Here is a 71,800-nt window from a genome sequence, read left to right as displayed (position 1 = left end):
AGTAATTTCTTTATTTTTTTTTTAAAGGGACGGCAAACTGATATATTTATTAAGTGACCCGCGCCGTGGAAGTGTTGGGTGAGGGGAGAAATAATCAGGTTTGTTCAGGAAATAAAATGGGAAGGAGATGTGACAAGTTTATGAAGTAAGCAGAACGGTCCTTCATTACTACCGTAAGACCCCTTGGGCGCTTTGGGTTGCGGAGCTCGGCGACTGCTGCTGCCGCCGAGTGAGTTGTCAGGGAGAATCTTTCCTCCGCTTTAACTCCAGCCCTTAAAGGCCTATTATTTTTGAAGAGGCCCGCCGCCGAACCTGGTTTACTGTCATAACTCAGGAAGAGGAGGCCCTTTCCTTCCCGATGGCAGGAGGGAAATGTTTATGCAGGAGCTAAATAATTCAATGGAGTGCTTTAGCAAGCAGGGGCCATGCTGTCACTCACCTGTACTTGGGCTTTTTTTTTTTTTGTTTTTGGTTGCTTCTCTACTTAACCAGCAGCGAGGATGAGTGCAGTTTGCCCTTTTTTAAGCACAATTTAGCAGAATGAAGCCCTTTAAACATTTGTGGAGAGGCAGGGTTAAGTGGGGGAAAAACGGGAAAAAAAAAAAACCCACTCGTGTGGCGCGTATTTGGCGCAAAAGGTTGCTCAATTATCGTCTGCTCACTTCGTCTCACCTGGAGTACTTTCACCGTTTTTATGCAATCAAATCTAGATATCTGGTCTCGCCGCTTTACATATTTCAGCCATGATGTCTGTTTACTGGTAAAATCTTCGACAACCTTAACACGCGAGAGATTTTCACTCTCAAAAAGGTCATGCGGATACGTGAGTCGTCCACATCGTCGGGGTTTTTTACCCCGACATTCCTTCTTCTATCGCTGGAGATTTTCTTTCCATTCTACCCACGACTTCCCCTTTCTGTCCCTTTCCTGAGTCCCCAATTAATTTCCTTCCGCTTCCTTGTGCGTCTCTATGGGGGAATAGTATCAAGTCAAAAATCCATACTGATTCATTAAAGATTGTCTCTTTACTTTTTTCAGTTTATCACAGAGACACTTAGAAACAGAAAACGTTCTATGCCGTTTAATGTTAGTTTCTGTTTGTTCTACAACTCAGTTACTCTTTACAAACGTGTAAAAAAAAAAAAAACGCCTTATGGAGTAGATGGATCTTATAATATCAGCTGAGTTCAGATTTCACATCCTGAAACCTCCAGCACCCTGACTCCTTTGTGCCATGGTGTCCATCAGGGTTTTGTGCTCAGTCTGTCCATCTTTATTCTCCATATTCAACTTTGTGGCCACGTCCTTCACCATCTACTCTATTCCTGCTGCTTTGCTCGGAGCATCTAATTTTACAGGGCCCTGTTTTGACTTTTTGTCACGCTCAAGCTAAATTTAAGATCGTTTAAGACGGTTTCTAAACTTTAAGCCTGCAGAAAATTCTTGATTCAGTCACTGGACCTGCTGCTGGATGAATTTCCTGCTGCATTAACAGGGCAAGTTGTTAAAAGTTCTCACTTTGTTAGTCGATTGGTTCTTTTGCGTCTTGCTTGATTGGCTGTTTAACTAGTTGATTTGCTAGACGCTGTATTAGACAGATGAATGGTTGGTTGATTGATCAATTAATCAAGCAGGTTGGTTGGCCATGTGATAAAATGGTTTGGTTAATTAGTTGACTCCAGCGGTTAAATGAAAAGGTTTGTTGGTTGATAGGTTTTGTTCATTGCTCGTCGGTTGAACGTCTCAGTAGTTGATAAATGTTGGTACATTGGGACGGATGTTTGAATGGATGGATGATTAATTGGTTAATTAGTCTCAACGGTTGGTTGGTTGGTTGACAGGTTTATCAATTCTGTTGTCATGGAGTTCATCTTTCAGAAATGAATGCGGCTGATAGAATATGAACTCTTTCAAACCACTGATACTTGTATCATTTTACCTAATGGTTGCCCTGGAGACGATGTAGATTAAGTGGAATATAAATGTAAACGGGTATTGGTGGCAATGAGAGAGTTAATCTTCTACTTCTTCTTTTGGTGTTTTTTGGCAGTTAGCAAGAAAACTGAAGGTGTGCATTACTGCCACCTACTGGTATGGATGATAGATGAGAGCTAGATGATCACCTGATTACTTTGAGACAATACAACCAACTTAAGTTGATGCAAATATCTAATTGTTTTTGAGTAGTTAAAACATAAAACTATGTCTCATAGCCAATAACAGTAACATTTTCTCTCTTTTTTTAGTGTGAGAAAGATTCTGATGCGAATTATTACTTTTTAAAAAAGTGGCATTTATAAGTGTCTAAATTGACTGGACTGAACCTGAACAAGGCAGGTTTCTGTGGCGGCGCTGTCTGAGTGTCGAACCAGAAACCTACGCCTGTATTTGGTGGATGTGATGGGAAGGTAAACCTTTCCTTTCTTCATCATGCTGTATTTAACGTTGAGCACCTCTAGCTGTGTTGTATCTCCGAGTGCAGATGACGTCGGTTGCATTAAACTATTGGAAGGTGATCTTCTCTGCCCTATAAACTCAACCTGCTCTAACTTGGCTCCGGACAACTCTTGGCCTTCCATGGTGAATACAGTTATATTTTTTTGTTCTCTCACTCGTGCGGACTGTCGGAAACCAGCCACAGGCTGCTGCTCTGCTGACCCGCAGCCTCTAGCTCCACCCTCTCACACCACAAGCCCTGACCCGGACTGAAGGGATCATACAGCCAATCACCCTGTAGTGCTGCGGGCCGGTTCCCTGCTGCAGAGCAAAATATTTAACTTGATGGCTCCATCAGCGGGCGAATGTGGAGGAAAGTGTGATTTTTTATATATTTTTTTTCCTACCCAAGAAGAAAATCAAAGAATATATTTGGAATGACGACACATGTACAAAATGAAATAATCCGAAGCTTTTATCCTCTAATATGAAATTATTTACGTTAAATATGAAAGAGATTCTCGTTTTTATCTGCATTTTTTTATATTTTGTGCATTTTCTGCCTCGGTTTTTAGGAAATCTAATCTGCTCCACCTGCTAGATTCTGTATCAGTTCAAATGTTTGACAAGCTTTCAATAAGGAGGCAGGAGGTTCTGCCGATTGTTCCCACAGCGTGTCATTTAAGGTAAACAAGTGAATACATGTAGAAATTAGATTAGAATTAGCATCCTGTTCAGAAGTTTGCTTTGGGATGAAGCTGAATCTGCTCTTGTTTTTCATTTCCCATGCAGACCTGGAGTTTGACACGTGTGTAAAAGAAATCCTCCATAACTGCAGCTGACGGCCGAGCTGTCAGTGTCGGAGTGTCGGGACCAACCCGGATCTGGGATGGATCTGCTCTGCCACCGTCCTCAATCAGCTGCCATTGATTAATTGGATTAACCCAAAATGATCCTAATGGCTGATCAATTTCCATTAGACATCCTTAAACACATCTTAATGAGATTGGAGGAGAGTCAACAGTTGTGTGTTGAATCTCATTTGCAACCCTGCGACTTTCTCGCCTTTACGTTGATTGAAGCCCTCATGCCTGTAGATGGCATGTAGGGGCTGTGAGAGCAGAGATGAGCCGTCCAAACCAGCCTGGCTCTGTGTGAATAAAGTTATCAACCCCCAACAACTGGCAGTTGTCTGTCAAGACTTTGACTAGGTCTCCTCTGAACCTAAGGTCATGTGACCAAGGTGTGGTCCAAAGGTGACAGAACCCTCTCAGCAGTGGCCTCCAGACTCTGGAGCTCTCTGCCCTTTAGGTTTATTGGTAAAAAGAACAACCACTCAGGATTCTTCACACCTTAGAGTTGCTGCTATGGCATGCTAAATGTGGAAAAAGTGTAACGGGAAGTACTATTTTCCCTGTATATGCTTCTTTAACATCATTTCTACTCGTTTTCCTTCTTTACCACGAAGCACAGATCCCAGGAAGTACCCAGTTACCCCCCCTCTCCTCTTTCCTCCCTTGTTTTGTCTGCTGCCGTCTCCTTGCCAGCTCCTCTGAGATCCCACTGTTGTTGTTCTAAACAAGCAGCAGGGGGTTGTGGGTAGAGGCCTGCACTCATGCTGGGGGTGTGAGTCACCGAAAGAAGGGAGGACGTGTCTCTCTTCCTTCCTTTCTTTTTCTCCTTGTGAACTCGGGGTCACCCCCTCAGCGGAGGAGACTCTGCAGGTCGGCTGACTCACGCGCCGACGTAGGAAATATGCAAACAAGTTCTGCTAATGCGCATCGTTTCGTTTGCACATTGCACCGGCGCATTAGAGCAGGAACACTGGAACGTGGCAGACCCATCCAACCATAAAGAACCATAAAGAACCATAAAGCACAATAAAAGCAAACCTGCACATAAATCTGAAACCCCTGGAAGCAGCCGAGCGTAGGAGACCCTTTGCTCTCCGGAGAACAAAATCATATGGCATAACCCATAAACATGTAAACAAACACCCACGCAGGCAGCATTATAAATAGCGACACACTGAATGCATATGTTCACATGTGCCGAAAGTGTGTTTTGAATACACTCTGGACGTCTGCCAGCGACTAGAAATCATAAGTTTTATTGGCGAGGAAAGACATGTGGTGATGGTAGCAGCAGGCAGGTAGCATGAAGAGGGGGTTGAAGGGGGGGAGGGACTGCTGTAGGTATTCACAACTCGTGGATTGAGATATATGGCTGTATCAAAGCTTTCTGTGTACAAGCCGAGAGGAAATGCACAGCGGATCCCCCGTTGTACGCAGCTGTACGGTCCACATCTCTGGCGGAATACTTAGCCCAGGGATTATGGGGCCTCCTGCATTTGCATAACTCCATTAAGACATCTTAGGCTCCTTTTCTGTCTCTATCTGGCGCACTCACGCAGAGACACCTGTGTAGGGAGAAGCCATAAAGATGCTCCCCCCGTGAAAAGGCGAATTACATTTTCCTTTTCACATTTGTGGAAGACGTAATCCACGGCGGAGCGCCAAAAGCCAAGGCGAAGTGGTGAAGAAATGAACATCCACTGTGGAGCTTCCAGGTTCACGTCCGACTGAAGTTCAAGAACTGGAGAATGTCGGACTTTGTTTTTATTTCAAGTCGTGGCTGTTTTTAACCCTGTTCGGTCGTCTTCATTTAGATCAATCTGAGTGCTTGTGGTCCAGGAGACATGCTTGCATCTTAAACTGTGTAGAGCTAGCGTTTTAACGGCGTATGATGGGTGAACAGTATTTCAGTGCAGCTGCTAGATGAACTCCCTGGTTCTAGAATGGATGAGCTATAATTAGCTTGACAGCATCAACGCCTCCCTGGGTCAGCCTCGTTTTCTTCCTCTAAGACAATAAGATCAGTCGTCCTGGGCTCTCCGGCTATAGATAGGCCGACTGTGTGTGGTGCTAAGGAGAGCGATGACCCAGAGGTCGCTTCCCTTTTCTAGTGTCTTTATACCACCGGCCCCCGCAGTGTCCCCCTCCTCCCTGCCACTCTCTCTTCCCCTTTCCCTCTTTCTCTTCTTCAGTGGCGTGAATCATGAAAGCGAACCCTGTGAAGTCGATGGGCCTTTTTCCTCTGTGGCGCCGTTTTCTTTTTCTCTCTCTCTCTCGCAGAGAGAAACGGAGAGATGAGGTATTGATTTGAGAGCCTCTGGGAGGAGAACAATAGGTCCCTCACTGAAGCCACTCTGCAGCACAAACACCTTCCCTGAAGCCTCTCAGCGCCAGAGCAGGACCTGGGAGGAAGAGAAAAAGCAGTTCTGCTCTCTGTTGCTCCGTCTTCCTCCACTTGCAGCTGCTTGTTGATAGCCTGCAGCGGTGGGATGAAGAAGAGGAGGCCAGACCTTAGCGCTTGTCTGGTCCCTGCAGATCAGCTAGCTGGATAGGCCAGAACCCAAAACCCTGGGCCAAACACACAGGAGAACCTCTGAGTACCAACACCCGGGAGGTCAGGGGTTCAAATCCGCCTGAAGGTTTTGAACCCCACTCTGAACTTTCTGGGCATGTAAAGCCAACCTGCTCCACCCTGCCCTCTCCCCTCTCCGCCACCCACCTACCCACCCACCCACATGCAGCTTGAAGACGGTCCCAGGTCGATGGCTTGCCAGCGCATTGGATAACAGCTTCCAGATTGGACTGATTGATGACCGCAGAAGGTCTACAATGATGTCATTGCCAAAACTGCATGAGATCATTAACAGAAGACAGCAGAAAACGCCTCATCCATCTTGTTAGTTTATGAGCCTGTTGTCCGGGGAAGGCACCGGACATAAAGAGACAAAATAATTATGAGCTGTCTCAGTCCAGAAGGGGAAACGGCAATTCATTTTCTTCTTTTGGTGTTTATAATCACTCTAAGCATAAAATTGTTCAAAAACTAAACTATACAAAGGCTATTATTCATCTGCATCATTAATTCTGAGAATAAAAAACATTTTTCATGGTGGTGTACAATTCACGTAAACGATGTGTTATGCAGTAATCTTCATGATAAACAAACTGATGCTACCTCAAGAGACCTCGGCTCCTCTAATCCTCTCCGCCGGGCTGAGGTCGCGGCGGCCATCTTTACCATCTCTCCTACACACACCCGGGCCAGCCCAGACACGGAGCAGGGCCACCGGGCCCGGCCCCGACTTGCGCTGATCATTTCATTATACGGAGCGGCCGAAAGATGCCAGAGGCCGCCGAGCGAGTTGCCCTCGAATATTAAAACATATCGATTTGCTTTTGAAGAGATCCTGATGAATCCAAAGATCAGGGTTGAATTTTATGTTTTATTGACTGAATATTTATTTCCAGAAAAGTTTAGCTTCATCATAGCACTGATAAACAGCTACGCATATTAAGGAAGGATTCGGAACCTCCAGACTGTCTTCAACAAAGTTCCTGGTGCTTACCTCTGGTTTGTTGTTTGCTTGAAGGTGATGGATGACCTGCAGCAATTCATATCACAGAGGCTCCTTTGTATGTTGTCGACAATGCGCTGGACAGGAAATGAGAAAGGTTCTTCACCGACGGCAAGCTGCAAACAAAAATATGACATCCAACTTTTCAGTGCTTTCTCTCGCTTTGACGCGTTGGTCATTCCTATAGGACAGAAGATGGATGTTTCATAAGAAGACATGAAGCTGTGACCACTGAGGCATTCAGCCATCGATGCTTCAGTGAGTCTTAACACTTTGCCTTTGTCCGACTTTTTATATTTAATAATTTGGTAAAGCAGTTTGACTTTACTGCAAGACGAAACCGTTCCGTATTGGTAAAGCCATACGCCCTTATTGGTAAGATGGTTAGGGTTAGCTATCAAGCACCTCTTTGAACTTGACAGCAAAGGAAACGTGTAAGAAAATGGAAAAATTATACAAGTAGATGATGGAAGGAGAGGTTTCATCCCTAAAAAACAAAGTTCTCCATCTAGTCATCCTTTGTATTGAGCTTCTTCAAGATGGACGACAGAGGAATCAGGTCCTGACTGTAAACCCCAACATGTCTGGAAACTGTACAGTTGTTAAGGATTTTGTTTCTGGACGGATGTTTGTGTGCATATAAATGAAGATGAATGCAAATTTTCCATTTTGTTGATTGACTGCCTTTTGTTATTTTTAGTTTCTTCTGTCCTTTTTAAGTGTCAGAATGAAATTTTAAGACAATGTTCCGTGCAAACTGACAATAAAGTAATTATTTGTTCCTGTTTCTCCCCAGAGACTCTCTCTCCCTCTGGGAGATTCCAAGGTGTTGAGAAGCCAGACCTTCTTCCAAAATCTCCAACAGGATCCAGATCAGATCCCCAAACCATCTTCATGTGCTTCTGCTGAGGTAGACATGCAGTAACTCTACTCTAACCACCAGAAAGCTTTGAAAACTACTGACCAAGATGACTTTGAGAGATTACAAGAAAGCCCAGGAGCAAAATGCAAAGAAATGACGGGATTACTCGAGGTTTTGGCATGACCAAATAATATTTGTTGGTTTAATTCTAATTCCTTTCCATGCTCTAACAGGGAACCAAGAGGCTATTGAAGGGACCCTGTGGGTGATTTTCCACTCTGTGAAGAATTAATATACCCACTAGAACCCAACCTCACTTTGCTTTCTCTCCTTCTCTGTCACCGGCCTTTCTTTCTCTTCATTGCCACTCGCTTGAGGCTACATCCCAGCGCGAGGCACGAGGGGAATTCTAAACGTTCAGGATGAGTTGTTTGTCTTACTTTGGGGAGTCAGCGGCAGCTGGAGACAAGAAGAAAGGGTGTCTGAAAACGGAAAGCTTCTCTCCTGCCTCCCGTCATGCAAAGACCAGAGTGGGTGGTAGAGTTGCGGGGGTGGGGGATTCGGTGGGGCAACGGTGAGGCAGAGACGGGGCGGTTGGGTTATTAATTTCCACTATGCAGCATCATGCAGCTGGTGGCTCCAAAGCGTGGTTTGGCGGTAATGAAAATGGTCCAAGTGGAGGATTAATGGCTCGTAAAGACGGAGCGTTTAGACGAGACGACCGCCTCAATCCGGACAGCGGTGACTAATCGCAACGGATGCACGCATTAGCACACGTGTAGCCACCGAGCTACACCTTCCCGTGTTATGTCACCCCTCGCTTTCTACGGCTCGGTGTCTCATCTTGGTGTGAATTGTGTCTAGGTCAGAGGTCAAGGCGTGCTGAGAATCATCTTGATTTATGCCCCCTGAGCTCAGCTATGGCCATGCAGCATGTTGGGGCCAAATGGGGTGAGGTTCCCCCTAGCTTTGCCCCCCCACCCCCTTTTTTTTCTCCCACTAACAGGCCCACCACATCATCAAGCCGGACAAATGGGCTTTCCGCCGGCCAGCCATTTTTCCTTCTCTGAGGCTGGAGGTACATCATATATCTCTAAAACCGCCCAATAAGGCGCTGGGGAACAGGTTTTTAAAAGAAATCGATTCAGATGCTTTACAGCGGGCGCGTGTGTGTTTGGGGTTGACTTTGTGGCAGACGTGGCTTCAGCTGTCATGGCTTCAGCGCCGGGGGAGTAAATGGCAACACAGGCCATAAAACACACGATTTCCACCAAGACAGGCAGCCAGCCCTGTTTAAACCATTAGCCTGACATGTAGACACACACTATAAAGATCTGATGGGGGTCCAGAGCTGCAGTTTGACACATTGACGCTGATATGGAGGTTTTTATCACATCAGCTGAGGTGTCAATTACTAACAGGTCTCCTCCTTTTGTGGCAACCAACATTAACACGAAACAGTAAGAAGAACATTTTGGTTATTCTGCCCATAAATGTGTAAAAAGAGGTGAATCTCTGACTAACTCTTTTAGAAGATTTGTGTTTTTATTTAGAAATATGTGTAAATTATGTAAATCATGCACAAAAGCTATTTTAATCTTTAATTTTGTAGTAAAATGTCTGTCACTAGCTTCTAAATGTTTGGCGCACCCAAAGGGGGCTTGAGAGGTAGAATGCCCACCTCTACCTCCTTTAGCTTTGGGAATGAGGCACAACATAAAACATGGACTTTATACTCAAACGACTCATAGGCAGGCATTACAATGCTTGATGGCATTATGCACCATCATCACCAACATACCTTTTTGTTTGGAGTCTTTGCTTATGTTACTTCTTTATGTGGATTTGTTATTTTCATTATTTTCCTTTGTCCAAGTTTATTTCCTCTGTTCAGTTATTCCTATTTTGATTTTATTAGCCTTACTCAGTTTAGTCTGCTCTTAACTTAGACTATGTCTATTATTGATTAATGTCTTGTGTTTAGTTCGTTATTTCAGTTAGATTCATTTTCCTAGTCTTCCTGTTTGTCCTCTCTCACCCCCTTGTGTCATTCTCTCTCTCTCTCTCCCTCAGTCTGCCTCTCTGGTCTCCTCTCTCAGCTGCAGCCTGTTACCAATCAGCCACCGTTTCTCCATCTACAAATCAGACTCTAGTATTTCAGCTCCTTGTTGTCGGTCAGTCACTGCCAGATTCCAGTTTGTCAACCTCTTGCTCTCCTGTGATCTGGCCGCTGTATTTTTAGTTATTGATTTTTTTTAACCATTGTTATGTTGAACTTGCCGTCATCTGACTGTAATCATTAGCTTTATTGGATAATTAATTTGTGCATAGGGCCTGCATGGTTTGGATGGTCTATTTGTTCCCGTCATGAATACAATGATGGTTGATGGTTGAGGTAATTCTTTGTCTGACAGTGAAATTTGTTTGATCTGAGTCTGAAGAGGTTGAATAGTAGATTTGCACATTGTAGTTTAGCTTTCTTGATTTGGTAGGACAAGCAGCATGTCCTAACGCCAAAGTATTAAAAAGTTGAGAGGTGAACATTTTCAAAGTAGCGACAGTGACCTATAATGGAAAATACAATTCAGCAGCTCTTGTGGGTTTCGGTGACGTGTTGTTTGCATTCGGGGCAAGGAGCCACAGAGAAGCACATCAGAATGTGAGTCTTGGCCTGAGAATGGACTGTGGTCTGTCGTCTGAAACTAGAGACCTTATTCAGTCCTCCAAGCTAAACATGGACTAACACGACATTTTGTTGAAGAGACCAGTCCAACAAAAAGCAAAGCAAAAATGTTACCGCAGGGTAACTGGACAGGAAGGAAGGGAAGACATTTAAAATGACCAGGATTAGACCAGTAAGGTCACAAGCCCTTGTCCAGTTAAGTACAAATCTGAAAGGACTGAGTGTAAGAGCCAAGATGGTTCCTGGCGCCTCAGCCTTTTTGGATCACAGTGTGAGGCTGGGTCAGTATAGACCTAAGAAAATCCTAATCCTTAAAAAAAGAACCAAAATGACAGGATATACACATGATGTCTTGTGAATACTGTCAAACAGCTTAGTAGCTGCTGGACAAAGTAATATAATATAGTAATTGGTTTGCAAGTGGATAATTTAAATATAGAAGTGTCAAAAAAAAAGTTTGCTTTGTTTCGGTGAGCATGCAGCCATGTTGGATTTGGAGTTGGTGACTGGTGGAAAGACTGGTTACGTTTCTTCTTCTGTTAATTGTTAATAATTATAAAACTAAGTTGCATGGCTGAGGTGTGTGTCTTAACTCACAAACATACAAAGTGTGAATTTTGGAGACTTAAACACAAATTGCAGATGGTCCACATTTGCTCAGATTTGCTCTTAAAACACAAATTATACTTTGGCTACAAAAACAAAGACTGACACGTACAATTCGCTAATCTCCCATTAAAACGAGTCCTGATCAAATGCTCTTGCGTGAAATGATTGGTCCAGTTCAAGCTGTCGTTGCGGGATCCAGTGATGGCGCGGAAATCTATTCTCCAAATGATCCACACCTCCACCTCAGACTCTCGTCTGAGAGTCTGAGGTGGATGCTCTGTGACTACATCCATCGCCTGCTGGCGTCGGCGCGCCCGCTGCTTTCTTTTGCCGCCAGTCCCATCAGGCGCACGCGCAAGCGTCTGTGTGCCGTCGGCGTGGAGGATGAGAGCACGTGTGTCTGATTTATCATGCCCCCCCACTACTTGCTCCTCCCGTGAACCGGACCGGCTGCCGGCGTGACCGCCCATGCACAGATGTGTCTGAGGACTGGGCTGAGGTGTGAGTTCTCCTGTCAGCTCCCTGACGGCGTGACATGAAAATCTATTTGTTTTCATGTTTTAAAGGAGACCATTTGTGGTGGCGGTGGTGGGATCATAAACCCTATCCAGAGCTCATCTTTTGCAGTAAATTGGAAGGCCCCTGACGGCTCCTGCAGCCGCTTCTTCCCTTTGTCGACTTGGCCTTGCACCTGGCCCTTCTGCTGAAGCCTGTCATCCATTTTACCCATCTCTTCTTCAGAGGAGCCCACCCTGCAGGAGGGAGTGTGTGTGGAGGGGGGGTGAGGGTCAAGGTGTTCAGGCTGCACTCTTAAACTCCTCGGCTTCACTTTGAGGCTCGTCCTGCTGGTTTAAAGGTGAAAGCGAGCAGAAACGGTGCGGCAGGGAGGCGGGGATGTTTCTGAGCTAATATGGGGGAGAACAAGGCGGTGGGTGTAAGGCTGAGTCAGCACCGGAGTATGGATTCCCATCCCTTCAAAGCTTCCTTCGCCTTCACCAGAGTCGGAGCCCGTCTGGGACAAATGAACTTCCCGGTTCGCAAATCTAATTCCTCCTCTTTTCCAGGGGAAAACCCATCGAGGGGCATTAGATTTGTCTCCAGCAGCCGTGGCTCTAAAGGAATCACCCTGTTTTATAAATAAATGATAAAATTGTGTCTTGCTGCCGTATCGTGGAAAGCAGTCCTCCCTCTGCGTTTCCTGGGAAACCGCTGAAATTCCCACGCACATTTTATTCGTGCAGAAACAACAACCACAGGTGTGTGAACGCGGGGAGCGGCTGAGCCCAGACCCGTTGACTTGTCACCCCCCACGCCTCCCTGCAGCTCCTATAGCCTGAGATGGATAAGGCCTCGCTGGCTGATAACGCAGCCCGAGTGGAGCTGGCTAATTACTGCAGCAGTGGGTAGGGCTATTCATTTCCAGTGTAAAACAACCCAGATAACGCAGCTCTTTTTCTTTTTCTCTTTTCGCTGTTGTACAGTATCACAGGGGCCGGTGATTGAATTAACCAGCGTTCCCCTGGTGACTGAGAGGCGGTAATTACTGCGTAATTTAAGATTACATTATTAACCGTCTGACTTTATTAGAATGTAACTTCACCTCTGCAGTTAGTTACATCCTTATCGCTGAAAAAGAGAAAGATGATTAAGGGGGAAAGAGGAAATTGCCGCAATTGTCCGTGTGTAACTGGGAGTGTGTCGGGCTTATTAGCGGTGGGACGGAGCCACAGGAGGATTTCACGCCTGTGTTGTGACAAGGAAACGCAGAGCGGCTACTGGCCTGTTTTCTCTGCCTGGGCTTATTTAATGTCAGGAAAGAGGAGAAATATCTCTGGGCCACTTACCTTAACTTGTGTTTATATCAGGCTGTCGACGTGAAAAGGCCAGTGAGTTCACAGAGCACACCGTCTCCACTTGGAAGGCTTTAACCTCGAACCAATAAACACTCTGCTCTCTGATTTCAGTCAGCCTAGAGTCTGGACTTTGACTAGGCCGTTGCAAATCTCAGTCCTTCTCTTCTTTAGCCGTTGGGACAATGTCTACGGTCGTCGTCCTGGTAACAATCCATTTTGGGTCAAACCTCTGACTCTAGGTAAGGTAAGGTTATTTTATTTATGTAGCACATTTGTAGCAACAAGTCAGTTCAAAGTGCCAATAGAAAGACAAAAAGGTAAAAGTATGAAACTAAATATTGGTTCCCCATGTTAATAAGAACAAGTAGGCCAAAATTTATTAAGATTCTCTGGATGTTAAGTTTGCTTGATTCTATTAGTAAGCATACAGTATAAAGCTAAATGTTGGTTCTCCATGTTTGATTCTTGTTCTGGGTTGCTAAGTAAACTAACAGGCGTTTCTCCAGGTCTCACTCCGATATTAAAAGGATAAAGCTAAATGTTGGTCTAAAGTAATAAGAACTCCACATTCTTCTTCATGGCTACAATTAGTAAGTATAAAATCAAATGTCTGTTCCATTTGTTCTGGGTTGCTGAGTAGATGGTGCTTTCTAAGTAGAAGCATTTTACAACCCAGCGCTGGCCAACCGTCCCACAGCATGATGTTGCCACCATTGGTTGGTCCGTTAGCTCAATCCAAATTCCTGCAGTCACCTTCCATCTGCTCCCGTCAAGGTCGAGCCAGATTGGAAAGCGTGGGGCAAATTCAACATGGCGACCAGAGTTTTTCCTTTGCGTCTGTGCTGAACGTTTATCCGACCAAACATCCTGCCGGGCGGCGAAGAAATGCAGAATGTGAGGTGAGGATTCGGTTTTAGCAGCTCATTCTCATTCTCATGGTGTGGGCTGACCTCCGTGGTCCTGTCAAAAATAATAAACCACTCTAATTATCTCAGAAAGTCAGGCTTATTACAGGCGGCAGTGGAGTTTTAGCCCTTCCTTCATGCTAACGGTTTGTCCCCCGGGAGCGACTGGTAGTTACTGGACTAAACTCTAATCCTGTCTTCATCTGCTCCAAGGTAAACAAGCTGCTGCTGATTCTGATATATCATCTAATTGGAGGCCTGTGTTAGGTGTATGTACATTATGAAACTACGTAAACATGCTACTTTTCCCATTGGAACTCAAGGAATGTGTGTTTTTGCATTCCACATCTTTTAAAGGCAAAATTAATGCAGAAAAAGTCTGGGGGTGGGGGGGAAATATAAAATCCAATGTTTCCCAGGTTTGGATGAGTGGGAAAATGAAACCTTATTTAAAAAATGTATATGTGCTGACACTTTCTTTTTTGTTACGTCGTAATTATTTTTGTACCATTTTTCTCCTTCCCTTGAAAAATTGCCTGATAATTTATGAAGTGTGGGGGGCGGGAAAGTACATTTTGTTGAGGTTGTAGACGGCAAAGTAAAATCAGGATTAACTGTATCAAAGAAACTCTTACAGCATAAAAAAGTTTGACTGAGCTGAGCTGCCGAACCTCAATAGTAGACGTGTTTTAATGAAAAATCGAAACCAAGTATGTAAAAACAGAGAATCAAGCAGATTTTAAACACATGCAAGAATTATGCCCTCATTGTTGTGTTCACCGGTCAAAGGACCAGAGAAGGTGCAGGAATCATACATTTAAACGAGAAATTTGCAACTGGCATGCATAAAACCCCCGATTTTAAAGTTAAAAGAGCGGAATGGAAAGCGATGTTTTGGCCTTGATCTTTAACATATACGGTCTGACTCACAGTTTCGCAAGAATTAGCCAGTTTCAAGGTAAAAGGTTAAGAATCAAAGGAAATTCGACGTCTTGACTCTCTGTCAGAGTTGTCAAACGGCTGCTGGTGAGAGCTGCGTTCCCACATTCGCCGATCAGCTTTTATTTGCAAATGTTGCCTTTGAGGGGAGGGAGAGCATCTCAAATTCTGACCTGGAAATACATTAAGCCGCTCCCAAACGTACGGAGAACGTCTCCGCTTGCCCTCACACGCTACAGGAACGGAGCTGCTCGGCGGCGCACACACAGAGCGGCACAGCCAGAGAGAAAACGCAGCGTTGTGTAAAAAGAAACAAAAGTTGACCCGAAGCTGAAGCAAGATTAACCCCCCGATCGCTGGATTCACGCACAAATCCTCTCAGGGTGCAAAATCACGGGCCAGGCCGCGGATAATGATTACACATCCCTTCATTAGCATCATATCACTTCTATGGATTAGACTGAACAATAGCAGCCGTTGTTGGAGCGCCTACCAAAGCATCTGGCACATGAGGGGCTGGAGACGATCCTCGCTGGTGGGGCACAAGTCACCGAGGTGTCAGACGAAGGCAGGACGCAACCGCAGAGAGAGGCAGTCGGTCCAGTGACGAAAGGCTCTTTGCTTTGACAGAAAATGGCAAATATAAGGCGCAACATTTCAGACATCCGTTCTCCAGCCGAGGAGGAAGTCGAGCGTCAGGACAGAAATGGAGGTCAGCAGCTGAAGAGGTCGAGCCGTGTCGATAGCTCCCATTGCAGTTCAGCCTGTGTAAATCGAAGAAGAAATCACTACAGAGGTGAAAGAGAGGCAAAGAAAACGCACCGTGTTCGCTGGGGGAAGAGGGAAGGGAGTTCGGTAAAGATTGGGATGATGATGAGGCAAAAAGAGGAGGAGAAGAGAACACACCAACAACACACACCTGATTACTTCAGTCCCCGACTGCTGCTTCTCTCTTCCAGGAGGAAAGAGTCTCTGTGGAAACTGGAACCTTCACTATGAAGCATATTAATCATGTTTCTGCCTCTAATCAGTTCAGAAATACTTTATTCATCCAGGGAAATGAAGTAACACTCCACAACTTACAAGCCTTCATGTTAGTTTGTGCGAAATTTTTGTTTTTGAGCCATTACTTCTTGGTGTTTAAATAATAGTTTGGTGGATTTATTGACCAACGGTCTCCTGATCCGAGGAAAGCGGCATATTTCCGACTGATTTCACCCCAAATTTTCCTCAGGATAGACCTGTGGTCTGTCACCATTGATGCTAGTACTCTGACATTAAGACAAAAACACATAACAAAGACCTTAAAAAAAGAACTGAACTATAATTGAGCGAATAAGTAAGCGTGTCTTTGCAGTTATGAAAAGACACTGGAAATAACTGTCGTTTGGCAAGGAGAGAAGGAAATGTACTTTGGTTCCAGTTTGCTCCAAAATTTGGCAAAGCAGTAACGACATTGTGTGGAGAAAAAGAAAGTGAATTGTTAATTAAACGGCTGCTGGAACAGGTCTCTGCACTAATGAGGTTAAACAGCAACAGGTCAGCATGACTGACTGACGAGGAAGAAAAGTTTCAAGAAATCTGAGAATCTGCTAATCAACAGTTACAAAACCAGAAAATGTGGCAAATCTCTCTGCACAACTTTAGGATAATTACGGCAGAATTAGCCGCTGCTGATTATCCCGGATGCTAAACGGTGGTAGTGGAGTGTTGTTCGCAAAGCGCTCCGGTGTTGAGTCGTGTGATTTTTGACGTTCTCCTACATGTGGAGCGAGAACCGGGATCAGAGTTAGTTTAGAGCCAGAATCATCTTTTAACCTGGAGCTTTTTGTAAAGATGTCGGCCCTAAGCCAAGAAACGCCAACAGTGATTTGTAAACATTACCTCATCCCTGTCATGCAGCGGGGACCTCGGCCCCCCCCTGCTGGGCCCCATGTCTGTGGGAACTGAAGCCCACTCCACTGGCAGGAACAAAGGGCAGCCCTCGGCCCCTGCCCCAGCCACTGCTGCCCCAGCCCACCTCACAACAAAAGGGGCCATGGGGCCTTCATTCCCAGGCAACGATATAAATGGTGGCCCCCCGACTCCAGAGGATGGAGCGGGGTCTGAAACCGAACGGGGTTTGAAGGGAAGAAAAATGGCAAAGGAGTCATGAAAGAGCTTCCCTCCATCGCCCCCCCAACTCCAAGAGGTCCTTTTGTTGGACAGGGCTGAGGGGACATGGGGGTGTGGGGGCTGAGGGGACTGCAGCCAGAGGAGACAAAGGACAGGTCGGAGGGAGTCACAGGGGTCAAAACTGCCACACACCCCTTTCACACATCCACTGAGTCCCTATCAAACCGATACCCCATCGTCACCCCGCCGGGCCGACCAGGACGCCTTCCCTCTCAGCCCTGCACATCTGGTGCAAGAGTGAGTCCCAGAAATATTTCGGCTGACGGAGAAAAAACCTGCATGAAGGAATCCACATGTGGAAGGTGTTGCTAGAATGTGGTTCTGACAGAATGAAGCTGAAAGTCTCTTTAGCACCTAAACGTCTCTCAGTAACTCTACCTCAGTGTGGTAACTCATCTGGCGTTAATAATACTTTGATACTGACTCAAAATCTACAGTTTGGGTTATTTGTGTCCTCAACTGCTTGAAAGAACTTTTAATTTTGTACCGGATCAATTTTAAGCCAGTAGGCGTTTTGTTGTAGAAAACATTCCACTGAGTTAGTTTTTCGCCAGATGAAGCATGACACTCAGCTTTAGTTCAGACGTTTATCTCAGCAGAATGTTTCCTACAAGTCTTGGGGGATTTTTGAGACAGGATTCAGGCTTGTTTTTATTTTGTTCAGTTGGCTCCTTGGAGTAATCTTGGTAGGACGGCCACTTCATGGGATGGTCTTCTGCGGTTCTTTATTTTCTGGATTTGTGGGTAATGACTCTGACTGATAGACATCACTAGCTATGTTCAAACATTTAAGATATTGCCAAAATGAAAATAATTTTAAAAAGCATATTATGCATGGTGTGGGGTGAATCAACCAGGCGATGCAGGGCCCCATCATGACTTTAATAAAAAGGAAGTAGATGTTACTAACTAGCATCTCAGAAAAATGGAGAAAGGTTTTCAGGAATGTGTTGCTGTAAGGCAAGTTGACATAGTTCGTCATGTAGACTAGTATTAGCAATGTCACATGCTGTCTTCAGACATAGAGAAAGAAATGCATTCCTAAAAGCAGAAACAGCTGATCAGTCATGCAAGGCAAGTGTATGCTGAAACTTTTGAATGTGCAAAGGAAATGACATTGTCGGTGACATTGTACCGGCCACTGATATGTCAACAATGATCTCAGTAATGTCTTTGTTAGCTTTGAAATGACAGAAGGTGCGTCAAATTTGCTTGATTTTCTCTATAGTCAAGAGGATTTGGTCAACTGGCCCACACAGGGACCAGAAATTAGTCTGTCTCTCAACATCCTCGCGGTTGTTTGAGGCAGTAAAGAGGTCAGGCAGACAATTGGGGTACAACTCAGTCCTGCGTAGATGATCCTTCAGTGCTGGGGGTCAGTCACCAGTCATTTCAGCCTCCTCGCAGATGGGAGCCGTTTCTCCGATGCTCGCCGTTCTCCTTCTGAAGCCCAACCAACCAGTTAGACTAAGATGGCTTCCAACTCTGCAGTCGGTGTATTTACACCACACAGATTTTGTCCTCAAATTAAAGACAACGCGTTCCTGAGGATTCGAGCAAAATTAAATTTAATGTTGTGCCTCGTGCTTAAACTACACATTCTATCAAGGCAAACGGCAATAAAGACAATTTCAAAGCCATTTGTGGCTTGTTTCAGCGCACTCGCTCCCAGGCAGGGGTTTACCGAGGACCAGACCCCCCGCCAGCCAGCACCCCCAACCCGCATTAACTACTTCTTCTCCATCCTCTGTGCAACATTGTGGCCACAGATTGTGTGGAATGCAATTAGAGAGCCTAAATTAAGTAGTAATGGAGAACCTGGTCTCCCTACCAGTGTTGCCATCGCAACACCGCCTCTAGTAGTTTTGCTACTTTATCTGCAAAATGCACCATTGAGCCATAAACCGCCTCTGTCTGCAAGGTGGTGGGGGCGGAGGTGGGAGGGGGGGTAGTGCAGGGAGGTGGAGGATGAGGGGTAACAGCTGCGTGCTATGAGGTTTCCTTCTTGCATCTTGTGATTTTTGCCGGCCGTCAAATATTTACCGCCTAATACAGCGTGATGCGCTCCTGCGAGAGGATGAGGGGCCAGATTTCAAAGACCCCCTCGAAGGGTGACGTACGTTCAGCGAGCTTTGATGGCGCCGCTCCCCTCGGGTCGCCGCGGCGGCTCGGCTTTGTAAACAGCCTGTAGTCGCGGGGGCCTCGTTGACTAACGCGACGAGCTCTGAGGAGGATTTTCATCAGGATATTTTTGTGTTTTCCTGCCAAAAAAAACAAAAAAAAAAACAGGATTAAAACTGTAATGAAGCAAAAGGTGCAATCACACCTGCAGACAAGAAAAAAAAAAGTTTCCTCTCCCGTATTCTGCTGGTTGAGTCTGGTTGGTTCACACGTCTTGATTTGCAAGTGAGCACAGACTTGTTAAAAATCACATCAAGTAGTTGACACCGAGTTAGAAAATTAGATCTCACAAGGTAAAAAAAAAAAAAGTTTTGCTGCAAAAAATAAGTTACTTCAACAATTCAAATGTTTACTGAATTCATACCTGAAAGTACTAAAATACAATCTTCCAATAACAGCGATGCGGCAACAACGGAGGACAGAAGCCAACTTCTTTGATGTTTCTGAAGAAGTTCAAACTTTTTTGACTGTTTTGGTGGAAAGACATCAGCCAAGACCTGAGAGAGGCAATTATTACCATCCATCAATCTGGGAAGGGATCAGGATCAGGAGGCAACTTCCAAACTACTTTGGAAGTTGCATTCTCGGTACATTACCGATACATTATCGGTATGAATCAAGCAGTTATGAGTTAACTCACGACCAGGGTCTCCAGGCATCAGCAATGACTCTTTCAAGAACTTTGAATTAATATGAGTTACAACAACATTCAGTTTCCCCTTGGGATCAATAAAGTATTTTTGATTTGAATTGAATCAGCAATGACCTTCATGGACCCTTGATTCTGATGTAAAATGGGAACTTGAAGTCTAGAAGGAAAAAATACACATTTACCAAACTAGGGTCCGTTCAGCTGCACACACAGGGTTTCAAAGAGGAAGTAGAGGATGAACAATTCAATGAGACTATAGATTCACCCTGATTTTTTTTTTTGCCTGATTATGATATAAAATAACTGAGTAAGGGTCAGAAGGTGAGGAATATATAAATACCCCAACCTGCTTCTAAAGGACTTTAAAAGGGGCAATGCCAGGGTGGGAAGATGTGACCTCACTGATGTCAGATCCTGGGTTGTTTTGTTGCTTTGAGTATTTGATTCCGTGTTCATGGTTTTATTGCAAGTTTTGTTAATATTAATTAAATCTTCAGATCAACTCATCACCTCAACACACACCATAACTATGTTATAAAATGTGAGTGAAAAGATGTAAAGATGAGGAAGATGAGGAAGACATTTGCTGTCTTCAAGTCCTCTGTACATCAATGTGTTCTAGAGCTAAAAGTAAAATACGTTCCACCACAAAGCATGGTGGTGGAGGAGTGATGACCTGGGTTTGTTTGGTAGCTCTAGGATGAGGTTCCTTGGCGGTCTGACAGAACCTAAGGAGAAGCAAATGAACTGTGACCTTCCAGAAGGCACCATGACAACCAGAATGGGTTATCAACCAGAATCTGTTATACTTTCTTCTGACTGGAATCTGAACTCCAGGGAGTCTTCTGAGGTCAATTCCATTCAAATCTGCTCACTTGGTCCATGATGTGATTCTGGAAATGTATGAATGATGCCGTTCCTCTTTCAGTGTGTCTGAGAAATGCCCTGCGGACAGCGACTCTGGAGAGTCTGGATCAGATCAGGATTTCATCCTGCAGGCTAACAGGTGTGGATCGTTTCGCTCTAATCCAGTGTTTCCCAAAGTGTGGGGCGCGCCCCCTAGGGGGTCGCAGTGCTATTGCAGTGGGGGGGGGGGAAGCGGTATGGGTGAATGGAAGAAAAAAAAACTGTTGCACTGTGTGTTTCACTGTAAAGATGGTTTGTAGTGTGTTTTGTTGCAACTTGAAGTGTGAAATAAACTTCAGTGGAGTTTGAAAACAAAATATGTGTTTAGGTTTATGTCTGGTTGAAACATGTGTGTGCCCAGTTGATTCTTTTTTCTCTTTTGGGGGGGATTTTATTGTAATCCATAGGGGGGGCCCAGAAAATCTTTGGGAACCAGTGCTCTAATCCAACTTTGTTTCACATGGGAGTGAGGAGAGGTGGTCCTGCACATGTCGGAGCCGCGTTTCCACGCAGCAGCTGTGAGCAAAGGTGCCACTAATTTACACGAACAACAAACACGCCAAAGGCAAAGTGAGGAGGCCCGACACGCGAGATTGGAGCAAACCTCATGACTTTAGCAGTTCTAAAGGACATCCTGAATGGGGACGCCGTGGCAGGGTGCACCACATGTTGAAGGACACCAGCAGACGAAGCTGGTTCTATTCCGGTGGTCATTAGTAGCCATGGTTGGACATGTAGGTGAAGGGAGGCCATGGAGAATCAGACTACAGCAAAACTTTTCTGGTAAAACACGAAACCTGTCTAATAAACAAAGAGATAAAAAAAGCATGGGAAGCTATGGAATCTGATTATTTTCAAGGGTTTGGATAAATAATTACAGAAAGCACAGAATGTGGAAAATTATCAGTACTTCCAGACTTCCTTCCCCATGTCCAAATACTTCATCAGCCATTCTCTATAAACCCCAAAAGTGCTAACATGAAAGCCGAGGCAGTTCTCCTGTTTCCCTGCATCTCGACATGATGCAGCCCGGTCCGTAGGAACCCATTTCTCTCCTCTGCTACCAGACCCATCGGGCCCCGGGACGGCTTGCCGCTGCTTTGCGTCACGGACTCATCACACCTTCCGCCGGCGCCGACGAGTGTGAAGGAACAGACTGCTGTCCACAGCGAGGAAGCATGGAGTCAAGGTGATATGTCTAACGCTTCATCACCGCTGTTGTGACATCTCTTTGATGTTTGAGGCGTATAAATATCCGCCGGCTCCTATTCCGAGGCTCCGTTTGTCTGCTGGGCGAGGAGAAGCGGGAGGACGATGTAGAGGAGGAAGTGGGAGGAGCCGAGCCGGCAGGCTGCTCTGCTACGGGAAGCTCTGGACGGCGGCCAGGAATCCCGGCCAAGGTGTGTCGCTTGCTGTGGTCTACTGGTAGAGCCTGCTGGAGAGAACATCACACCGTCTCCACGCCAACTGCCTGGACTGCAGTGACCAGAAGTGTTGCTTTCAGACTCACAGCTGTGTTTAGTTCTACTAGTTCTGACTCAGGCGAGCTCCACACCAACCCACACTTTCCCTTTGCTTATTTTTACTAAAACTAAATTTCCACTCTAATGAATTTTGGTCACGAAAAGGTCAAAGGTTTAACAGATGAAGATAACTTCTAAAGCCAAAACATGCACCAATATACAGGAGGTAAAGCGTCTTACTCCTCACCTTTTCCTCTCAGCAGTAAAAAGTTAATAAAAATCAGTGGAGAGTTTTCATTTTTGTCAGATTTGGGCGACGTTGAGAGTTTTTGACTCGTGCCTCGGTGCCAAACGGGCCTCGATCAAATTTAAAACGATCAAATGCGGGAAAAGGAGCGAGATGGAGGAAGTGGAATGAGAACAGGAAGAGGAAAATAAAATAAAGTTTATGAAGTTGGGAAATGTAATTGAAGGCTGCTGGGGGAAGCAGCAGACTGCCATACCTGCTGCACACACTCATACACACACACACCCCCAACCCCACGCCTACACACACTCTCTCTCTACCTGGGGAGTGCGAATATGGTGTTCTCTTTGGCCAGAGGCTGGTAAATAATGGATGTGTTGGTGGAAGAGCAGGCAGTTTGAAATGTAAATGTGACGGATGGAGAGCACGCGTACGTACGTGCGTGGATGGATCATGGCTCTGGAAGTGCATGCGTGTGTGGGTGTGGGTGTGGGGGTGTGCGTGGGTGTGTGTGTGTGTGTGCGCTGTCACTCCGGGCCGGGGCTGGCTATGTGTCTCGAATGGTGATGGCTCGTCCTCGCTGTGGAGAGGAAAACAGGAGGAAGCGGGCCAGAGGTGTGCCAGCACTACGGCGTGAAGAGGAGGCAAAACAGAGGAAGAGGCTAAACTTCTGGCAGGAACGTTTCAGTCCGCTCGGAACAGCGGAAGCTTAATTGTTCAAATAAACTTGGAAAATGCTCTTACATGGCTAAATAAAAGAGAAAGTGCATGAATTATATTTTTGCATTAGTCTCATTCATTTTGAGACTAATGAACGTTTTCTATGTAATTCCTTGGTTTTGGTTTTGTTCATTTCTATTTTGTCATTTATCAGGAATCAGGAATTTTGTCGACATTTTGTTTAAGTTTACTTATCTGAGTCGATAAGTTCACTGCTCCCTAAGACTTTACTTTCTCTTTTAGTCAGGTTTGAACATTTTAAGAAGCTTTGAATTTCTTTATTTTTAACTTATGAGTAGTCCAAACTGAGACAATATATATATTTTTAGAGAAAATGTTGAAATATTCCTTATTAATGTAAACAGAGAGAAGGGAGGGATGGAGCGCTCAGATGGAAAAAGCCTGAGGAAAAGATCCCACTACCCTCTTTATAGCTTTATGGGTCACACACTCATCTACCAAAACACCTTTAATGCTTTTTATCTCTCTCACACACACACTTTACACTAACTCAGTTGTCCTTGATTTGTGTGATCCTATGGTGATTTTTTTTTTTTCTGTTTCTCCCAAGAAACGTTCTCGTTCCTGCTTCCTGAAACGAGAGGAAATGAATACTGGGACTCTGGGCCTGGGGGTCACGACCCCCGCGGTCCCTCGGTAAGGTTCCCTGGGATTGGTACTCGCCTCCGGACTCGAGGACATCGGGGGGGGAGGATCTCCCTCATTGGGAGCGGGAGCATGTGATGTCTGCGAGAGAGTGGGGAGGAAAAAAAGAGCAAAAAGCAGTAAAAGTGATGAGACGAAGCGAGTGTGAAGAGAAGGCAGGGTGCGTCGAGACGGGGGAGCGAAAGAGTGTGCGACATTGACAGAAAGACGGAGTGAAAGGAACTGGTGGTGGGAGAAAAAAAAGAGCAAGAGTGTGTGAGGGACAGCTCGTCCTTCAGGCTCACCTCACCCCCCACCGCTCCCCAGGGGGTCTGTCTTCTTGGCGGCAGTTTTACTGACGGCCATGAAATGGCGAGGATTTACAGTTGAAGGCTGCGACGACGCCACCGTTTCCTCGAACCTTTGCTGCATTGTAGCAAACAATAGCAGTGACATTAGAGAGGTAAATACTGCTGCCCCATCCAGCTTGTAATTAGTGGCGTAGAGATTTTGGTGGTCTGAAGGCAGACTGACACCAGCTACAACTTTCATGGACGTCAGATGAAGTGAAAAAGAAAAAAAAGTCACAAGTTGTAGCTGGCCCATTTTGCAGCTCTCTGCTAGCTCAATTCTGGGGTGAAACGGTTTCAATAGACACAAGAAATGTACAACCAGAATTCATTTTTCAAAGATTTACTGTCAATTTAATGAAAGATCTATGTTTATTGAGTTATTATTGATGTGCGTTGAGGGAAGTCAGGCGAGTAAACGATGAAAGAAAATCAGTTTTTCCGCTTGAATCTTCTATTAATTGTTTTTCTTATTTCTTCATTTCAAGAAATAAGAAATAAGCTATTTTTATGGTTAAAATTGCTGGATTTACGCATTGCTATTGAAATACATGAAAGACCCATGGTGACGCAGTGCAGTACCGTGCCTCGACGATAGGGGCAGTGCTGAGCCCCATAGACACAACGAGCAACAGGTGCGCTTCTTCTACTCATTGAAAAGACTGAGAGCAGTCGGGAGGGGAGGAGGATATAGACGGAGCAGAACTGCTACTGTTTTTGGCGTCCAGATTTCTGAAAATGAAAGAAAAATGAAAAACTACAATTTTTATTTTTTTCTACAACAGAATGACAGATATTTGTGGAGAAGGATAGGTGCATGGACGTCATAAAATAAAGGTAAAATAAGACAGTTTTAATCAGAAAAGAGAAAAAAATTTATCTTAAATATTCATTTATCTTCCTTGCTATTATATTTAGTTATGGTCGAAATGAAAATATAGCTTCTACATAGGATTTTGGGTTTGTACATGACTGGTGAAGTCCATCATGAGCCTCACCGGCACTGCGAGTCAATAAGAGTGAGAAAAGAGTCCCAACTCTTTATCATTTACGTGAGGGAATTTTGAGCAATATTGATGTCAGTGTCAAATTTCGGAGCTCTTAAAGTCAAACATCAGTGTGAACGTAGCATTTCCATTATGGTGCAACATGGTGCTGTTATTGTGAAAGTCCTATATTCTACTTCCGGTGACCAGTTAACATTAGCTTTGTAAATGGCCTCTTTGCACCTCAGCTTTCGCGTTCGGGGAAAAGCGGCTCAATCTTTTCCGATCTATTGAAAAAGGCTCTTTCCACTGGGTGTTTGCAGGACTTGTCCAAGGTAACAATTAATGATGAACATCGATCCAAAGCCCCGACAAGTAGCTGGAGAAAGGTTTTAAGATGTTCGCCTCGTTATACACGGATACGAAGATGAGTTTTACTTTCTTTAAACTTTGTGGCTAACATTAGCTTTAGCTTATGCTAGTAGGCAATATTCTCTGACATTTTTCTTGTAAAAATTTGCTAAGTATCTAAACATTTTTCATCCATTCTAACGGACAATGTTTTTACCATATTTTCAAGTATATTACGTGCGTTTATTGTCGTTAGTGTCAGAGACCAAGTAACGGATTTTACGGTTCAGGCTTTTTGCTTCTGAAGCCTGAGGAACAACAAGCCCATAGCTTAACAGTAGAGTAGCTCTGGTGTCAGAGTTCTAGTTCAGCTGACTGTTCAGGTTCAGAGTTGTTGCTTTTAGAAAAATATGGCCGTGTACCTTAAGGTCTCCGTGTTACTTCGCTTTATTAGTTTTGCATGTTTCTTGTGAAGCAGGACGGTGTTTACAGCAGTAGCTCAGATCAGTAGCTCGGCTGTCTGGCTCTGGTCTGCTCTCTCGTTCCCATAAACCCTCTTTCAGGCTGAATACAGAAGTGATTCCATGGAAATAACACAGGGGGCTCCTTTACCTTCTGCTTTAGGCTGAAGAAGTTGATCCGGAGTGAAGTGACGGCTGTAAACTTTGCTGTGCGGCGTTAGCTTTAACTGGTAGCGACGAATATTTACAAGCCACCATCTTCTTAATTCAGGACCGTTTGGAAATCCATGAAAACTTAAAAGCCCATTATATTAGGAAGACAGCAATGTCCATAATACTATTTTATTTGCGTCTGAAATACGACTTTGTCTTTTCTAGCTGTCACGGTAACTCAAAGCGGAAAAAAGAGAGCCGCATTTACGCATGCGGTTGTGATGTCAGCGCGGCAGGTGCAAAGAGCCCATTGGCTTTCAAAGGATGGTGGGTGGGAATGAGCAGCTGCAGTCAGTTCCCAAATAAAAAAAATGCACCCAAAAATGTGCAAAATATTCTAAGGCGGCCAAGAAGGCTTCCTGTATAAGCTTGAATTTGTACATGCTTGGATTTTCGGAGAATAAAAATAGTGTTTGACCTATTCAATGCTTTTTGTCCATAGGAATGATTTATCCAAAATTCAGAAATTCCTCAAAATTCACTACTTTGTCCAGAAAATTATGACAATATTTCCAAATAACCAAATTTATGCTGGATTTTCTTTCATCCTGTTTCATTGAAGTATAAATAAAAAAATGTGGCAAAACAAAATTTTTGCCACATTTTTTTTTGTGGCAAAAAGAAAGTTAATTGTGAATGATAACTGTTTTCATTTCTCTCTTAGCTTAGATACAAGTTTAATCAGCGTAAAAACTTGCATAAACTTTGCCAAACCCTCTAGTGAAAACATATTCAAGTTCAAATGAAGTCTCAATAATTATCACTCAGCTCTTAACGTAATGACTGTCAGTAATTTAAAAACGCAGCTATTCTCAATTCCTGTACGAGCCTGCTGTGTTGGAATGCCAGCCAGCTAGCTTTTGTGTGAACAGTGACATGTTGACATGTTAAAGTTTAATTTGTTTATTTTCTTGTTGTTTTTTTAAACCTACTGCTGACATATTTGTTCCCGCCTCCTCTTATGAAAGAAAACGTTACATTGCTGTATCTCTCAATCACCACTAGGGGTGCTGTAGTGCAAACAAAAATTGTCAGAATTCATTTCTAAAGAGTTTAGTTTCTGATTCATGAAACAAAAAGTGACCCTCAGTGAAAATACACTTTTTTTTTTTTTTTTATCCAATTTTATACTTACTTTGTTTTAAACTGCCAAACAGGACTAGGTTCTGTTCCATCATGGAGGAAATGTTGTCATTTTGATCTTTTATTGATGTAATGATGATTTTAAATGATTTATTAAAGTTAAATTGTAGCAGAAAAATGAAATCTTGAAATCTGACATTTACCCTGATTAAGTAGCCATCCACTTAGAACCCATCAAAAAGTTATGATTATTTCTTTATGTGTTGGTTTGCAATCAAAGTGATCAATTTGACACGAGACAAACTAGTGTAAAAAAAAAAAAAAAAGGTAAAAAATATGTACTTCCTGTTTTGACTGTAAGAGCACAACCTAGTGGTGATTTCACGCAGCTTAGTCGTAAACTGGAAAGATGGCGACAAGGTTTCATCCTCTAAAAGAGGTGGAAGGACGCGTCAGTAGACATTTCAAAATAAGAGCATATTTACAAAGAAGAATATATACATATTTTATTTCATTTTTTTTAGATCCCGTTGTTTTTGTGGTCGTTCAGCCCCACAATGAAAGCCGAATGATAAATCTGATTCGCTGCACATCTCCACTTCGGATGCGAAATGCTCTGATAATTCCTCAACGTTCCGCTGGTAATAAGTGAGAAACGCGTCTGCCCGGCTTCTGCGAGTTTCTGTCGCCGCGGCGGCGGCGTCTCCAGCCGTGAAAGGTCCACTACACGCCACTTCAGCTCCTCCGACTGAGACGAGTGTGACAAACAGCTCAACAGGCTTTGGCACGCCAGCTGTCCAGAGGGGACACACACACACCCACACACACACACACACACACACACACACACACAGGGGCAGAAAATTCACACAGTGGTCCATTGACATGCGCGTCTCGGCATCCACACACACTCGCCACAAAACACACTTTGCTGCCAAGTGCAGTGTGGTAATCTTTACTAATGCCATGGGTCCTGAGGGCAGAGCATGTGAACGCTGCCAGGGGCCACACAGCATCACAGTCCGCAGCGCTTTGGAGAAGGAAAACCGACTCTTGTTTACTACTGATCGGGACCGTTCACATGACGGACCAAACGCAGTCCAGCCTGCAGACCCACCAGGGTCTGATCTCAGCAGCACCGGTCCGGCTTGCTGCTGGCCGGTCAGCCGCAGCCCAAACGCAACGCAGGAGACGGATTCCTGAACTGGGAATCCGTCTCCACGTCATCCAGATGTCGTCCAGATATTTGAGAGGTCACCCAGTGACAGAGTTGGGCAGTGACGAGTTACATTTACTCAATTACGTTTACTTGAGTAACTTTTTGAGGGGGGAAAAAAAGTAGTTTTAGACTCTTTACGTTTTACTTGAGTAATTTATTATGACATGTTGCTAAATCTCTGGATTCTCTTGATTGAAAAACAAACATGTTTTAACCAAATGTTCACCAGACACAGACACACACACCGGCAGTTTTTGTTAAAATTTCACAAGTTTTTTTCGTTGATTTGGAAAAATTCTCTTTCGCCTCATTTTGTCATTTTTTTGCTACTTGTATGAATAATTGTCATTTTGGTCCTTAAAATGCCAAAAATTTCCATTTAACTTTACATTTTGGTTCATCTGATGACATCATTTTTAAACATTAAATGATTGATAATTTCATCAGCTACTTATTTTGTTACTGTTGCTTAATTTCTCGGATGGCCACTTTTTACTTTTCGTTGAGTAAAAACGTGTTGAGCAGTGCCACGCTCACTTTCGTGTGGTTCTCGGGTTCTCCGCCCGTCTCTGCTCAGTGACACCAGACCGGGTTAGCTTCAGCTGCTCCTGACCTTCCTGCTCCTCTTCCTCGTTCTGCTCTCCTTCCTCTGGACGAGGAAGAGGCGGAGGAAGAGGGGAGCTGTCAGGAAGGAGTAAACGTGTGCAGCTTAGGGAGGCGTGGATATGATGAGGCTTCGGTGTTGTCGAGATGGATTAGCTGGATGACTTTGAGGGGTTTGTTCTCTTGTCTTTGAGCGTGCAGCCAGACTCGCCCTCCCCTCTTCTTCCTCCCCTCCAGATCTTCACGTCTCCCTCTCACTTTCTGTCCCCATCTTTGTTTGTTCGGATAGATTTTTTTATTTTCTCCCCCCCACCCCCTCGGTTTCTGCCTCGAAGCGTCGCGCAGGAACGTTAAAACGAACCAAATTGCTGCTGCAACAGAAGACGCCCGATTCTCTTCTCATCTGCCAGATTGACGGTTTCATTGAAGGTCCAGTTATTGTTTGCATCTCTGACAAAAAAAATAACATCTGTACTTGACATTTTCCTCCAAAGCAGCTAAATTTAATTGAAACCGTTGGACATGGACAGAATACATTTTGAATGTTATTTTCTGTGGACATTATCTCTTTTGTTCCATATTAAAATCTGTTTTGTAGAGCCTGGCCAATATTAATGGATATTAGGCATAATAAAATGAATGAAGATGTTAAATGCATGTGGTATCAGCAATGAATCTTCTGAAGGCAGAAAACTATTTTTTAGATCCAGCATGTGGATTTGGGGTCAATAAAATAAAATATAATATAAATATATATTGCTATTGGCAAGAATTTTGCTAGGGTAATAAAATTATGATATAATAAAGGTAAAATATAGACAACGGTACTGTTGAAGCAAATTTACAATAAGAAAAAAACCAAGTACATAGTTATTAGAGATAACATCCCAGTTATTATTAACATATTAAGACTTTAATGTATTAAGTTAAGTCCTAAGCTAATTAAGATTTGCTTTAGTGTAAATTACAACCAATTGGTCTGTGTTCACACAACTTGTTGACAATGCAAAGCAGACATGATGATAGAACATGATTTCAAAAAAGTAAAGTTTCGTTGCATCATTTCCTGAATTAAAGATCAATGACCCTTTGGAAAATAGATTTTTAATCAACCAATCAGCTCAGTGATGGATATAGGTTAGCTTCTGGTAACTTACCAGGAGCTAACCTATATCAAAAGTAGCTAGAGTTGGACTAGCATATTTGGGCCCCATATGAGTTTTGCCCATGGATGGGTGGTGATCCGTCCCAGGAGAGGCTAAGCTACCGAAACCGCCCCAACATAACATCGACTCATCCAGGAGATCCAAAGGAACCCAAATCCAAATCTAAAACTCTGGGGTGCTGGCGTGACGCTGGGGTTAAAAACAACCCACTTAAGGAGGCCTTACTCCTCGACACGGAAGTCACAGGTTCGATTCCTGGCCTGATCTTCCCCCATGTCTTATGACCTACTTTCCTGTCTAATCACTCTCAAATACAAGCTGCTTGAGCCAGTAAAAAATTTAAAAAATCTAAAACAGGTGGGGCCAAAGGTCATGATCCAACAGAAGTTAAAAGAGGTCGGACAAAAATGGCCACCATGGGGGAAAACATCTTGATGATCATTAAGAATGTTGGGGAATAGTCAGAGGACTCAAAATGGAAGTATATATACATATACACACATGTATTTCTATATATGTGTGTGTTCCTGTTGGCCCTGGCTGTCTGACGGTGTGTGATTGATGTGTCGAGGCGGCGTTAACACTTCTCATGCTGCTCCTACATGGAAGGAGGAGGCGGAGGCGTAATGTACATGAACGATTGATCACCTTGCCTCCGCCGCCTGATGACTTCTCCAAAGACGCTTCCCTGGGAATCGATAACCACCGCTCTCCGTTTCCGTCTGCCTCTCTCTCTCTGAACATCACCAGGACAGACAGAGAGCTCATTTATGAAGGAAAGGCACATTTGCATATGGAAAAATAATTAAAACAAACAAAGTGAAGCCCTCCCCCCCCCGCAGAGACGAGGAGAGGTGGGGGAGGAGGTGAGTAATGTGGGGATAGAAAGAGGTTTAATTGCTCCACACTGAGGTTGTGCCATTTATCTTCAGCTGCCGTTCCATTCGTCAGCGCGCCGCAGATGAGAGTTTATGTAGGTGTTCTCAGGATATCTGTTTCAAGGTAAGCACAGCGTCAGACTTTTAGAGGGCAGTCGGCGTAGAGCGATGACTCAGAGTTAACCTCATCCTTCCCTTTGGCTCCCTTGGTGACTCCAGTTTAGCAGCCTATAAAGAGCCATTGCATAAAAGGGTTTTCAGAGAGATGTTCTGCTCTGTAGCAGTCTGTCTCTTTCAATCGTTATGCTAGGAGCTTCCGCTGCTTAGTTCCTCCCTTTATAATGCGTGCGCGTGAAAACAAAGTGTGTGATTTGTTCGTACTCGCGCCCATCTTTGTCTCATTTGAGCGTGCGCGGCGGTTCTGAGCGGTCTCCCTCCGCCGGCTCCGCGGGGTGCGAGTCGTCCGTGCGCCGAGGCCTGTCCGCTACGTTAGCACCGCAGCAGCTAAAACTCCATTTTCAGCACGCCGTTTGAAGCCAGAGGATGAAAGAGTCACTCTCCTCTCCCCTCGCTCTTCTTCTGCTCTGATGGACAACTCCATAACCAGCCACTTCTTAATTAAAAGAACAGTTCTTTGTTTCTTTCCAGATGAAAGGCTGTTGACCTGATGGTGCTTTGGGTAGATAAGGACAATGAGGGTGTCACTGAAGTCATTTGGAGTTTTTAAAGGAGAGCGTCTGTGTCTACTGTAGACAGATGGTTTAGCCAAGAAGGTATCGTAGACAGAGGGTACATCTTCAGACAGTGTTTAGCACTTTAATAAGTTGGTCAAAAATCTTTCTTTAATGATTTCCTTTTATTCTATGAGCTTCGGTAAAAGACAGCTGGACTTCTTCACTTGAGAAGAAACCCTTAGAGTCTCTTTGTACCAATGCCACTGCCCCCAAATTTGGGTCCTCTACAGGTGAAGCGGTTAGATGGTTCCCATCTTTTGCCAAAGGCCTCTTTGGTTCTGATCAAGTGTTGGATGCAGGAGGTCTAAAGTTGGAGTCGGAACAATCACCAAACGGCCTTTTCCACCTGCATCTCCAGGTCCACTTATCTCGACTCGGCTTTATTCTGTTTAAGGATTTGCCTTTAGTCATGGGTACATGGTCTCAGACCCTTTTTTTAGAACCTACTTTGCTGATACTCCAAGCATGCAGAGTTGGGCTGAAAACAGCACAAGTCAGAAGACTGTTGGTCACTGATTGGCTAGGGGGCAGTCACTGGTTGCGTGATTTCCTGACAGTAACCCCTCCATTTCCTAAACATTCAACAGCCACTGAGCACTTTTGGAGTTTTTAATGACATTATTATCCTCCAGGACTGCGTCGTGTTTGTCAAAATCAAAGAGGTCTCACAATTTCTATAAATAATTGCTTTCACCTGAAGCATGAACTATGATCTTCATAGGATTTTACCTTTACCTGTTATCTTGTGGTTATCCTTCAAACCACAGAAATAATACTTTCTACATCACGGCATTACAGGAGAGAGGAGAGCACTGAGAGATGTTAGAAGTGCTTAATCGTTGCTAGCATAAGGATTGGCTCGTCTAGGTGGATAGTTAGCAGTAGCATGCTGGTTCTGTAAACTCCATCCTCAGCAGAGATCCTAAACAACACAAGATGTGTTTACTGAAAACACTTTGTCGCTGTTTTTCATCTGTACAACTCCTCTAGCATCTTGTCTTTGTAACTCCATAATTGCATTTGCCCCAGAAATACCTCCACAGCCTTTCCGCAGCGCTACCTCTAATGTCGCTAGTGATGTTTCAGCGCTGCCTCTGTTGGCCTTTCCCAATAATGTCAAACTCAAAGAGACAAATTATTAGAGTTACTAAAGTATGACAGCTTGCCATGTTGCTCCGGGTGGGAAAGATCAGCTCTTAGTTTGCCTTTTATGCTAAAGAACGAGCATTTCTGAAGCGTTTTCAAAACCGTTTTCCGTGCTAATTGAGCGAGAGCAGCTGAAACTGGAGGGAGAAATATATAACAACAAAAACACGCCTCAGGTATCATCCTTTAAAACAGTCTGAGGAACAACTAAGAGGGGAAAAAAAAGAGCATGGCATTTTGTTACGCATCAGGTATAAATATATGCCGTCAAATTAAATGAAGCTGCTCTCCAGCATCTATGCTATAGATGCAGCCCTTAGTTTCCCAGCTCGACAACAAAATAGCTGATTTAACCGGCGCTGGTGTTAAAGCTGCTCACCGAGAGTGAGCTTGCATGTTTTGCTCCCCTCCTCTTTCCAGATATTTGTAGTCTGCATTAGCATTCAGCCAAAGCAGCCTAGTTCACCCTCTGTAAGGAACTCGACATCATCCCAAGCTGGCTGTAGCTGCGGGCGAAAACAACAAGGCTTTAAAAACAGGCTGTCGAAGAAGAAACGCTCCCAGTCTATCAGAGCTCATTCTAATCGTGCGTTTCCTGTTTTTTATTTATTTATTTTTTTGCTGTTGCTCAGTGCGAGTGTGTGCGTAGAAGTCCCCGACGAGCTCTGCTGGGTGCTGGGAGTGTCTTCCCTTTTAAAGGATATCAGGCAACCAGGGATCCTCAGAAGCCGGCGTTGCCAGTTAATGCACCTCTGACGAGAGCGGCTGCACTTAAGACAATCGTAGCGCGAGCTGGTGTGCGGGTGCGCACGTTGGTGTGTAAAAGTCGAGGAAGAAAGAGCAGATGGGGAGGAGAGAGGGAGGAAGTTAGGACGTACAGGTAGAAGGAGCATGCTAAGTCGAAGCTTTATTCCCGTCTGTAGCCAAAGCCTTTTTCTGTTGCTCTTTCACAGATTGAAAAGCTTTATTTTGAAGATGTTTTGAATCTTTCCAGCACACTGCTGTGGATATCACTTGTGGGTTAGAAATATTTGCAGTTTACATATTAATCTTTAAATGTGTCGCTTTTGACAAAAACTGGATAAAAACCCAAATGGTCACCTTCAGATGAAAGGACACTTGATAAGATAGGAGAAGCAGCTGACCGCTAAGACTTAGACCTACCCTTGGCCACAAAACTGCTAGAAAACAAGGCTGAATTAACATGAACCAACTGGACTTCTGCTGTTGGATTTCTACTTGGACAAGTTTTATGATCAGATGAGACAAATACTGACCTCCTTGGTCACAGTAGTATGATCTGAAACAGACATTCAAACTGGGCTTAGGATGGCTAAAGCAGGTCAACATTGGGTTTCTGGAAAGTCTTGACCTCAACCTTGTTGAACTTTTGTGAGCTACTCTTCAAAGGAAGGTCCATGCTAGCAACCCAAGCAAGTCCAACGAACTTTACCAAATCTAATAAGGAGGACGTTCAAAGACCCAAACAGAAATCGAACCAGACGCTTGTTGATGCGTTCAAGTCAGATGCAACTTACTGCAGTTTGTGTCCTTGATCTGGACTGAAGACGTGGCCATCTTAAAGCTGCTGGAAAACCTCAATGTCTTATCTAAATCCTGTTTGTTTTTAGAACCACATTAGGTGGATTGGTAGATATCAGGATACAAGGTCTTCTAATACTCCCAAAGAGGCGTTCATTAAAAATCTGAACAACAAATACGCCGGATTCCTCGAAGCCTCTATCTATTGGAATGAATGTCCGTTCTCGCTGAACGAGACGTTGAGATTCCGAGATGTTGCACAAACGCATCACCGTGTGCATTATAACCGCAATGCATTTCATTTGGTGTTGTGTGCGATCTCTAAAATGACATGCTGGGAGCCAGCAGCACATTTGAATCCAAACAGAGATGTTCTCCTAGCAGGTTTCTGAACCTAACCAATCAGTTTGAACACCTAAATCATAAGGGAAGTTTAGGTTTTACTTGAAACTGATTACTAAAAGAGCTGAAATGTTGCTTAAAATCAAAATGTGGATGAAAATGGATGAGTAACGAAGGTGTACCTCCAGGATTCGTCTAAAAATAAGAACAACAGTTGTTGTTTTACAGCAGTTCTAATCATGTCTGATGCCACGATGCTGGTCCGAAATCACAGATGATTTTATACCACGGTTAAAGTGATGTTGTTTTTGGTTTTTGGTTTTTTTTTGACGTTCAAAAAATAAACCTAAGATGAAAGATTTATTTACTGCATAGAAAACAATCAACATTTCAACATATTTTTACTTAACTAAGAGTAAAAATGTATTTGGTAAAAAGTACGGAGCAACTGATCAAATTATCAGTCGGTTAATATTTTAAAATCACAACATCGTACAGATCGAAGTATAAAATTAAGTAGAAATTTTGTTATTTTAAGGACTAAAATGACAAGAATTGATATAAGTAACAGCAAATAAAATCTGTCAATAAAAAAAACTTCTCACATTTTAACAAAAACTGTCTGTGTTTGGTGAATTTTTGGTTAAAACATGTTTGTTTTTCATTCAGAGGGTAGAAAATTCAGAAATTTAACTAAAGTAAGAGTAAAAGGTTTTTTTTTGTTCTTTTTTTTTTTTTAAAGTTACTCAAGTAAAATATAATTGAGTAAATGTAACTGGTTACTACCCTGTTCTGCCCTGATCTTTCACAACAGTCCTTTCCACTGATTTCGGGTTAAATATCGAACTATTTTTTTTGTCATTATTTGGTAAAAAAAAAAAAAAAACGTTCTAAAGTTCCAGCAGCTTTTGCGGGGAGTGGCAGCCGAGCCCGTCGCCGCGGTAAGCAAGCTGCGGGTTTTACTCTGACCTCTGCGTGCACTGAGCTAGCAGCCGACGTGCTGCTGCTGCTGCTGCTGCTGCTGGATGTGAGAGACTCAGCGGGAGAGGAAGAATTCCTCCTCGTCCTCTCCCCTCCGCCACCCTGTCCCCCCCCCAGCTCCAGTCCTGCTCTCCGCTGGAGTCGGCGGTCCATCTCGTGCTGCAGATTGCCTGTGACAGCCGCACCATTTCAAGTCGGCGGGTTGAGCTAAATTGGAGTGAGCAATACCACCTGTGCCTGCTGGAGGGCCGCTCTGGTTGGAGTTGTTGCTCGGGCGAGAGGAACCTTGAAGAGAGAGAGAGAGTGAGGGGGGAGCAGAAAGCTGCTACCTGCATCAAAGCCTTGGTTTCACATGCAATCTTGCCAGCTGGCTCCCCTGTGAGAGGAGGGGGGATCTCTCTCTCTCTCTCTCTCTCTCTCTCGGTTTCTGTTTCTGCAGGTGCACATCTTCTTCTCCTTATCCCCAGTTTTAACTTTTCTTCGTCCTCCTCCTCCTCTCTCTTCGTTTGCTCCTCGTGGGTTTTCTGTCCGAGTCAGATGGGAACTGACAGAACTGCGAGCGAAAGCTTAGAATCAGACCCCTGAAAGCCGCCACACACCCCACGTCGAGTCCGGGTCTCCTCAGTTTACACCTGAATTCACCCCCTAATGCCCCCCCCCCAAAAAACAGCCTTTAATTTTACCTGCTACAACACAGCTCAGGTTCTCACAGAAAAGTATGTACTCCTTTACAGAAATAATCTGTTTCATCCATTGGCGATCGGCTAATTAGCATCGCCTCCTTGTTCACCAATGTGCCAAAATGACCATTTGTAAAAAAGAATTTAGTAACATTTTATTTGAAGGCGTGTGTGCATAAGACTGACATGACACCGTCATAAATATGACAAAAGTCAGTCATGAACATGAAGAAGTCTATGAATGTTTATGACTGTTATGAATTCAGTGAATTCAGTAAATAATGACACTTTAATGCAAAGTTGCATTAGTAGTGACATCTTATCTTATTTACCAAATAATGCACATCCATCCATCCATTTTCTGTTCACCCTTTGTCCCTAATGGGGTCGGGAGGGTTGCTGGTGTCTATCTCCAGCTACGTTCCAGGCGAGAGGCGGGGTTCACCCTGGACAGGTCGCCAGTCTGTCGCAGGGCAACACAGAGACATACAGGACAAACAACCATACACACACACACACACACACACCTAGGGAGAATTTAGAGAGACCAATTAACCTGACAGTCATGTTTTTGGACTGTGGGAGGAAGCCGGAGTACCCAGAGAGAACCCACGCATGCACAGGGAGAACATGCAAACTCCTTGCAGAAAGACCCCGGCCGGGAATCGAACCCAGGGCCTTCTTGCTGTAAGGCAACAGTGCTACCAACTGCACCACTGTGCAGCCCAAATAATGCACAGTTCAAGTAAAACCCACGTCTCTGTTCACCTTGGTGTGACCTGTGCTCCAGTTCAGCCTTCCGAAGCGCTGGAGGCTTTGACCGAAGCTGAACCCAATCTTTGTGGTGTGCTAAAATGGGGCAGATTAGGTAAATGATCAAATGGAAAATAAAAGCGAGGCAGAGTTGATGTTTTTTTAAAAAAAATAATATTAGGCAGTTTGTTGAACGCAATCTCTTCAAAATTAGCATTAGCATCAGGTCTAAAGCTGCAGATTCCACAGCGAAAATCAACTCTAATCTAAGCCCCATGACTCAGGATGCGCTAAATGCGCTATCTTTAATCCAATCTGAATCGCTTCAGTTACTATTTTTATTAATTTTTTTTTTTTTTCTTAGAAGGAAAACTTGCAGTCAAAAATGTTTAGGCCCTGATATTCTAAAATCTAATGTTCATCATGACTCGTCAGAAGTGAGCAGTCTGAATGTTACCAACACGTTTCTTTGCTCCTTCAAGTCGTCCAGACAGGCTGATGGGAGCGAACAGGGAGGAGGGGAGGGCTGCTGTCTCCTTCCCCCTTCTCACACCCCACCCCCCACCCCCTCCCAGGCAGGATACAGTAGGCATCATTTAGTGGGGGGTGAGGGGAGTGAACAGTGCGGGGTTATCCACGAGGTCGCCACGCTCGCCGCACGGCCGAGCTCATTTCCACCGACAGAGAGAGGCAGCCGCTGAAACGGCTCATTCACTTTCTGATCACACACACACACACCCCTCTCTCTCTCTCTCTCTCTCCTTCACACACACATGCTGCAGCCTGGCTTCATTGTGCTGCTATTTTCCTCATCCTTCACTTTCCCCTCTGTGCTGAAATATTTTCTTCCCGGCCCCGACGGTTCATTTTGTGTCGTCGTCGCTCTCCACTCCTCCTCACACCTTTTGTTTTTCTAACTATCACTGCATCGGCACGCTCCGATTATATGCAGATTGACTTGCGCAGACAAACCCCTCCCCGCGGTCACTCTACTCTAATCCGAGTGTCTGTGTTTCACAGTCTTGCTAATACCTCTCTCTAGCTAATCTGATAAGCACAGCTAATGATATTTCGCTGAATGCCTTCAGATGACAGCAGTCGTGAAGCAGCAGCTCGTTCTGCAAAGCTAGCAGCATTTCCGCGGCGGCCTTCTGGCGTCCAACCAGTCCGCCGCCACGAGGTCGCGGCTTCCTGCGCGGCGGCGGCTGCTGCTAGCTTACACGTTTAGTTTTGCTTTCAAGGAAATATAGCGTCAATAAGTTCTGCTCTGATGTCAACGGTTCTGTTAAAGTTGCTGCAGACAATGTTCACCATCCAAATGTTTCGGCTTTGTTGACTCATACCTCATAAATCTGGTCATATTACATTCATGTTGGAGTTATTGGGCCAGAGCACAGAGCTGTGGAACATCAACAACCGACAACCGTCCAATGAAAACCAGAAACACAAACTGAAGCTGTCTGATTAGATAAAAGCAGCTAGATTTTCTGGATGTAAAAACTGATTCATTGATATTTTTATAATGAATCAAAATTTATTCACATAGAACATTTAGGAACAACTGCAGAACACAAAAACAGGAAGTTCATTGCTGTTGGTTTCCTGTCCTGACATTGTGCTGCCAATTCTGGATGAAAACTGAGACTGGTTCAACAGATGCTCTTTCAAATTCTTGTATTTAATCTGTATTTCTTTGCTCGGTTGTTTCCAAGGCAACAAATTGCTGCCCGTGGATCGATAGCGCCACATGCCGCGGCTCCCTTCTCGCCCCGGCCAGGCAGGAAGGGGCCGCAGCCGGCCGGCGCGGTCAATGACCGGGTCCCGCTCCGCTGACGGTGGTTCGTTAAAGAGCGTGGTGTTAACGGTGTCGGGACCGATCCTCCGGGGCGGCCTCGCTCTCCTAACGAGCAGCCCGATCGATGGCTGTCTGGCGGATCAGGCTGACGCGTGGAGGAAGCTTCACCTTAACTAGCGGCCACTTCCTGCTCTGCTCTGGGTTACATCTGCTTCCACACACATCACTGATCACAGTCCAGCTTGGAAAGGAAAGTACACCCTGCTGTAGTTTAACAGTTCATCAAGAGGGGAAAGCAATCGCATCGAGTATACAAAAATTTTTATCGATATTTGCTATATTTTTATAAAAATGGAGAAAGTTTGTGTGTGGAAAAAGCAAGTACACCCCATGGATGCCCCATTCTTAAGTCGTCACGGGGAGGATTTTTGTTCACTCTTCTTCAACATGTTGAGCCCTCTTCTCGACGACTTTCCACCTCTGCTGCTCTCCCTCTTCCTCTTTGTGCACACCCAGAGGTCATTGCTGATGTCTTTCCTACCTGGGGTTGCGCTAACAGGAACTTGTTTCAGCAGCAAACAGCTATTTCCCTGTGACATCCAATGAAAGCAGAAAGTGTGCACCGAGTTGTTGTTTTTTTCCCACACACCTTTTTTTTCCCCGTCATTTTGGGGTTTTTTTTTTACTTTTTGTTGATAGAAACTTGACTGTGCCGCTATTTTTTATTTTTTAAGTTTGTGCTGCTGTGACAAATTCACCCCAATCGGTGCCGTCGGAACTGCTGCTTTTCTTCCCTCGTTCCTCTTTCGGTGGGGGCGGTGGCGGGGTGCAGATATTTTTAAATCCGCGGCTCTGTGGGGTTTCTCTCTCTGTGTTCCTGCCGCCGCCGCGCTGCTCCTGTCAACTCGCTGGCACTCGTGTGTTTTGCAAACACACCCAAAAACATATTTACAGGAAGTGCCTGACAGTAAGGGAGAAGCTGGATCGCGGCTCTGCTGTCTTAAGGGGCCCGATGTTTGGCTGCTGGTGCACTGTCTGTCCATCTGTCCTCAAAGAGACGCTTGTCCCAGCCTCAAGGGTCATTGAGGACACAGAGGAGGAGGAGAAGAAGAAGAGACCCAAGTGAGGTGCTTCAGGGTGCGCTCGTTTTTAACACAAACAGACACAGAGCTCGGCTTCTGCTGACTTGTTTTTTATTGCACACTTGCGAAAAACACAATACAGATTTTTCACGGCGAAGACGACGTACAGAGACGTCATGCTCACCGTCTTGAGAAAATCAACATTTCGCAGATGATCCGCGCTTTAAAGGAGCCGAATTTGCTCCAGATTTAGAGATTTGTGCTCGGCGCTGGAGTGTGACTGCAGCTAATGCGTCGAATTAAACCCCGGAGTTCGCTTCCGAGGTCGTCCCTTTTGTTCGCTCCTGCGCACAGGCCCCTGTCAGATCTGCAGAGACAGAGCACAAAAAAAAAAAAAAAACAATCAAAAAGGCAAAGAGAGAATACTATTTATCAGTGCGACAGATTCCAAAAAGCCACTAAAACATGATTCCTATCTCGTCATTGTTGAGCGACGTAAACCTTGAACGCCGCTTTGTGTCGGATTAAACGCGAGGAACGGCGTGCGCGATGAGTTTCCGGTTACGTAAAGCGATAAGACGCACCTCGGCTCTGCCGGAGCGAGATACTTCCAGTGGAAGAGACGTGACAATGTGACATCACGCCGATGGGGGGGGAAATAAGCGGGAGTAGAGATACGTGAGCAAAAATCTACAGCTTCCATCCCTGAGCTCGGCTGACAAAACTGTCTTTAGGTGGCGCGGATTATGGATTAATCTATAATAACTGGGGAAGGAGCAGAGAAAAGGAAGAGAAGGAGCCCCTCCGAGTCCACTGCCTCATCAGCTAATGTTCCCGCTAATATTCCCAAATTATATCATTTAGACCTGTATCAGCGCTGCAGAATTAATCATCATTTCCCTGACACTACCCATCCCTCCCCCCGTTTCATTAGATCTACTGTTTCTGCCGCTCTCATTTCTACAAAGTTGGAGTTCTCTTGGTCCAACCATTCTGCTTCTCCTAATAATCCGTTTATCCACCTTATTCTCATTCCTTTTCTTCTGAGCTGTCTTCATAACAGCTGCAGGAAGTCTTCCTGAAGCGTCAGGGCTTTACAGACAGACGCCCTCTTCCTCATCGTCATCAATTGACTCCCCCAGTCATAATTACATGCCGTTTCACGTCGCCTTATTACCATCCAGTTTGTGTTTCTAACCTAAAGAAAATGATGAACACGAAGGAGTCTCCCTGCTTAACGTTGATGTGTCGATCTGAAAGGAAAACGAGAAAGCCAAAGTTTGTGACCTGATGGAATGTGCAATTTTGAGACGGTTGCGGCAACAAAAAAAGGCAGGAAGCGGAGCTTAAGATTATCAAATTTTCTTTGGAAGAGACCAAACTCGATGGCTTGTTAAGTGAGAATACCTTTGTATATGTTCGAATATGAAGTTAGATTTGTTTTTTTTTTTAAACTGATCAAATAAGTATCAGAAATTAAATAAAACGCATTGATATCACCACAGAACGACTTTATACCTACGTCTTATTAAAATCAAGAGATGCCTAATTTTCAGTCTTTTGAGAGATTCCAACTATAATTGTGGTATGGTAGTACGTAGTGCACCTGTATCGTCAGAGTACAACTAGACATACAGACCAAAACTAACTCGATAGCCTAAATTGCCTAAAATCAACCGTTTTTCACTGCAACCTAAGTCTAGCATGTTGGAAAGTTAGCATGCTAACGCTAACATATCGAGAACTTCAGACATTTATAAGTGGCTAACCAATGTTTTAACACTGGATTTGTTAAAAAAAAAAAAAAAAAACAATATGCTTTTTTGGCATAATGACGGTTATTCAAACATCTAGCAATTGGAGAAGTTGCTTTTTTAACATTGGTGCTATTCTCAAAGGAGGGATAAAACCAGGCTTGTATTGCACATCAATGAGCTTAGGAAATTAGCATTCTCGTGCTAATATTAACATATTCAAGCTAACGTTTAAAGAATCCATGAGTTATTGTGATTTTTGAAATAAAAGTTAAAAGAAAAAACCTCTGGCCGTACAGAACACAGCGTGACGGTTCATTGTCGGCCTCGCCTGTTTGGGAAGTCATTATGCTAATGCTCGTATTGACATGCTAAAGCTAACATCCACTGTTGGTTACAGGAGGAAGTTGAATTATTGTGATTGCCGGTTTCTCAGATTGTCTCAGAGCATTGAAGAGAGTTCAATCTGATTTATCTATAACTCTAAAAATACTGTCTGATATGAGATATTTCATTTATTTATGGGTGATATGTCCCTTTTTAAAAAAAAAATCTGAGCAGCGTTCACTCCATGCCGGTATGAGTGAGTACAAAACAATGAAAGAAGTTAATTAGATTTGATGGAGGTTACACGTTTTTAACCAAGAACAATCCAAATTTGAGATCTGATGTACTATAACCCATTTGGCTGCAGACTGAACCGCCGTCTTCGTTACTCAGGTGAAGTCGTTTGCCTGGCAGTGCTGCTGTGAAATGATCGGCCTCCGCTGCGAGCAGCCGGCCGGCCGGCCGCGGGGCGCACACAGGTGAGACCAACCGAGGTGGCGACGCAGAACGTGACATAATGAAGCGCGGCTATGAAATTCCATCTGCGTGGCCCTACGGTTTACAGCCTGCCTCTTGGGTCTCTACCTGCTCAGATTTACTGGCTGTTCCTGCCTCCTGGATCCACCCTCGGTTTGTTTACGATGAAGGTTGGCAGTAAAGCTGGATCACTGGCCTGCGTGGGCCACTTTGTATCTTTGAGCAGATCAAGAAAAGGGTTCAACTGGAATAGATGATGCCGGCCTCTCAGTGTGTTTTAATATCCTGCTCCTGACAGTGCCACCCCCCCCTCCATCCCCCTCCCGGGTCCTACCCTGTCTGTGAGCTCTGGATGGGTGGATGGATGGAGGTGGAGTGGTATCGGTGAGGAGGTGCGCCCCTACCCTCCACCCATTCTCGCTCTGCCGCTTCAACAATAGCATTTGCATATTTTTATACTCCGTCTTTCCTCTTGCCTCTCTCTCAAAGAAAAACAGCCCGGAGCGTGAATACTCCAGCAGAAGCAGGAGGCGTGCGTAGGGAAAAACGGAAGCTGGGGAGACGCCGTGTCCGCTTTGCTTGGGGAAGGAGACAAACGTACACACATTCAGACTAATGTACACACTGGGCCCTTACCCTCACAGGTTCTGCACCGGGGACGAGGAGGAACCAAAGTTTGGTGCTTGTGAGGGTCTCCTGAAAGAGGAACAAAGGGAAGGGTCCAAATTACAATCAGGCCATTGCCATTGTTGCCACATTTTACATGTGCCTGGTCTAGACCACTTTGCTAATATTCACTACCCTTTGCGATACATTTCATGCTTCATCCGAAAACAACCGAACTCACAATAAAATATAGCGCTGTATTAGCAGTAGTCATTTTTGTATAGTTTTTTCACAGTTGGACCTAAAAAGTCTTGCCGCATAATTCACCAAAATAATTTTGCTTTTGAGTGTAATTAGTCAGTTTTTCCATGTGTGCATATTGTTTTTGTTCTACGTATGTTGCTACAAGAGAGAATTTAAAAGCAACTGCTTGATATTCAGTAACATAACCTTATGAAGCCCCAACAGTCTATTAGCTAAATATCTGAAACCAACTTACTGACAATGACAACAACTTTTTTATCTCCTAAGTGTCCAATTAAATGTCTCCACTTAAGAAATACTATGTTTCAATTTTTAGCTACTGCAGGACCTTGGTTTTAGCATTTTAATTTTATACACCACAGATGCTAATCTTCTAATCATATCATCAGCATACAAATTCTCTAACCATTATCCAACCACAGCATTGGCTGGCGAATTTTTCAACCATTGGTTTAGCATGCTAGTTTACCCAGATGTTGGCATGCTAACTATCTAAACAGTTATAGCATGGCAATTTTTCAACAATGCGATTAGTGTCCTAATCTCTCAACCGTAGCATCCGATGCTTTTTGTAAACAACATTTAGCATTTAGCCTGCATTTTGAGACATTTTTGCTGAACATTTGTGACTTCAAATATCTGGCGTCCTAATCGGAGACGCAACTGCTGATTTAAAAAAAAAGTGTCTGGAGATTTTCAAGAAAAACTGCTGCATCTTGAGTCGGTCGTCACGTCAATCAACACATAGAACGTGAAACGTAAAGCGTAGTTAATTGTATTCAACTAGAAAACACACATTTAATCCCCAGTTTGTCTCAGGTGTGGCACAAGCTCCTGTTGCCGCATTTTTGATGAACACCTCAGAGACGAGTGAGAACCAGCGAATGAAAAGAGCAGCATTACGTAATTGCATCATTCAGAGATGCTGACAATGCAACCAGACATGTTTGTCATTGCTAGGAGGGGGAGAGGGGATGGATTTGTTTGTGGACTAATCCAGAAAGGCTTCAGACAAACAGCCGTGCAAAGTGTGGAGGAAGGCATTTCAAAGCAGCCATAACCGCAGAGAATGCTCCGCTAAGCTCACACCTCCGCCATGAAGGTTACACTCTGAGGATAACTAGATGCACAGCAGAGCTGCATGTAATTTCATTTTACATGACACCCCGCGTTATATAAAGTTCAGGCAGACAAAAGGAGGCGTCCCTGCGGAGGACCTTGACTCGGCTCTTCGGGCTGCAGTTTGAGGCGTTACGAAAGCAGCATGTGTCACCAGATGTAGTGATGAAGAGTTGCCTTTTCCTCCCAAACCGACGGCGCCGAACTTGTTACAGCCGACACCACCTTTCCACGCGGCACGAACGGCGTGAGGAGGATCTATGTCGGGATGGAAAACCTGGGTCCAGAGGGATTCTCAGACATCTTCAGAGCACATGTTCGCTGAAAGTGCAGAGGGATATTTGACTTGACAGAGCATGCTGAGGCAATTCTCCAACAACAAAGTTCTATTGTGCTCAACTCTGAGCTCCATTGTTTAATTCCCTTCTAACTGACGCTCGTCTGTAGAAACTAAAAGTCCCTTTAGATAAAAAACAGGCTAAAAGATCTAGAAAAACTCTAGCATCGCCAACCAGCTCAGCACTGCAGGGCCGCAATTAGCGGTCCGAGCTAACAGCGGTTAGTGAGTGACCTCCCCTGGGTCGATGTTAGGCCCGTCTGCTGTCCCTATTGTAGGATGATACCAATTTTTGATTTCTCAAATTCCTACATTTCAATAAAATTAAAGAGGAGATTCATTTCAGAGCCTTTATGTGAAAGAAACTTTCAAACTTTGGGGAAAGATTTTAGAAATTCAGGAAAACTTGAATTGCCTCTCCTAACAACCTTGAAGGCGAAAGATAAATATCCATGAGGCACCCTGAAAGAAGCCCGTTTCATTTCTGGAGATTAATTGCATGCACATGAACGTGTCGAAAATGTGATTCATTTCTGGCACAGAGAGTTATATCTGAAGCTGTGTTTGATAAATTTAGTCAATAATTGATTTTGTTTTCCAGATTGATTTTGTGTTCAGGGGAGGCAGGTGAGTAATCCTGCTAAGTAAAAATAAAGCTATGAGAAGTAAAATAGATGCTAACAACAATGAAAGAAAATCACTTTGTCCACTTGGATTTTCTATAACTTGTTTTTCTTATCGGAAATGTCAACATTTTATGGTCAAAATCTTAGAATTTGTGCATTGCCTGTTGAAATGCATGCAAGAAGAGCCGAGGTGAGGCAGTGCAGTACCACGCCTCACTGATAGGAGGCAGTGCTGATCCCCTTAGAGACAATGAGCAACAGGTGCTCTTCTTCTATGCATTGAAAAGATCGTCGAGGGAAAATACGGACGGAGCAGAACCGCTCAAATACACAACAAAAAGAAAACTTTTCTGTTTTGTTTTTATGAATTTGTTTAATGAAAAACTTACTTGTGACATTAATTTTCTATTTTGCTGCCTAAAATCTAGCAATAAGGTTATTTCGACCCAATCTAACATTGTTAACCTAAACGATGACTTATTTCTAAGAAAAACTGCTCAATCAAAAGATTATTTTTTTGTTAAATGTAAATATTTGTTATTTTTATGAGCCCCAAGCAAATTGTACATGAATATAGACAATGTAATTTTGGCCGAACCTAACCGTGTTTCAATATTTACCACGTCAAAATATGCTATTAATCATAAACATGATCACTATTTTCCTAAACTTGGAGTTTTCCTTTTGCTATTTATGATTTCTTCCATAAATCTTGATCAAATATGTTGTCAATATCTGGCCATGTCAACATTGTGATTATTTCTAGACGCCTTTATGGAAGGAAGCTGCAGATTTCTGTCCCAGTTGATGCTGATTTAGCCTGACCGTTTAAAGTGGAACAGAAGTCTGTCGTTTTCCAGCCTGCAGCCTGTTTGCTCATTTTTACTCATCCTGGGTGACCTTAAACCCAAACAAAGACATGTTGCACTGTGGGAAAGTGAAACTTGCCGCCTGAACACGGCTCCAGCTCCACATCTATCTGTGGAAATGAGAGAAGGATGCTGCGTGTAATCAGCTGTTTACAGCCGCCGCAGCAGCTCCGGCCTAATGGCTCCAACATGGCCGACACGGGCTCAGTTACATCACCTAAATGAATGCCCTCTGTTCCAGATCACCCAGCTGCATGTTTCCAGTTTACCCAGTCTGGGTGTGAGAGGATGAAGAAGAGGAGGAAGAGGAGGTGGAGGTAGCGGGGGCATCCAGAGGAAGACGCATGTAAACCCATTTCCAAACAAACGGGCCAGTGTTCAATGCCTGAATGAATCAACGCGAGCGACCGCACAACAGGACATGGTGGCCATTTAACACTGGTGAGCCGATGGTGATTATACTGTACACATGCAGACAGAGTCAGAAATGAAACCAAACATGTGTGAGTTGAGGCTCACACATGTTTACACTCCAGAAAGTTGTCCATTTTTATTTAAAGGCCTTTATTCAGTCAGGTTCTTATTGAACTGACCTGCAGCCATATTGTGGGAGTAGATTTAGTGATGTGAAGGGGAGGGTTAGCCAAAGTTAGATGCAAAATAATACAAATGTATAATAAATAATGATGAATGTAAGAATGTGGATCGGATCTGTTGACTGACTTATAAACAACAAATATGCCTGAATATCCATTAAAACACAGCGTTGCCATAGAAGCTTACAGCTACCATCTTCCTTATCTCCACTTTTAAGGTGTTCAGCCAATCTGCACCAAGGAAAATAAACGGCACTCTGTGATTGGCTGCTCCGCAAACCAGCCAATAGGAAGTCAGCAATCATCGAGTCCAGGTATTTCAGCCCCGCAGGCCACATTTTCTTTGACATATCAAAATATGTTGTACAAAATAAATGTATATCTGAAAAATAATGCTAACTTTCCACAAATAATCTGAAGTCGAGTTCCACAGAAAATCCACCAATAGCGTCCGTTTGAATCACGCAGCTTTAAACACTGTCGTTCGTATCATGTAGCTCTAGCTAAAGTTGCAGCGGCGTTGAATTTTAATTTTGAAAAGGAGTGTGCCACTTCGTTTTTTTCCCTCACACTTAAACTCCAGCTTTTACTTTGAAAGGCCGCGGCTCAGATTACACAGACAGGAACCATAAAGACACGCAGATGACATTTCCTCCCGTCTCCCTCATGAATATCAAAGCCAGGCCAGAAAAACAAGGCAGGGCATTAGAGCCCTATTATTGTATTTGCATTCCCCATAACACGCGGCGTATTGGTTCCTGTATTTATTGCCTCATCAGCGCGGCGTGGCTGCTAGCAGCGGCTGATTTATTAGCCCAACGTCACATGGAGTGAGTTGGCGAACGGAGTGGAGGAAGGTTTTCCTGCTGGTGGACTTTCCTGACGATTGGCTTCTCTCCTGGCCCGGAGCCAGATCAGGACTTCTATCTGCACAGCTCTACGTCCGGCTTGAGGTTTCCGTTTTTGTTTTGCAGAGTCTCTTGGAAGTGCAGCCGAGGTCCTCCGCTCATCTCTTTTTTCCAATCTTTCTGGGATTTGGAGTGATTTGCGCCGCGCTTCCCCGAGGGAAATAAATACTTTGATTAATGTAATCCTGGGGAGGCTGATGTCCCTCCCCTCCCCCACCTGTACCTGAGGGACTGCTCAGCAAAACAAAAACAAGAAGAAGAAGAAGAAACGAGCAGAGAGCGACAACTGGACGAGTGCGGATTGGATTTGTTTGGTTTCTTAATTAGCGCGCCTTTACTGCGCAGCATCAGTCTTGATTAGCATGTAGCGCTATCCAACAGGACACTGTAAAAGTGTGGCTCACGCTCGTGTGACTCCTGGAAGTGGCAGCATTATGCTGGGTGGAACTGCTGGGGATACAGGTGCAAAGTTCTTCCCGGTGCTCGGATAATTCCTTGAAAACAAGAATTTGACGTGCAAGTTTAAATGTACTACATAGTTCCTATCACGAGTGTTGAACCAGATGGCAAAAGCAGTGGCAGCATGATCCTGTGGGATATGTGTAGCTTGAAGGAGAAGGGAGGGGGGGGGGGGGGTTCTTAAAAAATGACTCATAAAAATAGTAACTGAAAGCAAAACTTAAATTTATTGCACTTTTCATGCAAGAAAGACCAAGTGGCAGCATCATGCTGTGGGACCGCTGCTACTCAGACCAGCTCATCTGAAATATGAATGATCAGCTCCATCACCAGAACCTAAAAAACCTTATTTACCATATTTTTTTCTTTTTTTTTTTTGTTGTTGTTTTGTTTTGTTTCATTTTCCTCATAACTAGTTTAGAACAAATCCAAACTTTATATTTGTGTATATCAGTATATTTATGCCACTCACTTCTAATTATTTATTCAATTTTTTAAAAAAAAGGTCATTTATATATATTATTAAGTCATAACTAGTGTCATTTTAAGGCACATTTTTGTCTATTTATTAAAAAATGTTTTCTATCATTTAAAAAGCCTCAATGTTATGACTGGCGCACATATTTTGTAATATTTCATGTTAGAAATAAAGATGTATTTTTACATATTATTATTCACAAATATTATTTTTAGCGACTTTGCTCGACACGGTTCCTTTTGTCAAATATTGGGCCCCTGCCTCTTGAAAGTCTTCTGTTGCGGCCCTGCTGGGGGCACAAAACATGAGCACCACCTCCGCCTGCTTCAACTTTACTGTAAAAAGTCAGAACTGATATCCACCTAGAATTACACTAATGAGCGCAAACAGGGGCGCAAATATCGAAAATCTGCGCAATAATTCTGACGAAAGAGAGTCCAGTTAAACTCCTAACATCTCTTCACCTGCACATCTCCAGCATCTCCGCGCTTCAGCTTCACAGAGCGGTTACTGTGTGTGTGTGTGTGTGTGTATGTGAGACTCCATGAAGCATATTAATAATAAAAAGCCTGTCTGAATGAGGGGAAAATCCCCATTCATGTCTGACACCGAAGGCCTGCTTGAAGCCCATTTAATTAACGGTATATATTACCGTCTAAGTGCTGCGAAGTTCGGCTCTAAATCAGCGTTTGGGCCTGACACGCTCAACGTATGTCGGATTACAGCGAGCCGGACCGAGCGTGATGGGGGTGGGGGGGGGGGGGGGGCTGCAAATAAATTATGTACCCCACAGGCAACTTTAAGTGTGCCATAATTAAAAAGCGGCGGGAATTGCATCAGTTTAATGCGAATATGCGGCGGGCGAGCCACAGAAGTGTCTGAAATTTACGGCCGAAAATCATCTTTTATGGAGAAGAGAGACAATAGATTAATGCGAGCTAATTGATTTCCCCCCTTAATTCGCTGGAGCTGCTGTGCAACAAGCCTACATTAAAAAAATATATATATATATATATTTTTTTTTTTAAATCCTCATTTTATTAATTAGTGGCGCCTTGTAGGAGATGTATCTCTCTCTCTCCTCCCGCAGGAGCAACCCGCAAACTCCCGCGATACTTCGGGAATTCCTACCGCTATCGGTTGCGAGCCCCTCCCCCCCCATCCCGTCCTCTCCCCCAACAAAAAAAAAGTCGCGTCTCAGCCATATGTTTGCGCCAAACATCCGTGATGCACATGGAGGCCGGACCTGAGGAGCCTGAGTGGCGGCTCTGGTGCGCAGGCGCAGGTGGTGGGTGGGTGGGGTGGGGGGGTCAAAGCCATCATATGACAAATTCTCTCCCTGTCTGAGGATAAAATGTAAATAATCTGATATCTGAATTAGAATTTGGCTCGTCATATTTATTAGCTCTGTTGTGCGTCATCAGCTGAAGTTTGCGCCACTCAGTAGTTTTAATGTTGAGCACGAGGGTTTATTAAAAACATGAGTCCATTTAAACGGGATAGAAATGGACTCATTTGTGTTCCGATTTTATTATTTCAGTATTGAAGATGATAAACAAGGCGGGTAATCTGACACAAAATGGACTTTTTTTTTTTTCCTTTTTTTTTTTTTTGCGCCAACCTGCAGGACGAACGGGTGACGTTCGCATCATGAGTGAGCGCGACACCTGGCGGATTTGATGACCAAATCATACACACACTCCTACAAAAAAAATAAAAATGATTAAAAATAAACCAGACTGTCAGGAAGTAAATAATAGTAATAAAAAAAATAAAAAAAGAGCGACTCAACAGAGAGCAGCAGCAGGGGCGTGCACAGGAATAAGGGGGCCGCGCGTTCAGAAAGAAAACTACAATTAGTTATTTCACATGTTTGGGTCACTTTTAGACGGAAAGTGGTTTTCTTCCTTTAGTTTGTACAAAAAGTTCTCCGACGAACCCCCCCCCCCTCTCTCTCTCTCTCTCTCTCACACACACACACACACAAACGCAGAGTCGTTTTTCATCTCGACTCCAGTGCACAAACATACAGCTTAATGCGGCCAGTGTTCCCGTCTTTTATTGGCCTCACCATGGCGACGGGGCGCGGGGCTCAGCAATGCGGCTCCCCGTCACCCTCGGAGGCTTGGAGGAGGAGGAAGAGGAGGAACTCCGGGGGGAGGCGGGGGGGGAGGGAACATTCAAAGTCCGGCAACTCTGACGGGAAACAGTTCTAGTTTTCATATATATATATTATTTTTTAGCGGATAACTGCTTCGCTTTCTCTGCCCGCATGCATGTTGAAGATTAAAAAAAAAGAAGAAAACAACTTTAAGCAAACTTTAAGGTCGATTCGCCTTAACCGAGGATCCAGCCGATGGGTCAACACATTCCTCTCCTCTCTGGTTCTCGCCGCTTAAAATCTGATTGATTGCACTTTTCTCCGGCGGACGTTCGCTACGAAACCGGCGCAGCTTCTCCATCTGCTCCCCACTTCTATGATTTAGCGATAAAAAGGAAGAGGGGGCGGGGGGGATAACTGCCAGGCTGTTATTATTATTATTATTAATAATAATAAAAATAATAAAATCGGCTTTAGAAAAACTACTCATTAGCAGAACTTCCTCCAGATTGGCGCAGAAGAACGGGGTGAAACGTCGCGTAAAAAAAAAAAAAAAAGAGACGCGTATAAGGCGGACGCGCAGAAAGTGCGCTAAATCCGCCGAGGTGATGATGACGACGATGATGGTGGCGGTGGTTCTTACCTTCAGAGTGAAGGACGTGGCGCGGGTTTGCTCCCACGGAGCGTGGAAGCGGTTATATCTCCCTTCCCGGCGACTCGCTGCTCCCTCAGATTTTCTTTCCTCCGCCTCGACTGAGCAGGAGCGCCGCTCTGCTCCCGCTATTATTTTCACTAAAATATATGAAAATTTATGCAAATGAAAATCAGCACTAACTGTTCGTCTCTTGTTATACTTGGGGATGATTTTTTTTTTCTCCCTCCCCCCCCCCCCCCCACCCCTCTCTCTTTCTCTCCCCTCTCCTCACTCTTTCCCCGCTTTGCATACAGAATAAATGAACTTCCCCAGCAGGAAACTTGGGGACCTTTTTATATATATACACATATATATATATATATATAATAAGCAAATAAATAATAAATAAACACAGGATATATCAGAGAGGAGTTTGCGGCTGGTTTCTGGGGGAATATTTCCTAGAATGGCTTTTGACTCGCCTTTTATGGATGTTGTACATCCTTTTTCTTTTTTTCTCTCTTTTTTTTTTGCAGGGATTTCTGGGAAATTTATTCAGGAATCCTCACTGTATATTAATGCATAGAGGAGGGGCCCCATGGCTCCATGGGCCCCAAACGTTCCTGGTGCAGAGAGGACATTAGCGTTTCCTGATGGAAGGAAAGTCCAGAGCTGCATTGTTTTTATTCTACTGGAGATAAATAATAATATGAATAATAATAATAATTACTGTGAATTTAAAAAATGTCACTTTTTATCTTAAGTCCTGAAACTGTAGTTAGAATGAAATGAAAAAAACAAACATTTTTTTTAAAAAAAGAGGGAAAAGTTTAACTCTAAAGTTAGAAATCAGGACTTGAGTGTGTTTTCAAAGAGACGGAAATAAATTCAGAAATGATTTTTGTTTTCGAGGCTTTTTTCCATTTCAGACAGAAATCTGTTGTTTAAATAGAGACTGTCAGACTGTCTTTAAATAAACATGAGAATATTTAGTTCCTTCTAAGCAGCTATAGTTGTGAATTTAAGCGGTCGAAAAGACCTGGAGTTGGGCTTTAATCTGATGTAGTGGAGGTCACGGAGGGACCCATAGGGTCATCGTTTCAGGCCCAGACAGGGGAAGAGCTTCACTGCCAGCTGAACAGATTAAATTGTGGTTAAGAAGTAGAGACGTTTTTAAAAAAAAAAGAAAGAAAGAAAGAAAAAAGTCTAAAAGTTACCAGAGTAAAAGGAATCCTCACTACTTATTGGTTCATAGAAAGAGGGGACCCATGCGTTACAGCTTCAGTGGCCCTCGGTAACTCTACTGTCAATAATTTGACTCTTTCTCTGTTGTCAACTTTACATAAAAACTGTGTCAGTCCGAGGGGCCCCATGCGCTCCGTTGGGAGAGGCTCGAGCGCGAATCCAGACGCTTCAGGATGAACTTGGCAGCAATGGGAGCGAATGTGATTAGAAAGGACAAAGAAAAGTTGGCGACGGATCCATCTGATGGATGAGGACGTGCTGGCTGACGTCTACATCCGCAGATTTCCCCATAAACTTCTGGTCTACGCAATAATATTAATAAGTAATGAAATCATTCACTGCTGAGGACAGATTCATGAAACAAATGTAGCAAAAAAAAAAACAAAAATATATATATATATTTCAATTTAAATAATGTGGTGGAAAAGTGAAGGATGAGGAGATATTGGAAATATATATATGTATAAAGATAGAGTGCTGGGGGTGCCGTGGTGGCGCAGGGGTTCAGCACAACACGGATAAGGAGGTCGCAGGTTCGATTCCCGGCCTGGTGACCTTTACCGCATGTCTTCCCTCTTTACCTCCTTTCCTGACCTTTCACTTTCAAATAAAGGCCACTGTAACCCCCCCCCCCCCCCCCCCCCCCCCCCCCCCCGAGAAGAAAACAACAACAACAACAAAAGGGGGAATATTGCCTTCTAACTAAATTGATGAAAAGTCGAAGAAAGATTTTAGGATGAACTCAGCTAAAAAACGAAAAAGCGCCGTGAGACCTGATTGGTCCCGCTGCGCTCGTTCACTTTTAAAACACAGAAACAGAAACGCTGTCTGCGTCAGAACGGCGTCTGGTGGCTGAAAGTGAATGGCGGCAATAATAATAATAATAATAATAATAATAATAATAATAATAATAATAATAATAATAATAATTCATTTTCATTGTAAAGTCCTTTTTGGACTCTAATAAAGATCAAAAACAACAGCAACCACCGAGTTCGTGTCAGCGTCCAGGTGAAAGCCGGTTAGCTCGACAGCTAAACTTGAACTGTTTTTAAGACTATAAACCGGATGTCCACCATTTAAACAGGTTGAGGTTTTTTTTTTTCAGGGGTTTAAAGCTGATTTCCGGAGCAGAGAGAGAAAATAACAAATGAGTGTGGGGTTTTTTTTGTTTTTTTTTAATGTTAAATAACCTGTAAAAAAAAATAATAAAACACACAAACGTCCTCGTCCCTGTTTGTCTCGGCACTGTTTACTACCGAGTTGTGCTCCCCGTTTTGTTTGGACCCGCAATTAAAAAGCAGCCAATCGGAACAGCCGGAAGGAGGTTCTCCGCGCGCCCCGGAGACCTGCCAATCACGCCCCGGGTAACCAATCAATGGGCACGCACGGGGTAAACACGGCGTCCTGAGGGCTGCGAGGGAGGAGGGCGAGGGGGCAGGGGGGGGGGGGACGCTGTGGAGGGGGGCGAGGGGGGGTGAGAGGGGAGGAGGCCTGTCAGAGAGAGAAAGAGAGAGAGAGAGATAGAAAGAGGAGGAGAGAGAGGCAGCGAATGAGAGGAGAGGCTCGCAGGCAGCGCCGCGCCACTGTTCCGACTGGATTGTACTTGAACGGGAGTTCGCGGTTTGGCAGGTTTATCCACATCAAAACAGAACAAAGAGACGGTGCTATAAAAGAAGAGAGGGAGAGAGCAGCGGAGGGAAGAAAAGCAACTTGAATTACAAAAGAAGTGAGGACGCTCTCCGCTTTTTCCGCATCCAAGGCTGGACGTAAAAAACTGGCGAATTTCTGGAAGGAGGCTTTTTGTTTTTGTTTGTTTGTTTGTTTGTTTTTCTTTCTTCCTTCCTGAAAGTTTGTTTGGGACGCTTCCGATTTGAATTTTGATGTCCGCGATCTCGGTGCGAAACTTTCCCCCGCGGACTGCACATGGTTTCAAAGGGCTTTCAGAGGAGCTGGGATATCTTTCCACGTCGTCCACGCTGAACACGCTCCGCTAGAATGTTGTAAATACGCGCGGATTTGCTCCAGCCGCTCCTCTGCGTCTATCAGCGCATCCAAAGAAGAAGAAGAGACTGCACGGACTTTTAAAAAGACTGAATAATTCATGAGATACAATTTGCCTGCTGGAAAGAAGTGACTGTAAAAAAAAAAAAAGAAAGAAAGAAAGAAAGAAAAAAAAAAGGGAGGGGAGTTGTCCACAAATATATTCATAAGGGTTGACGGGATGGCCACCGCGGCTTCCAATCCTTATCTGCCCAGCAATAGCATCTTATCGTCCGGCTCCATCGTGCACTCTGACTCCGGGGGCGGCGGCATGCAGCCCGGCAGCGCCGCGGTCACCTCCGGGTCCGGAGGTTACAGGGGAGACCCCACGGTCAAGATGGTGCAAAGTGACTTTATGCAAGGCGCCATGGCAGCGAGCAACGGGGGGCACATGCTGAGCCATGCCCACCAGTGGGTGACGTCCCTGCCGCACGCCGCGGCGGCCGCAGCCGCAGCCGCGGTGGCCGCGGCCGAGGCCGGCTCGCCCTGGTCGTCCAGCCCGGTCGGGATGACCGGCAGCCCGCAGCAGCAGGACGTCAAGAGCTCCGCCAGAGACGATCTGCACACGGGCACCGCGCTGCACCACAGGCCGCCTCACTTAGCCCCGCACCACACGCACGCCGGGGCGTGGGGCAGCACCACGGCGGCGCACATCAACTCCATCTCCGGCGGGCAGCAGCAGCAGCAGTCGCTCATCTACTCGCAGCCGGGGGGCTTCACTGTGAACGGCATGCTGAGCCCCGGCAGCCAGAGCCTGGTGCACCCCGGCCTGGTGCGGGGGGACACCCCGGACCTGGAGCACGGCAGCCACCACCACCACCACCACCACCAGCACCCGCACCACCAGCACCACACCGCCGTCAACAGCCACGACCCGCATTCGGACGACGACACGCCGACGTCGGACGACCTGGAGCAGTTCGCCAAGCAGTTCAAGCAGCGGCGGATCAAGCTGGGCTTCACGCAGGCGGACGTGGGCCTGGCGCTGGGCACGCTGTACGGGAACGTGTTCTCGCAGACCACCATCTGCAGGTTCGAGGCGCTGCAGCTCAGCTTCAAGAACATGTGCAAGCTGAAGCCGCTGCTGAACAAGTGGCTGGAGGAGGCCGACTCGTCCACGGGGAGCCCCACCAGCATCGACAAGATCGCGGCGCAGGGCCGCAAGCGCAAGAAGCGCACCTCCATCGAGGTGAGCGTCAAGGGGGCCCTGGAGAGCCACTTCCTCAAGTGCCCCAAGCCGTCGGCGCAGGAGATCAGCTCGCTGGCGGACAACCTGCAGCTGGAGAAGGAGGTGGTCAGAGTGTGGTTCTGCAATAGGAGGCAGAAGGAAAAGCGGATGACGCCGCCAGGAGTGGCGCAGACGCCGGAGGATGTGTACTCTCAGGTCGGCAATGTGAGTGCAGAAACACCGCCCCCCTCCATGGACTGCAAACGAATGTTCAGTGAAACGTAGAGTATTTTTTGTTTTTTGTTTTTTTAGATGAAATTAAACTGCTTAAACAGACAGACTATCGCCATGATAGCACAAAACCTTTTTTTTTTTTTTTTTTTTTTTTTTTGATACTGTGATTGTGAGAATGAGACTGCAGAAAAATGTGTTTTATCTATTTTTCACCAGAAAACAAAAAAAACGTTTCCCACTCTTCTTTTTTCCTCCTTCCCAAACACACAAAAACAAAACGCACCTTCTTCCAGGCCCTAAATGTCTTAACCTAAAAGGTTCCTTCTGCTTTTTTCTTTCAGGGGCATTTTTTAGTAGATTACTTAAAAGATGAAGCGAGCGACCAGAGGGTGACAACCACAAGTTCATTCCACCAGGTAATTTTGGCGCATTGAGAAGAGGAACTTCTCCTTAATAATTTTTCATCATTTTTTTTTTTTTCCTCTCTCCCTCCTGAAAAGTAAACACACCCCCTCCCAACCTGCACTCCCCTTCTTCTTTATCATGTTTATTCCAAAACAAAACAAAAGCGAGAGAGAGAGAGAGAGAAACATTTTGTATATTTGAAAAGAAAACCGGGACTGAATCATTCTCCAGAGAGATCCACGACGCTTCCAGCTTCCTGATCTATTTTTTTCTGGATTTTTTTTTTTTTTTTTCTGCCAATTTTTCTATCCTATATTCCTCTTCCTCCTCCTCTTCCTCCCATCCCCTCACTCCATCACTTCTTCGTCACCTTTTAAAGAGGAGAGCAGAAGCAGGAACTGTCTGTGATCTCAAAGATCACCTCCTTTCCTTCCTTCCCCCCCTTTGTCGTTATTTAACGGAGACACTTGAGTGGATTTTTTTTTTCTCTCCCGTCGAGGAGAAAACGGGACATTTGAGCTGCACTTATTTCAGATTTAACAACAAAAACAAAACAAACACACAAAAGAAAGAAAAAAATCTGTTGCCAAGTGTGACTGAGTGTGGATTATTGCTGCCCTTTGTAAGCAGGATTCTTTGGTAGGTTTTAATAAACGACAAAAAAATATATTTAAAAAAAAAACACACACACACACAATGTAAAGCTGGCAATATAGATCATCAGATCAGATTTTTATTTTTGTTTTTAATATTTTATCCCAAACGGTAATTTATTCCTCTGTTTTTATGCTTTATTTCTGGATCATATTTTCCTCTAAAAGGAGCACAAATCACCACGAGCAGACCGTTTGTTCTTTAGGAAATAAGGGTATATTTTGATGTGAATTTCTTCTTCTTCTCCTTTTTTTTTTTTTTTTTTTTACTTTGCTCTTATTTTTTTATTTCGACTGTATATTTAATTTGCAGTAGTGGTTCCGTACGAGCTGACTGAGACAATAAATTTGTTAGAATGAAACGCAACAATCCTGTGCTGCTTTATTATTATTATTATTATTATTATTATTATTATTATTATTATGATTATTGTGGTGGTGAATTTGAAGTGTTTCGGTTGGCTATGGACAATATTTCAAAATGTGTTTAGAGCGCAAAAAATCCCGTTTTGACGCTACGAACGAGCCAAATTAACGCGCGTGCTCGTTCATTATTTTTTTTTGCTAGCTTTTGTTTTGGTTTGTATTTTTACGTAAACGTCGCGCGACTCGGTGCGTAAAACGTTCTGCTGTTTGGAGGCTGTGGGTCGTGTTGGGTCAGGATCAGAGGCCGCAGAGGTCAGAGCGCGTGCTGATTGGTTCTACGCTTCAGTTTCCAACTGACCCCCCCTCCCTTCTCCCTCAACCCCCCTAGATTAATTTCTTATCTCTTTTTGCATCTTGGGGTCGCCTATTCAGCGAAACTCCCCCAAACGTGTCCCCTCGCTGCAGGATTTGAATTTCGCGGATGCCCCCCCCCCCCCCCCCCCACCTCCTCCACGATAGTCGCTTAGCAACTGAATTCAATGATAAAGACGGAGCTAGCATCATTTTGTCTTTGTCTGTATTGGAGAAAGTGGTGCTGGGGAAGTTTAGTTCGGTCATGTTTACTTCTAGTGTGTTTCGGTATAAAAGAGGAGTCACGGTGTGTGTTTGTGTGTTTGTGTGTGTGTGTGTGTGTGGGGGGGGGGGGGGGGGGGGGGGGTAAATATACGGCAGGTGCGCAGTGACCTATCCCGTCATTTACTGCCATGCTTCACTCTGATACCTGCTTTCTTGTACGCGGGGCAGCAAGCACGCATGTGCGGGAAGGTCCCAGACAAATGCGCGAGGATGTTGCAGCAACGCTTCCAAACCTCCTGATGGGTTTGATTTCATGCAGCTTTCAACTCGTTTTCACGGATGAACCGAGTGGAACCATAGACGTTTGTTTATAAAAAAAATTCACATATATATATATATATATATATATATATATATATAAAGAGAATTGATTTAGAAAGATTTCAGATTTTGCTTGTATTCACTTTGTGTTTCGACGAAAATGTCACAACTTTACAGTCAGGCGCTGCTTTGTTTCAAAATTAGGTCTTATTATTATTCTGTATTTCGTGTTTTCTTAAAAACAATTTGCATTTTTAGCATCATCAGGATTATTATTATTATTTATTTATGATTTTACTGGCTCGTTCAAAACAAGAGTCACAATAAGTGTGTTTTCATAAGGCCACACACGCCTCAGCTCAGCGCTCCATGTTTACACGCCGTTACTCGTATTTATGTAGTTTGAATAAAAGTGGTTGTTTCAGTCTAGCTTTCGAAAGAGAAAACAAAACAAAACAAACAAAAAAAAAAAAAACAACATGTCGATATGCGTCATGTTTGCTCCACGTGGCACGAGGGTTGAATATTTATCAGTCCGCAGGGAACCTTTTCTGCCGCACGACCAGACGGATTCAGGCTGGTGACGCTACAGCCACAAGAAAAAAAGAAAGAAAGAAAAAAAATACATTATAATGAAAAGTGAGGGGATGAATAGAAGGAAATCCGCCGCGTCGTATTTTTCTATTCTTATTTATCTGTACAGCTTTATTTTTTACTTACATTTAAAAATGTGTAATGATATCCAGCTTTCACTGTGTACATTCAATTATTAGATTTAATATATTTAAATTATTTAATTTGACTAAATGTGTATTTTTTTTATTATTAAATAAATTAAAATGTTTATTTGCAATTTTTTTTTTTTTTTTTTTTTTTGCCCATTATTTATGCAATGAAAGACTTATTATTGTTGTTATTGATAACTTTATGTTTTACGTCAGGCTAATTCTGGGTCAGCCCAGAATTAGCAGATCGTACCGGGCCTCGTGCAGCTCGTCAGCTCTCTTTTGTGACAGGAAGAGGAAGATGAAGGAGCGACAGGGAGAAAAGGGGGGGAAATATGACGCGACTCTGGGGGTTTCCTCCATAAATCGTGAAGGTCATGGTTTTGTGAGCAGCGCAGGTAAAAAAAAAAAATTAAAAAAAAGAGGAGGAGGAGGGAGTGTGAATTTGAGACAGGCGACGAAAACCCTGCCTTTTACTGCCTTTATTTATTAGATGCGGTTTTATTTTATGAGTCGGAGGGATTTTATTGGTTTTGATTAACAAATCGAGATTATCTGTTGTGGGTGGAAAGTGCCGCTCCTTAACAAAAAGTGGGTAAAATTTGTAAGTGGCAGATTCAAATGTATATAAATATATCCGTGAAATACTTTCAAATTGTCCCAGTAATGTGTTTAATGAATCTACAGTCATTTTTCTAGGTAATTTTATACGCCACTGAAAATTTTCTAAAAAAAAAATATTCCTCAAATGCGTACATTCGTCGACGAAGTTTTCGCTCGGTGAGATTTGACGTTATTGTAAATTACAGAATTTAATTTCAAGTGAACTTTTTTGCAATACAACTTCGAAAATAAATTTTAAATTTTTTTTTAAAAAGTTTCGCAGCAACGCTTTTCGGCAGAGAGAGCGACAGAACAACACTGTACTTTAAGAGAGAAACAAAAACGCTTCACGGTCAGCAGCATTTTAAGTCTTTAATTTTTTTTTTATTGTTGTTTTTAAACACAGGCAAGATAAATTGTTAAATAATTTGCAGATCAATTTTTGGGGGAAATCTGCTCAAACTTTCCGGTTTAATTCCGTCCCTGATGAGCTTCAGTCGCATTAAAACGTTTTCCAGAATTAAACACATTTTTTTCCCCTCATAAAATAAATTCACACGACCAGAATTCGTTTTTAAAGAGCTAAATACATTTTTGGAGTTTTGTCTAAAAATAATAAATCTACGCAATATATATATATATTAACAATTTATGGAAAGATAAATATTCCACTATAAACCATTTCTTATAATCCAAACAGTATCCTAAATAATAATAATAATAATTGTAAAAAATCCTGTTTTGGGAAAATGCAGTTTTTGCTTGCTGCTGCTTTCTTGGCCTTACAGCGCCACCCGGTGGACAGATGAAGTCACAATTCTTCCCGCTTCAGTCCTAAAAGCTGCCTGGCAAACCCAGAGGAGTTTGTGGAAGTTTTATTTTATTTTATTTTTTTTCATCACTTAAAGACAAAACAGGTGAGTTAACACATTTCATTTCTGCAGGTAATTCATAGTTATGGGGTTCCGATTGTTTAACAGAACCTTTAAAAAAAAAAAAAAAAAAGCTTGTAAAGTTTAACTTTTTATTTCTGCTTAACCTAAACTATAACTGAAAAATATTTGGTGCTTTTAATAGTAAAAACTCTGTATTTGTAACAGTTTTATTTTACATTTATTATCATACTTTGACTTGTTCAGGCGTTGAAACGCTGATTTATTTCTAACGTCTGCAGCATCACATAATCATTTTTGACAGTATTTCTATATTTATTTCCCCAGTAAGACATTAAATTACTGCTATTTTTTAACAGTAAAACTATTTTACTGATTAACATTTATTTCACTGTAAAATAGGAGCTTCTGGACACCGTCGCTTTTATAACAATGACCTTATTTACAGTCTCCTCAACTCTTGTCAGAAGGTCTGACACTGAATTCTGCTGAATAAGCTTCCGTTTCATCAGCTTCTGAACACACAAAGGTGCGAATACTTTTGTCTCCCTACATGTTTAATTTGGATTTCAGGTGATGACGTGAAAGGGGCAACACAAAGATCCGAGTATGGTAAAGTGAAAAGCAGATGACGTTTGTAAAACGTTGCAGGATTCCTTCGGCCCAGTCGCGACTTTCCGCTTCGTTTCCGCAACTAGAACTTAAACAATATTCACACTTTTTATCTGTGAAACATCAGTGTTCAAGTCTTGCCACTCATGTGGATGTAGGTCTGGGCTTTGACTTGGCCATCCTGACACGGGATTCTAAACCTGGAAAGCCGTAACAGGTTTTCCTGCGATTGGCTTAATGCGTCTTCCCAGGTTTCTCGTTCCTGCTGGGGGAGAAAAAAAAAAAAAAAAGACAATCTTCGTGTGATGCTGCCACCATCATGCTTACCTATACTGGTGTGAATTTTGGTTCACTTTCTTTCAACAGAAAGGACTAAATTGGACTAACTGTTAATGAGCAGAGAGTTGGGTGGACAAAACATTTAGAAAACCAGGCGTTTGGAAGTTGGCGCTGCTTCGTGTCGATCGGTCACATGATGTGACAAAAGAGGCAAAAGTTGAAGTTTGAAACACAAAATTCAAGTTCAAAAATACTTTATTGATCCCAAAGGGAAATGGAAAGTTGTAATTCAGATTCTTGATTTATTGAAGACGGCGATGGCGGTTGGCAGGAAAGGTCTCTTGTAGCAGTCTGTATTACAGCGAATCTGAATGAAGCCTCTGACTGAAGACGCTCTGTTTTCTCAAGACGGTCTCACAACGAGAACGGTCAGGTTTTATATTTTGAGTGAAAAATGTGCAGACTGTGCGCTCATTTGGTTGACTTGCCCAAACCTGGAAGGGTCTATAGATCGGCGAAGTTGACCTCCGGGTCAGAGCCAACGTTCCCAAAGATCCAGAATGCTCCGAGGGATGAGTCACTGAACCTGTAGAGGATCAGAAAGTTCTGAGCAGAACCCGCTCTGTGAATATTTGATATGCTCTCCGTAGACGGATCGATGGGGGGGGAGAGGTCATGGGGGTCCGACGGTGACATCTTCTCCTCGGCCGGACGCCAGCCGTCCCAGCAGGCAGCAGTTGCCAAGGTGACAGCATGTCAGCTGGGCCCGGAGCGCCAGCAGGGGGAAGGAGGGGATTTCGATGCATCACCGGCTCTGATGGGTTTGTCAATAGCGCTTAGATCTGAGGGGGCCGAGGCCCACCGTGACACACACCGAGAAACACACATCCACTGCCGCAATCTGCATCTGATCCACTGTATTGACCGGCGTCCGCTTCCTGCAGCACGGCGGCTACACGCTACAAGCTAACCCTCAACCTTACACACTGCATCACAACACACACACATTTACTCTTCCTAACTGAAGCCCTTTCTAGACGCAAATGTGAAACATTACAACTCCTGACAGTAAAACATGGCACATTAATCCTCCCTTTAGTTTTCCATCTGTTTTTGATGGAAGATTAAAAAACTGGTTTCTGCCAGAAAGAAGTGATGAGAACACTTGAGATAATAAAAAAAAACAAAAAAAGAACGATGCGTCGGTCCAGCTGCGGCTGCTCATGGAGATGATGGAAATGTTTGACCGCGTCTGAAGAAACTAAAGCAACTCTGAGATGAATCTGGAGAGAATAATCTTCATATTCATGAGGCGCCACTTTCCTCTGATGAGACGGATTTTTAAAAAAAAACAAAAAAAATGGTGACGGTCATTTCAGTTTTACGTTTTACCGGCCCACTGACGAGCTTCGCTCTCTGGTTTCATGGAAGACGTTTTGTTCACTTTTTAACCTCGAGCATAATTCAAAAGAACCTGGTGAAACATCTGTAGATGTAGTCTCAGATTGCGTAGTTTTGGGTCCCATGTGACATAATGGGATCCTTAATGGGATTCCAATAGGCTTTAGGTTTAAGTAACATTTAATCACTTTATAACCTCTGGATGTTTCTATTGGGAACCATTTCCTACTTGTTTGGCCCCATATGTACACAATGGGTGTAAATGTGGGCCCCATATACATTCTCCTAACTGGGCCAAGGCTCAGTTGAATTGATTGAGCCAATTCTAATCCAACTGGTCCCCCAAATGTCTCAAACTGGTGCCGTTTAAACATGGAGAAATGAACGGACCGTAGTTTTTACAAGTCAGAAAACGAAGGGCAGTTGCTAGTTGTGACGCTAATTTCTGTTAGCGACACAAGCTGATACCGCATACCTCTCGGTTTCAATGGAACGCATACCACATAATAATAATAATAATTAATAGTTCATACTGGCATCATTCTTTGCTGTTTCTAGATGTGTCCTTCGTTTGGGATAATTCCTGAGGCCGCTGGCTGACCTCTGACCTTCCCAGTCTGGATTCTGATTTAAGAGTTTTGGTTTGTATTTATTACTGGAAACTTAGAAAAATTGAAGGCATTGAAAATGTGCCGAGATGTGAAATGTATGGAATAGGACCCTCCAAAATGACTCAAAAATGATCCAGTGTTGGTCTCGCCTGGGTTTTAGTTAAACAGGTAAAATATTATCAGCAGTCTGATAATGATCAAAGACAGTTGAGATTCTTTCGCCCAGAATAACTGGAATAGAATCGGCTCATCGTTCTGGTTAAAAATACAGTAAAAATCCACTTTTAACAAATATTTTTAATTTTTGCAGTAACTGCTCTGTAAAAAATACAAAACAGAAAACAACTAAAAATCCACACTGATGTGTTTAAAGAGCAAAGCCGGGTTGTTTTCGTAGCTCTGAGCTGTTCGGGAATAAAAACCGGCGAGTTCAGCAAACAGGGAAAGAAGACGGAGAAAGCACGGCCGGGCCATCTCACTCTGTGTCTGATTAACCCAGAAGCAGCGGCCCGGCGTGGGCCCAGTCGGGCTCACAGGAGCTGGCGGGGTAACCATTGCTAGGCTGCGGGTTTAATACGTGACTGATGAACGGCTGCAGGGCTGCTGGGTTACACATTGGTTAGAGGAAAAGTCCTGAGTTTGTTTTGGATCAAGTCGGCGGCTGATCTTATCAGGAGTTCTGGTGGGTCCGACCAGCACCGACGGGAGGGATTCACGGCTCTCCAGGCTAGTCTCAGCCAGAGTTGGGGAGTAACTCGATTACATTTACTTGAGTGACTTTTTTGGGGGAAAAAATGAGTATTTTTACTTTGCTGTACTTTTTACTTGAGTAATTTTGTTATGAAGTGTTGCTGGTCTTACTGGAGTAAAATTTCTGGATTCTCTTCCCACTGAGTTCAAAACAAACATGTTTTAACCAAAAGTTCACCAGACACACCTACAGTGTTTAAAGTTTTCTAAGCTTTTTTTATTATTATTGAAAGAAACCGATTTTGAAAACTTTTCTTTTGACTGATTTTGTTTTATTTTGTTACTTATATGAATTATTGACATTTTAGTCCTTAGAATACCAAAAGTTCCACTTAACTTTATATTTAAGTCTGTCTGGAGATGTAATTTTTACATTTTAAATGATTGATAATTTGATCAGTTTCTTGGTACTTGAGTGGACTTTTTACCAAATACTTTTTTTTTACTCTTAATTGAGTAATTTCCTTAATGTGACCTTTACTTGATAAAAATTTGTTGAAGATGGGTTCTCTGCCAATCTTTGGTCACCGCATGATGCTTTACTCCAGAAAGTCTCTTTAGGGACTGACTTCTTCATGTGCTTAAATATTGATTAATTCATTATAATCTAGGTTGGCCAATAAATACATTTTATGCTTTTATATATATATAAAAAAAAGTAAAATAAAACAGAACTTACTATTTTTTATCTTAACATAATAAATGAATGAAACAATGCTCAATGTAGGGCAACAACGACAGATTTTCAGTTAAATATTTCAGTGTGTGGAGCCAGAAATGAGATGATTTTTAGCAGACACCTCATATCAGATGTGTAATTATCCCAGAGTTTTTTCTCACTTTAAAGTCGAAAACACTAATCGCTTTCAATACGGATGTGAAACTAGAAAGCAAGATGGGAAGGTAGAAAGGAGGAGACTCCTTTTGTTTTTATCCAGCCTTATTGTGTTTTCTGTACCACACAGTCCCGCTGAATGACCTCTGACATCCCCACAGCATGACACCGCCACCATCACCTTCCTCGGCATTTCGGGGGTTGTCACGGCGAACTTGGATCGGACTTCCTGCTTTTGATGCTGGCGACCGGAGCGGAAAACGGCGTCATCAGCTGAACTCGGAGGCAGGCTCTCGCTCTCTGACACGGCTCCAGCCGCTTCCCACTTTAAGAGCTTTGCTTTGCGAAATAAAAGTAATTAATTGGTGTTATACACGAAGGACATAATTATCATTTCCAGCAACTGGCACATATTTAATTACCAGTAATTGTTCCCTGAGCTTTGCTGGGAGACAGTCCTGATATATTATCCCCTAATCCTACACTTGATCCTCAGTCAGTTAGGGAGATATATGTGTGTGTGTGTGTGTGTGTGTCAAAGAGCAGCCGTGTAAACAGCACACATCGCTCTGCTGGCCCTCCTCGGGGTGCAGAGCCCTCCCCCCCCTCAAAACCCCCATCTCTTCCTGAGGTGTTAATGCCTGCCAGATTTGGAGGAAAGTAATTTGAGATCATTTCGCAACAAAAAAAAGGGCCGCAGATACTGATTAACGCGGCCGCTAGTCTCAGTCCCACTTTAAAAAAAAAAGAGCTAAATATACTCCCTAGTGCTTTAACAGAGGGTGGGGGGGAAGGGGGGTGCGCTTGAACATGAGAACAGGGTTTAATAAGTAAACAGGAGAAGCAGAGAACAGTGCTTGTGATCAGGGCTTATTTGGCCAGCCTAACCCCGGTACGCGCTACTAGCTGATTAGCCCTGCCGATTGTAGCTTGTAATTGCAGTGGCCTGACCCCCTCTAGGCAAATATTAGATTTTAGTGGTTTAACCTTTCCAGTCGTCAGAGCAGACTAAATTGCCCGGCCAGATGTTAAAGAGCCCAGCGGTAGTCCCGCAGCCCTTCTTGATCAGCAGATTGGAGCTTTTTCTTTTTCTAATATTGTCTCCGTTTCCTCTGGCCTTTTTCAAGATGATTTTGCGCAGCAGTTTCCCGTCCACCGATCCTTATCCCCTCCTTCTGATGATACGGCTTATTTCAGATCGGCCCAGCCACGCTCGTTATGAGGGGGAATGTTGGGGAGGGGGGTAGGGGGACACATGATCAATGAGGAGATCAATGGCAGATATTAACATGGCAATCAGCCCTTCGCTTCAATCGCTCCAGCAATTTGTCAGCTGGTGAAGTGCCTCGCGTCCACTGGAGGAGACCCTTCAGCCTCGTTGTATGCACAGTCAAGTAGTCGAGTAATCTAGGCATAAATAAGTTCTGTTGAAGTTTTTAGACGTTTTATTTCTCTTCATAAACAATCGGATCAAAGTTAGAAACAGTCCACAACAGCAGCCAGGAGACTCAACACTGGAGAAGTCCTGTTGCATCAACTTTTATAGCCTTTAAAATCTTTTGTTTTCATCCGTAACCCAAAGGTGGCATTGCTTCTCCTCTGCAGATTAGCTTACAGGAAGTGACATCATTCATCGGTTAGGAAGGGGTTTACTACTGCGTGGGTCTGCACCCGTACATCCATGTCGCACGTCAGCTTCAGGTAAACAGTAAGATGTAGAAAAGAAAAATGTCACTTTCCACCAGAAGCACCGGTGTCAGTTTCTAGGTAACCTTATCTTCAGCTTCAGTGGAATCTTGAAGGTCTTTGTGGACGTTTATGCCAACCCCTCCATGTGGACCAGTGAAAGAGCACAGAGGATACCAGCCCAGGTGCCTGAATTCAACACCACCAGACCAGGCACTGGGCTGAAAGCCTGACTTCAGCGTGTTCAATCTGCTGTTTCCCAGGAGGCTGATGGGGTTTTAGAGACATTACAACGTGCTATAAATAGTCACCCGGTCCTGGGATCAGTGGTGAGGTATTCACAGTGTTCTGCTGGGTCCGGATACTATCATCACTAACTCGCTTCACTATATTGTTTCTTTTTAAAAACCTCCTACTGTCTGGGAATACATTTTTAAGTGGTCAGCTAACAACTAGCCAGTTGAGTCAGGAAGTAGATTATGGCGTTATTATTGGATTTCAGTTTGAGGATGTAGTCCAGGGTGTGAACACTGAAGCCACCATGTTCTCGCTGCTTTTTAAGGTTTTCCCTCTTTGCCACACAGCCATCCTTATGAAACTCTCTGTGACGGATCAAATTTCTCTGCAAAGGCTTCAGATCCAGCATAGAAAAAAAATATATATAAAAAAATCTCTCCAGCATGTAAATGTTCCTCCACCGCAGAGAGCCACCCCACTGGGCCCAGTTCGGGTTCGGCCTCCTCAAACCAGTAGGTGTCCGTGCCGTTAAAATCCGAGGCCGCCTCAGACACCAGCGGACGAGCGAGGAAAAACTACAAGCGAGCCGAATTCTGCGGCTTTCTGCGAATCCCTTTAATTTACGATCTTATTTGTGGGGCCGACCTCAGGCCGTGGTTACAGCAGTCTTCCAGCCCAGTTCCCATGGGTGGTTCGTGCTTCACACATAGAGAACTTAATGGGAAACGCGCTGCGACAAAACAGGCCAAGGAGGTGAAGACTTTCGGAAGTTTGCGCCTGGCCTTCCTCCCCCCTCATGTAGTCTGGACGGTCTTCCTCCGCGACGCCCCGGCAGCTGCGTCTCCAGGCTCGCCCTCTAATAGTAATAGTTTCCTTCCTCTCAGCCTCTCACCTGAAAAAAAAAAAAAGAGTGGCACGAAGTAAAAAAAAGAGAATAGTCATCTTTTCATCCCAGAGGTGGACTGAAAAGCCTCCAGTCTGAGCAGAAACTCAATCCTGCCTCCTGCCTCTGTCTGAGGGGACAGAAAGGAAGACGGGAGGAGTGGGGGGGACAGCCAAAGTGGTTCCATGTGAGACGTGTTCGGAGACGTCTGGGAAAGACAGGAATCAACACCAACATCTGACTTTCTTATGCCAGTCTCTACAGTCCAGCACTTTGCTTTGGATGGCCATGAAACTGGACAAAAAGCCTTTTCCTGGCCCACTTTTATGTTTTATGCTATCTGACGAAGAGTCAAAAAGCAAGGAAACTACAGTAAATGTGGAAGTTTTAGTCATTCGGCATATGAAAACCATTGATCTGAACTCGTGGCCAACACTCGCCTATCCCTGTTTTTCTTCGTCTTTATTCGCCTCGTTGCGACTGTAACAAGGCCTCTCAAATGTTAGAGATTCTCAATGAACTTTTGGTGCCTGTGGCTCCGTGAGAAGTCTTTAGAGGAGGAGGAAGCTAATACCTGCAGACGTCTCTGGTCACCGCCCAATCTGTTGCACGCTCCGCTCATTTCACGCCATGCCAGGAGCGCTTTGTAATTATCCTGATATTGATGAAGGCTGATTCCAGCAGGTAATCGCTGGCAGCTCAGCTGTTTTTACGCTCCTCAGCAAAACGTCTCTATTCATTACCACTGGCAAATTAATTTCCACTCAATGGCCATACTTGTTGGTAATCAACGTGTGGGTGTGTGTGTGTGAATAAAAAGGGGATGAAGTTATTCTTGACAGAAAGCGAAGCGTGGCGTTTTAGTTGGTTTGCCTCACACTGAGCAGATGTTGATTGAGACAACAGACTGCTGCTGCAGGTCGGAGGATCGGAGAGGCCGCAGTGACCCCTGCTATTCACAGAGGTCAGGGGTCACAGCGAAACTCTGTGAGTACTCGAGACCCTCGTTAAAGAAGGACTTTGTTCGTTTCATCATCAAATTTATTAGTGTAGAACAGTAGCAAGCCAGGTCAACGCAATTTCACACCATAAAAACATAAAGCAACAAATAAATTGCATTACATTACAGCGGCAAAATGAAGAGAAGTAATGAAAACTTGTCCGTGTTCAGGTCTGGTTCTGGATGCAGAGCAGACCAGAACCAGAAAACCTGAGAGTTCTGGAAGGTTGACCAGGGAGCCAGTGGAAGGACTTTAGATTCAAATTCAAAAATACTTTATCAGTCCCAGAGGGAAATTAAATAATGAGAAGGAATTGTTATCTAAACATTGTTGCGATGTGCTCCGTCTTCCTGGTTTTAGTGAGAACAAAAGCGTTCTGGATCTAAATAGTTCAAACACCAAATACATCATAATAAGCTTTGAAGCTGCAGCATGTAACTTTTATTAAGAGATTTTTTTTTTTTTTTACATATTTAATGAAACTGCCACCATGTTGTAGTGGCAGCATGGTGGCACCACAACACACTCATACTGTCACACTCACACCATGTGACAGTATGGTATGAGACCTGGCCTTCCTCCCCCCTTATGTAGTCTGGACATCTCCCAGTGCTAACTAGAAACAACCAATCAGAGCCAGTAGGCGGGTCTTAACACTGTCAATTACAAGCTTGTATGGTGCTGCTCATCCTCCCTTCCACTGACCCACTTACTCTCTGCTACCACTTCAGCTTGTCCCCAATCAGCAGAACTTGTTGTGAATGCTAGGCTAGTTAGCATGGCCACAGATGACAGCGGATAAACTGTTTTCCTGTAACGGTAATTTGTTTCTAGAGAAACTTGACGCTGACTGACAGCGCAAGACCCTCCTCCTGGCTCTGATTGGTTGTTTTTGGTCAGAGTGGCGCTTTTCTTCAGATAGCAATTAGTAGCTCAGGGAGGAGGTGGAGAAAAATGGATCATCTGTCTAATAACAAACTGTCACGACATGGTGACAGCTTTAGCAAATATGTAAAAAAAAAAGAAATCATATTGCTAAATAAACACAATGGAAACTGGCTAGCCCTACCTCAGAAGCTAACTCCTCCCCAGCTAATTCAGTCAATCAGCTACAAGGAAAAACAAATGGTGCTTCTGGACTGGCTGCTTTACAAACACCAGCCAATAGCGTGTCAAGTTTGTCAGCTGCCCAAGCTTTCTTTGGAATATTTTAGAAGTGAGCTACAAAAGATTATCAAATAATTTAACATTTTTCCACAGAAAAAAAATCACAAGTAAAGACACTTTATTAACTATTAAATAGTGGTGGTGGCGTCATGCTGTGGGGGTGATGTGCACACGTTGAGGTGGGAGGAGGGGGGTGATTTATGGAAGAGATAAAAACGGATTTACAAAAAAAAAGGGTGGAAAAGGCTAAGAAAGCTAAAATCCTAGCACCACCACTGTTTGTCGATAATGATTTTTTTTTTATTATGGAAAATGAATCAAACTAGGGTGAAAAGCAGTGACTTTTGACTTCTACTTGTATCTCTATACCTCCACGAGGTAGAAAACCTCTGAACCTCTACACGCCACGTACTGATCAGTGAGCACCAAAGGATCAACGATGTTCATCATAGAAAGGATGAAGGTAAGCAGGTTAAATGTCTGATTTATGGTTCAAATGACCACTTTAAGTTAAATCCAGTTTTGTTGTGTTGTAGGGTATTGTAGCTCTCCCCCAGCACGTCTCTGAGTGTAAATAAATATGTTTAAAAGACTAAATGAGCTTGAGGAAAGTGGCCCTTTGAGTCCCCATGTTTGTGGAGCAGCCATAATGGATTCTTTAGAGCCGTGAACGGTTTATAGGCATGACAGCCATGTTTCGGCACGATGGGCTTATCCCTACGCATGGCGCTAAGGATATTAGGGAATCAGCGTAAAGCAGCATGGAAATGATGACTGGAGCAAAGCCTCGACTCGCTGGTATTAGGAGCTTTCAATTCTCCAGCACTCGGGGAGGAGAGACGGAGGGGAAGGGAGCAGACCTGGCAAAGCTCCACGCCGTGATATCCTCCATTATTTCTCGCTCCATCGCCGTTTCAGACGTACAAATAAGAGGATGCCTCTCAATCTGGGGATCAGGCATATTGAGGGGAGGTCAATGTCACCTATTGTTGTGCTTCTCTAGTCCTGGAATCTCTGCTGTCCATATGGAAATCTGCTGAGACGGCTGGATGGGAGCCATCGCTGTAACGCTTCATGCGACGCTTCAGTCACACAAGAATGAAAACACACACACAGGGTTCATACCTGTTTACCGCTTCCCGTTAACAGTGCACTGTTGACGTATTTACAAAGTCAAACAGATAAATGCTGCGGCTGCCGGGTTTACCTGTGTCCACGAAACATCTCCACCCAATTCACCCACGGAGCCTCTCCTGTCAGGGAAGGGCCACAACAGAAGAATGATTAATGTTCCACCTCTCACCCCCCACTGTGAATTAGAGACCACGGGTCGAAACTATTTTTCTTGGCGAGCAGGCTCGCGCTTGTGGCGAAAAAACGGGGCAAACACAGTTTATCATCGGCCCGACGACAGCCCTCCTCGGGGCAAATTAACCACGCGGCCGTATCGACTGGCACGGGCCGGGAGTCGGTGCCCCTTC

The 71,800-nt window shown here is 44.0% G+C and overlaps 1 protein-coding gene and 2 long non-coding RNA genes across 4 annotated transcripts; 2 read left to right on the top strand and 1 right to left on the bottom strand.

The window, feature by feature from the left end:
* The first annotated feature begins 31,038 nt into the window (after window positions 1-31,038).
* LOC116716211 (uncharacterized) lies at window positions 31,039-51,548 on the top strand. The gene is made up of 2 exons (XR_004338411.1): window positions 31,039-31,139; window positions 46,691-51,548. It is a non-coding gene; the product is annotated as an uncharacterized LOC116716211 (long non-coding RNA).
* LOC116716210 (uncharacterized) lies at window positions 40,160-51,878 on the bottom strand. The gene is made up of 3 exons (XR_004338410.1): window positions 51,635-51,878; window positions 43,265-43,324; window positions 40,160-40,437 (listed from the first exon to the last, which is right to left on the bottom strand). It is a non-coding gene; the product is annotated as an uncharacterized LOC116716210 (long non-coding RNA).
* Window positions 51,879-54,365: 2,487 nt separating this feature from the next.
* On the top strand, window positions 54,366-57,393 carry pou3f3b (POU class 3 homeobox 3b). Of its 2 annotated transcripts, none has more exons than XM_032557186.1 (2): window positions 54,366-56,297; window positions 56,657-57,393. In XM_032557186.1, exons 1-2 carry the CDS (start codon window positions 55,095-55,097, stop codon window positions 56,747-56,749), a joined length of 1,296 nt encoding a protein of 431 aa, XP_032413077.1. In that variant the 5' UTR covers window positions 54,366-55,094; the 3' UTR covers window positions 56,750-57,393. The 2 variants fall into 2 exon arrangements, with proteins under 2 accessions (XP_032413077.1, XP_032413076.1); XM_032557185.1 differs by having other exon boundaries at window positions 54,370-56,306.
* Window positions 57,394-71,800: the final 14,407 nt, after the last annotated feature.

Source organism: Xiphophorus hellerii, chromosome 24 (genome assembly GCF_003331165.1).
Source record: "Xiphophorus hellerii strain 12219 chromosome 24, Xiphophorus_hellerii-4.1, whole genome shotgun sequence".
NCBI lineage: Eukaryota > Metazoa > Chordata > Actinopteri > Cyprinodontiformes > Poeciliidae > Xiphophorus > Xiphophorus hellerii.
Note: the sequence above shows the minus strand (reverse complement) of the source record. Positions and strands in the feature narration are given on the sequence as shown.

Coding starts and splice junctions, on each gene's coding strand:
- pou3f3b (XM_032557185.1), top strand. CDS start 55,095: ATGGCCACCGCGGCTTCCAATCCTTATCTGCCCAGCAATAGCATCTTA. Junction 56,307..56,656: donor TGTACTCTCAGGTCGGCAAT/GTGAGTGCAGAA, acceptor TTTTTCTTTCAG/GGGCATTTTTTAGTAGATTA.